This window comes from Capricornis sumatraensis, chromosome 8 (genome assembly GCF_032405125.1).
Source record: "Capricornis sumatraensis isolate serow.1 chromosome 8, serow.2, whole genome shotgun sequence".
In the NCBI taxonomy this organism is placed as follows: Eukaryota; Metazoa; Chordata; class Mammalia; order Artiodactyla; family Bovidae; genus Capricornis; species Capricornis sumatraensis.
In genome coordinates this window covers 74,524,084-74,582,421 of record NC_091076.1, presented here as the reverse complement: position 1 = coordinate 74,582,421, position 58,338 = coordinate 74,524,084, and the positions used below count along the sequence as shown (strand labels likewise).

Genomic DNA, 58,338 nt, shown 5'->3' with positions numbered 1-58,338 from the left:
AGAGCTTGTAAAGACCTATGGCCAGCAGTCCTGAGCTTGGGAGTTCCAGGAGCTCTGAATCCTGGGTGAAGCTCCTGTGTTCACCAACTGCAGGTCGACTTGGCTGGGAGAGAGGATGGCAGGGCAGGCACAGGGGCCCAAGGAGCACAGAGAGGAGTCTTTCTTCTCTCAATGTCTTGACAATGTCTTGTCAATGTCTTGACAGCCCCTAGCCCCAGCCCTAATATTCTACCATCTCCCCTACTGTGACTGGATCTCCTGAATTTAAGGGCCTCTTGATCTGATCCTAGAATGTACAGGGGATTGAGCTGAGCCTGGTATCCTGGGGCCAGGAGGAATGAGCTTCTGGAATCTTCAGGGAGCAGGAAAACACCCTCGGAATAAGTAGCCTTGGTACTCAAGGCTCAGACTGTCTCCAACTGAGAGACAATTCTAGAAGCATAATTAACACGGGGTTTTTCTTTTCAGTAGAGAAAGGACATTTCAGTTTTAAATGAAAATTACTTCAAATGAAGTGTGTGATTTTAAAAGCTGAGAAATAGATTTTAGGATTTGGGGGTTGGACGTAAGTATTATATACTTGGCCTCAAGGTGGCCAGAACAAGGACAAAAAGCTTTTCTTTACATACTTAAAACCACATGAGACATGCCAGGCAGGGCCTGTGATCTGGGTGAAAGATCTTGGCTGGCTTCCTTGTCCCAGCCCTGGCACAGTGCAGGCTTCCAAGCTGGGATAGTGGCTTCGTCTGAAACAGAAATAGCAGCTGCTCTATTTACATGGTCTTGAATCTCAGAGGTTACTCTTACACATCAGTATTTTTCATTGGAGGAATTTTACAGACTATCTGAAATGCTATGGTATTCAATATTTTTTTTTTAACTGTGAATTTTGAAGCAGAGAAGGCATCTGAGGAGGAGCCAAGTTGTGGGGCTTATTTTTAGATTCTCATCCTCTGATTTTCTTCCCTGAAATTACTCAGTTTGGGGACAGAGATGAAGTGGAGAGAGTAGAAATGTTCCAGGTGACTCAAGTGTGTTAGTCCATCAGTCATGTCCCTATTTCTGTGACCCCATGGACTGTAACCCTCCAGGCTCCTCTGTTCATGGGATTTTCTAGGCAAGAATATTGGAGTGGGTAGCCATTCCCTTCTCCACAGGATCTTCCTGACCCAGAGAATGAACCTGGGTCTCCTGCATTGCAGGGGCATTCTTTATCATCTGAGCCAGTAGAGAAGTCCTATTGGAACCTAAACAGCCAGAAAATCCACTCTGACTCAGTTATCTGGTGAAAGATTCATGTGGGAATGGTTTTTTTTTTGAGTATAGTTGCATTACAATGTTGTGTTAGTTTCTGCTGTGCAACAATGTGAATCAGCCATGAATATACACGTATCCCCTCCCTTTTGAACCTCCTTCCTGCCCCCCACCCCCACATCCCACCCCTTTAGGTCATCACAGTCCTGTGGGATTTTCAACGTGAAATTGTAATGATATTAACCATGAACTTTAATTTTAAATCACACAAAAATCATTCAGCTTTTAGATAACTTGGCTGTTGGTTAGTTAATTTGACTAGAAGCAAACTAAGGAGTGTGGGCCATGCAGTCCACTCCTGGCCCATTTCTCTGCTCTGGGCTGCTCTGTGCACCAGCTTACCTGCGTGGGCAGAATCTTGGCCCTTGTGTCCCTGATGGGCTGGGTCAGGGACAGATGAGTCAAAGATGCAGCCTTGCAATCTGTAGCAGCCCCTGTACTCTCAGATGACCCCGGGAACTGCCCAGTGCTCCAAGCTGCAGTGGTCAGACCAGGTTCAGGTGTGAGCAGGGGAGGAAGGGACTAGGCATGTTTCTTGCAGAAGGGAAGATTTAGGGGGATTATCACGGAGGCAGGAGGACCGGATGTATTACAGATGAACAGAACTAGGGCCCCAAAGTTGGAAGCTTCAGGGAAAACGATTATGGTTCAATGTAGTCCAACAACTTCTTCAGATGTTATGTTTGTTTGTTTTTTGGCCACACCCCCAGAGCATTTGCCATCTTCACTCCCAACCAGGGATTGAACCCACACTCCCTGCATTGGAAGCATGGAGTTTTAAACACTGGACCTGAAGGGAAGTTGTGATACTGGGGATATTTAAGCAGAAGCTGGTTGAGCATATATGAGGGATATTGTTAAAGATCATCATCAGATGAACCTGAAGCTCCTTTTAGCCTGGGGAGTAGCATCCTGTGTCTTGAATCAACTTCTTGCCTTTATCCTGAACAGACAGATGTCTTGGTTTGAAGGGCAGCAACTTGGATACATGGCTCCACGCTCTACTCTGTGCAGCTGGGAATTCAGAATTGTTTTGGTTTGGATATGCATGGATAAAACTGTGTAACTCTTCACTTCCCACTTGAACAAAAGCTGGGAGGTTAGACAGACAGAAGTGAATAACTGAATCTTTGTCTTCTTATGCATATGGAGACCTGTCTATGGATCTGGATCAAATTTGCTGGCAGGACCATTTTCTATACTGAATCTTCCTCTTGGAAGGCTTTTATCCTAGACACCCGGAAACCAAAGCTCCAAGAGAAAAGTGGACTTGTTCAAAGTCATGCGGGAGATTGTATCAGAGCTGTTGAAGCTGGAGTGTTCTGATTCTGGACCACAGATGTCCTCCTGTGCAGTTTTATTTTCTTGGCACAGTTCTTTGGTAAACTGAGTCTGCCTTTGTGGTTGGCATGTGTCAGGGGATTAGGTTTTTTGCTCAGATGATTCATGCTGGCAGTCTGCATTATCCCTGTGATCTCTATGATGGGTTTTTAATTCAAGTGTGTACATACAGATGTGCACAAAACCACACAGACACACACACACCGCACCACACTGTATCCACAGGTGTATAAGGATATCTTAAGTGATTCACATTTCACTAATTTAAGGGGAAAGCATTTTTCAGGAATGGAATCTCACATGCTCAGATAATAGTTGTGGCTGGAAATTTTCCTTTAGCTAAATTCTGCCTCAGGAAGAATCCATTATTCTAGAAATTAAGTTATATATGTTTGGAGTAAAAAAGGTGCTTACCTTCCTCCCCGGGTGGGGAATGGGAGAAGGAGTTCAAGGCTGTACTGTGAAGTCACTAAGCTCTTAGAGGGCTCCTGCCCTGGAGCCCAGTGTTACTGACCTTCTTTTCCTTCCACAAGGCCTGCTGGACTAAGTCCTTTGGCTCTGGGTAGGGGCCAGATAGATGGACCATCATGTGGGCCTGTAAGCCATACTTGATCTCTGCATCGATTTACTTTTTCTTTTTTTTTTAATTGTGATCTTGGTCTCACTGAATGTGCCTAATCTTTGCAAATTCCATTTACATCCTTGTTTTTAGTGTTATGTGTGTGTGAAACTCTATGTGCAAGAGAGAAGTCATAAATGGAGTAAGAACATTTTAGTGTCATTGAAGAAATGCTTTAATGATTTCTAATAAATATTTATTTTGCCTTGTTATGATCATGTTTTATCTTTGTCTTAGGAGGGCCACTATGATGACTGAAATCTTAGGGTGTTGCTTAACATGAGTGGATAAAGGGAAGGGCACTTTTTGGACTTAAAGAATCAATTAGTGGTCCCAGCTCAGCATGCTAAGACATACCACCTTTGTGCAAATGTGTACATCTCAAAGTACATCACATCCAGTACCCCATCTAAACCACTCAATAACTGGGAGGAATTTTGAGTAAAAAGAGACCTAGAGATTTGAAGCGACATCGGCAAGGAGTCACAGCCTGAAAATGTCACAGGTTCAGGTCCTATGATCTCAAGCAGGGGGGTCCATCCATCATGCTTGCTGGCTCTCCACTTTGCATGCATATGAACTCATGGCTCCACCTGGAGACCAGGAAGTAGAAACCCCTCCTGTTTACCTCATAGAACTTTTATGAGGAGGCTATAAGGGAATGGATAGGAAAGAGCTGATATTATTGCTGTCATTATTGCCCAATGTATATGTATATGCATTTTTTCATTCTTTTGAGTTATTTTTAAAGAATGGTAGTTCTCAACTCGAATGCGAAGATGCTGCTGTGTCTTGAAGGGTTGCAGAACTTGCAAACAATTTATTTGTAAGCAGTACGCTGCACTTGGTCCATTACTTCATCCAAACGATTCCCAGAATAACACCCTTCACTGGGCCGTGTTTTCCTGACTGGCAAGGAAATGGGCCTTGTACATAATCCACATGCTAGTTCAAACAGGCTTCAGCCTATAATCTAGGAATGTGCCATCCATGGGAACATTCTGGGTAGATTGATAAAGTGTGGGCGCCCCTTTCATAGGATGTATTCTGAAAGTGGGATGCCTAGGTCAGTGAGGATGAACAGTTTTATGACTTTTGATATTATGAAAAATTACCTTCCAAAAGATATTTTGAAACTTTTTCAGCCTTTGAGATTGCACAATTTCCTATTTATAAAGTGCTTTCATTCATATTGGTTACCTTAATCCACAATTCTGTAGATAGTTTGATGAGTATTCTGTTGCCATTCATCAGAACAGAGAAAATGGAGACTTGGGGAATTTGAGGCTCAGAGAGAGACGGAATGACAGGTTGAGGTCACAGTGCTTTTTCCTGGGCCAAGGGTCCAGGTTTTCTGGTGTGCTGGTGTGCACTAGTCCAGTAGTGTCAATGGGCTTCTATACCAGGGTGGGTTAGCCTAGCCTGAGTCACACTAAAACAAATTTGTCTGGTTGCACTGGGTCTTAGTTGTGGTACACAGGGATCTTTTAGATGTAGCATGTGGGATCCAGTTCTTAAATCAGGGATCAAACTGGGGTCCCCTGCATTGGGAGTGTGGAGTCTTAGCCACTGGACCACTAGGGAAGTCCTTGGATCACATTTAAGAATAAGTATCGGGACTTCCCCGGTGGTCCAGTGGTTGAGGATCTGCCTTCTGGTGCAGGGGATGCAGATTCGACCCCTGGTCAGGGAACTAAGATCCCACATGCCCTGGGGCAGCTGAACCTGCACACCATAGATGGAGAGAAGCAAAGACCCCAAGGTAGTAGGGTGAATTTGAGGATGCAGAAGTCTGCGAGGCCAAATTGCTAGGAACAGGGCTGGAGAGGTAGGCAGATGCCAGAGCACACAGGACTCCTCCAGCTGTGGGAAAGGCTTTGAGATTTCATATTGAGGGTTAGGGGAACCATTAAAAGGTTTCACACAAGGGTATTATTGGATATGAACACTTCCTTTTCCCCTCATAGGGTTGCAGACTTAAAAGGGTGTATTTTTCCATCTGTCAACATTTGGGACATAGTAACACACATAGACATCACCAGATGGTCAACACCGAAATCAGATTGATTATAGTCTCTGCAGCAAAAGATGGAGAAGCTCTGTACAGTCAACAAAAACAAGACCAGGAGCTGACTGTGGCTCAGATCATGAACTCCTTATAGCCAAATTCAGACTCAAAGAAAGCAGGGGAAAATTGCTAGATCATTCAGGTATGACCTAAATCAAATCCCTTATGATTATACAGTGGAAGTGAGAAATAGATTTAAGGGCCTAGATCTGATAGATAGAGTGCCTGATGAACTATGGAATGAGGTTTGTGACATTGTACAGGAGACAGGGATCAAGATCATCCCCATGGAAAAGAAATGCAAAAAAGCAAAATGGCTGTCTGGGGAAGCCTTACAAATAGCTGTGAAAAGAAGAGAAGCGAAAAGCCAAGGAGAAAAGGAAAAATGTAAGCATCTGAATGCAGAGTTCCAAAGAATAGTAAGAAGAGATAAGAAAGACTTCTTCAGTGATCAATGCAAAGAAATAGAGGAAAACAATAGAATGGGAAAGACTAGAGATCTCTTCAAGAAAATTAGAGATACCAAGGGAACATTTCATGCAAAGATGGGCTCAATAAAGGACAGAAATGGTCTGGACCTAACAGAAGCAGAAGATATTAAGAAGAGGTGGCAAGAATACACAGAAGAACTGTACAAAAAAGATCTTCACGACCTGGATAATCACGTTGGTGTGAACACTAACTAGAGCCAGACATCCTGGAATGTGAAGTCAAGTGGGCCTTAGAAAGCATCACTACGAACAAAGCTAGTGGAGATGATGGAATTCCAGTTGAGCTATTTCAAATCCTGAAAGATGATTCTGTGAAAGTGCTGCACTCAATATGCCAACAAATTTGGAAAACTCAGCAGTGGCCACAGGACTGGAAAAGGTCAGTTCTCATTCCAATCCCAAAGAAAGGCAATGCAAAAGAATGCTCAAACTACTGCACAATTGCACTCATCTCACACGCTAGTAAAGTAATGCTAAAAATTCTCCAAGCCAGGCTTCAGCAATACGTGAACCGTGAACTCCCTGATGTTCAAGCTGGTTTTAGAAAAGGCAGAGGAACCAGAGATCAAATTGCCAACATCTGCTGGATCATGGAAAAAGCAACAGAGTTCCAGAAAAACATCTATTTCTGCTTTATTGACTATGCCAAAGCCTTTGACTGTGTGGATCACAATAAACTGTGGAAAATTCTGAAAAAGATGGGAATACCAGACCACCTAACCTGCCTCTTGAGAAATCTGTATGCAGGCCAACAGTTAGAACTGGACATGGAACAACAGACTGGTTCCAAATAGGAAAAGGAGTATGTCAAGGCTGTATATTGTCACCCTGCTTATTTAACTTCTATGCAGAGTACATCATGAGAAATGCTGGGCTGGAAGAAGCACAAGCTGGAATCAAGATTGCCGGGAGAAATATCAATAACTTCAGATATGCAGATGACACCACCCTTACAGCAGAAAGTGAAGAGGAACTAAAAAGCATCTTGATGAAAGTGAAAGAGGAGAGTGAAAAAGTTGGCTTAAAGCTCAACATTCAGAAAACGAAGATAATGGCATCTGGTCCCATCACTTCATGGCAAATAGATGGGGAAACAGTGGAAACAGTGTCAGACTTTATTTTTTTTGGCTCCAAAATCACTGCAGATGGTGATTGCAGCCGTGAAATTAAAAGACTCTTACTCCTTGGAAGAAAAGTTATGAGCAACCTAGATAGTATATTCAAAAGCAGAGACATTACTTTGTCGACTAAGGTCCGTCTAGTCAAGGCTATGGTTTTTCCAGTGGTCATGTATGGATGTGAGAGTTGGACTGTGAAGAAGGCTGAGCGCCGAAGAATTGATGTTTTTGAACTGTGGTGTTGGAGAAGACTCTTGAGAGTCCCTTGGACTGCAAGGAGATCCAACCAGTCCATTCTGAAGGAGATCAGCCCTGGGATTTCTTTGGAAGGAATGATGCTAAAGCTGAAGCTCCAGTACTTTGGTCACCTCATGCGAAGAGTTGACTCATTGGAAAAGACTTCGATGCTGGGAGGGATTGGGGCCAGGAGAAGAAGGGGACAACAGAGGATGAGATGGCTGGATGGCATCACGGACTCGATGGACGTGAGTCTGAGTGAACTCCGGGAGATGGTGATGGACAGGGAGGCCTGGCGTGCTGCGATTCATGGGGTCGCAAAGAGTCGGACACGACTGAGCGACTGAACTGAACTGAACTGCACACTCTGGAGTGTGGAAGGGAGAGATTTCCACCTGACAGTGAAAGAGATACTCGGGAAGTGACTGGGAAAGAAAGGAAGAAGGCAAAGAGAAGGCAGAGACGTTAGTGGAACATGAAAACGTTTCAGTAGAGAAGGAATGTCTGAGCACACTCATTTACTCAGCTAAACTCACAGGGCACTTACTAGATTGCAGGTACTGAAAAAGACACTGGTAATATTCTCGAGATGGAATAGAAGCAGAGAGGGGCAGAGGGCCAAGTCAAGAGAGGTATTATAGGTGAAATGAGAATTGAGTTGCATTTTGAAGAAAAAGTAGGAATTCAATAAGGTGAGGTCTGGTGTGGGTGTCAGGGATGGAGGAAAAGAAGGGAAGGAAAAGAATTCTACGTAGAAGGGCCAGACTCCGTAAAGACACACAGGAATAAAACAACGCAAAGCCGACTGGAGCAGAGAAGAGCTACAGGCAGATGAGTCTAGAGAGGTTGTGGGGAGGGTGGGACAGATCATAAAGGGCTTTTTGTGTTAGAAATTTCAACGTGAATAATTTATTATTCTGTGCTAGGCACTGTGGTAAGTACTTGTATGCATTAGCCCACTTAATCCTCCCAACAATCTCATGAAAGGGGCACTATTATTATGAATATCCCTATTTTATAAATGGGAAAACTGAGTCTGTAGACTGTTAGAAATAATCAAAATGAAATTGAAAGTGGCTAAAGTCACACAGCAATATGTTATAGATTAAAAAAAAAAATCTAATTAGAAACTCTAAAGTCTATAAATATTGAGTCAGAGAAAATTAGCCTTGATAGAAAAGAATCAATACAAAAACTGAAACCACAGTGGCCTAAACTGCACATTGTAAATTTTGTAACTAACTAAAATTTGATGGGAAAATAAAGTATTTTTTCCCAAAGTATATATATGGAAAAATTGACCTAGAAAAATTGAACTTGTGCCTTGGACACAAAGAAACATTCACAGTGGGAGAAGGAAGCTTGGTAAAGCTTATTATATACAAAAGCCAATTGATAAAAAAAATTTTTTTTACTAAAGAATTCAGAAGGAAGAGAGTCTATTCCAAAGAAAATAATTTTGGTAAAGTGCAAAAATAAATGCTGAAAGTTTCAAAGCAGTTTAATTGTGTGCTATAGAGCACTGAATATGGAATGAAATTGGCTTAATGGGATTTGTTTTGCAAGCATGAAATTATATATATAGAGACATATACATGTTACAGATAATGACAATATTAGCATGATTTTGTAAATATATTTGAAACTGTAAATACGGGTTCCTTGGGGTCCAAATCATGTGATAAAATGTTCTTTACTTGGCTGCCATGGCCTAAGAGAGGGGGGAGGGGAGGCTCTTGCAGGGATTGGAGAGGGAGGGAGGTGGAAAATTAGACCAAGGACCTTTGAGAAGGATCTTGAGAGTGGGGGATTTGGGCATTTAGGACAGGAGGCAATGTCTTAAAAGAATGCGTTTGTGAGCTAGAGACGGATTTGGGTCACATTTCTACTAGCGTCCACTGCCGTCAGCTGTCTTTACCGCCTACACCGCTGGAGCCCAGAGACTTTCTTATACATTGGTTAGGAAGAAAGACAAATGAGTTCTTTCAAAGTACGAAGGAATGGACGGGAAGGACATGCCTTCCAAGATGGGAAAGAACATGAGCTTCTGGGGTGGGGGGCGGGGAGGCGTGTGAGTGGTCTGAAGGAGGCTCCTGGCTTCCTGGGGTCAGCGCAGAACGAGTGGGCGTACCCGAGCATGAAGCTTTGTGATGCTTTGTGTGGGTGACTCTCAGCGGACAAAGGACCATTCAGAGTTTCTTGATTTATTCATAATGTCGCCTTTACAATCAGCCCTCATTTCTCATTCACATTTCATCGTCATAAGAGCATTTTAAAATCTATAGATATCACAACTGCTGCTGATTGACTTTAATACTTTAGCATTAATTCAAATGTGAAAAAATTTAAAATAGTGAGCCTGTGCTATTAGTTTCTAGTATTTCCATATTACTTAAAAGCATACAACATTTAACTCTATGCCCAAGTTAATAGTTTTTTGTATATAGTATCTGTGCTGTGCTGTACTGAGTCGCTCAGTTGTGTCCAGCCCTGCAATCCCATGGACTGTTTCAATGTTAAAATTTGAATTTTAAGGCTGTTTACTAAGAATGTTAAATTATCAAAGTATAAGGTATACAAAGCTATAGAGAAATAAGAAATGCACTTCTTTGAATAGGCTACATACATAAAGTATGATCTCTTTGAAAGACATTCATTAATACACTCATTCATTCAAGAAATTTACCTGAATGTCCACTGTGTGAAAGGCACCAGGCTAGGAGCTGTGGAAATGATGATGAGTAAGGCACAATCCTGCCCTTCAGGACTTTATAAACTAGTAGAATTTTTCAAGGTACTCTCTAACAAGTGAGCTACAAGTGATTTCTAATGTAGAGAGGAGCGAATACTTTTTGCATTGAGTGTTAGTTTAGTTGTCTTTGCGAAAGCTTCTTTCTTCTCATAATACGCGGCCTCATTAACAAACACTGGGTACACGGTTTGGTCTCCACCCAATGAAATAGTCTTTCCATCAAGAGTTAAAAACACAGGATCCTCAGGGTGCAAGGGTTTCCAATCTTGATCCTTTCAGGAAACAACATACATAAATTATATTTGGTTTTTCTCCTACTTTACAAATTGTATACTGGAAAAGAATATGAGAAAGGACGTATATGTATATATCTATCTCTATGTATTCATCTATGTAACTGAATCACTTTGCTGTACACCAGAAACTAACACAACATTGTAAATCAACTATACGTAGTAGTAGTGTTAGTTGCTTAGTCGTGTCTGACTCTTTGCAACCCCCATGGACTGTAGCCCACCAGGCTCCTCTGTCCATGGGATTTTCCAGGCAAGAATGCTGGAGTGGGTTGCCATCCCCTTCTCCAGAGGGTCTTCCCGAGCCAGGGATCAAACCGGGTCTCCTGCATTGCAGGCAGATTCTTTACAGTATGAGCTACAGGGAAGTCCCATCAAAAAATCAACTACACTTCAATAAAAAAATAAATTAAAAAATTCTTATGTCAGGCTCTAGACAACCAAAAGGACAGCATTATCTTCTTTTAAAAGAGACAAGTTAGAGGTATGTGACTAAACTGAGACTGAGCAGTTTGTTTTGGCAGCAGTTTTAAGAGTTCCCCTTTTTATTTTTATAACTGCCACATGATCAGAGTCTGCTTTGGTATCAAGTTCACCTTGAATGTTGCTGAAGAGGTTTATAATATCAAAAACCAAAACTACATGCACATGTTCTCAAGTGCAAATTTTATCTCTTGTTAGCTGAAGTTAAATTCCGCTCAGCAAAATTTAGGAAATATTCATTAAGAGTCTTCTAACATTCTACTGTTGGGGATAAAAAATGAGTGACCTTGTGCCTGCATGCTAGATGGCTCTATTCTGGTGGGGACTGGTGGGAGAAGGTGGGGATGGGCTGGGAAAAGTCTGGGAAAAGCACAGATAGGTGAATATTTCCTATACGTGTTCCCACATTATGATAATAACTGAATCATTTAAGAGGTTCACAATCTTTATCTTTCTGTCCTTTAAAACACTGCCTTTAGGCTCCTTCAAGTTTCCACCTGGATCCCACTAAGGCACAAAGCTGGATCTGCTCCACTAATCTGTATTTTGGGGCAGACTGCTTTATTAAGTCAGAGAAGGCAATGGCACCCCACTCCCGTACTCTTGCCTGGAAAATCCCATGGACGGAGGAGCCTGGTAGGCTGCAGTCCATGGGGTCACTAAGAGTCGGATGACTGAGTGACTTCACTTTCACTTTTCACTTTCATGAATTGGAGAAGGAAATGGCAACCCACTCCAGTGTTCTTGCCTGGAGAATCCCAGGGATGGGGAGCCTGGTGGGCTGCAGTCTATGGGGTCGCACAGAGTCGGATATAACTGAAGTGACTTAGCAGCAGCAGCAGCAGCTTTATTAAGTTGTAAGTCTGAATGACTATCATTAGGGTCATTAAATAGCAGTCTGAACTGGACCAGTGGTTTCCCACTCTAATTACATGGGCCAATAAGATCAGATTATCCCAGAGAGGGGACCCGGCGTTGTTATTTTCTAAAAGGCGCTGTAGGCAATGCGCCTCCAGGGTTGACTGCACCAGGCTAGACAATCCATTGGTTCTCTTCCATTTCTGAGGTCTGCTAGTGTGTGGGGAGATGGATGTTTTAGCTTTTTAGAATCTTAGCTCCTCTCTGCTTTTACCTCTGCCTCTTCCAGATTGAAACTTCCTATTCTTTCCTACGAGCCTATTCTTCCCCTTCATTACACCATTATTGATCAAACCAGACAAAGAGCAGATAGATACTGGGGTCTTGAGGGGTCAGGGAAAAAAGGCAGAAAACATTCCAAAGGAGGAGGTTCTGATTGGTTTGCTCTCACTTTTACAGTAGTGATGACAGGGAGGTGGTAGCTCAACTGCAAAGAACCTTCGTTCTGGATCTGCCATCAGTAACTACAGGACGGTGGGAAGGATCTAATTTCTGAGTCTCCATTTTCTTACATTAAAATAGATATGATAATTCTTACCCATTGCACTTAAAGCAGGAATTTCATGTTCTCTGACCCCCATCCACATCTCATTATTCTGTTATAGCATCTGGTTATCTTCATTTCAAGACCACAGTTTAGACTTTAGTATATCTAGACTATAAGTTCCACATGAATATAAACCATATTCATTGATGTACCTCCAGAGCCTGCTCAGGATTTACTCCAAAAATACTCACTCAGCGATGATCTGAATACCTTATCTAGACTAAAGTGTTTTTGAGAACATCTATTGAGGAAACTCACATATGTAAAATGCTAAATGGACTGTTAAGTGTTAGTCGCTCAGTCATGTCTGACTCTTTGCAACCCCATGGACTGTAGCCAGCCAGGCTCTGCTGTCCATGGGATTCTACAGGCCAGAATACTGGAGGTGGTAGCCATATCCTCCTCCAGGGCATCTTCCCGACCCAGGGACTGAACCAGGGTCTCCTGCATTGCAAGCAGATTCTTTACTGTCTGAGTCACCACAGACTGTAAAGTTCTACTCAAAACTGCGAGCATGCTCAGTTGTGTCCGACTCTTTGCAAACCCATGGACTGTAGCCTGCCAGGCTTCTCTGTCCATGAGATTTCCATGGCAAGAATACTAGAATGGGTTGCCATTTCCTCTTCCAGGGGATCTTCCCAACCCAGAGATTGAACCCACGTCTCCTCTGTCTCCTGCACTGGCAGGTAGATTCTCTGCCACTGAGCCACCTGGGAATCCCTCCACTCAAAGGTAGGGCATCATTATTTTGAATATTTAAAAGAAATAGTAACCATTACCTGAAGTTTAGGGTGGATAATAGCAGCAATTTCTCCACTTTCATTCCTGGGATAATCAACTTTCTCCATTATTTTATAGACTTCAATAGCACAGGGAGGAAATTCTTTTCCTGTGACAAAATAAATAAATAAATATAAATAGCAACTAAAAAAAAAAACCACTCCTGATAAAAGGGAAGTTTATGCTTCAAAAAAGGAAAAACCAAAAACTGAAAACAGACAGCTATAGGGAGAACACAGTATCTTTTTTGCTTTTAAACCATTTTATTGTGAAAGTACATAAAACACAATTTCACCCAGAAGTAGGATTGCTGGGATCATATGGTAATCCTATTTTTAATTTTTTGAGGAACCTCTATGCTGTTTTCCATAGCAGCTGCACTGACTTAGATTCCCACCAGTAGTGCATAAGGGTTCCCTTTTCTCCATATCTTCAAAAATATAACTTATTTCTTGTTTTTTGGTAATAGCCATTCTAAAAGGAGTGAGCTGATATCTTATTATGTTTTTTAAAATAATTTATTTTATTTTTTATTGGGGTATAGTTGCTTTTCAATGTTGTGTTTCTGCTGCACAATGAAGCGAATCAGCTATGCATATACAAGTAGCCCTGGTCTCCTAGCTCTCTCTCCCACCCCACTGGCCCATCTCGCCCACCTAGGTCACCGGGGAGCACTGAGCTGAGCTCCCTGAGCTATGCCGTAGGTTCCCACTAGCTATATGTTTTACGCATGGTGGTGTGCACACGTCAGTCCTAATCTCCCACTCCATCCTACCCTCTTCCCCTCTCATTACGGTTTTGATTTTAATTTCCCTGGTGACTAATGATGTAGAACATTTTTTCAGGTCTGTTGGCCATCTGTATGTCTTCTCTGGAAAAATGTCTATTCAGATCTTCTGCTCATTTTTAAATCAGTATTTTTTTTTTTTTTTACTATCGAGTTGTATGAGTTCTTTATATATTTTGAATATTAGTGACTTATCAGATATATAATTTGCAAATATTTTCTCCTGTTCAGTAGATTGTATTTTCACTCTGTTGATGGTGTCCTTTGCTGTGCAGAAGCTTTTAGTCTAACGTAGTCTCATTTATTTTTGCCTTTGTTGCTTCTAATCTTGGTGTCAGATTCAAAAAAATTGCCAAGACCTATACCTATTTCAGGAAGCTCACTGCCTATGTTTTCTTCTATACGTTTTATAGTTTCAGTTCTTATGTTCAAGTCTTTAATCCATTTTGAGTTAATTTTTGTGTATGGTCTTTAAAATAGTGGTCATTTCATTCTTTTGTACCTAGCTGTCCAATTTCCCCAATACCCCTTATTGAAGAGACTGCCCCTTCTCCACCATAGATTCTTTGCTCCTTTGTTGTATATTAATTGACCATATATACATGAGTTTATTTCTGGGCTCTCCACTCCATTCCATTGATCTGTGTGTGTTTTTATGTCAACATTATATGGCTTAATTACAACAGCTTTGTAATATGAAGTTGGGGGCGTTCCTGGTGGCTCAGCTGATAAAGAATCCACCTGCAATGTGGGAGACCTGGGTTCAATCCCTGGGTTGGGAAGATCCACTGGAGTAGGGAACAGTTACCCACTTCAGTATTCTGGCCTAGATAATTCCATGGATTATATAGTTCAAGGGGGTCACAAAGAGACAGACATGACTGAGTGACTTTCACTTTCACTTTGAAGTCAGGGAAGTGTGATGCCTCCAGCTTTGCTCCTCTTTCTCAAGATTCTTTGAGAATAGCTTTGGCTATTCGGGGTCTTATATTGCTCCGTAAAATTTTAGTTAAGGATATTCACAACAACACTAAACCAAAGGATGTTCTTGAATGATTCCTACCAGCACTGGGTCCACAAGTACACAGCGGTTGGACAGAGGTGGAAAGCAGACCTTAAAAGTCAGAGCCGGGGAGAGAGAGGCTTGGAATGAGAGTCAGGACACCTGTGCTCTAATCTCCCAGCTGTGTCAACTTCAGCAACGCGCTTAACTTCCCGATGCTCACTTTCTTTACCTGTCAGATGAAGGTTTCACATCAGTTCATCTTGGAGGGCCCCTTCCAGCTCTGACATCCTGTGATTGTGTAACTTCAGGAGGACGTTCAGCAGGTTAGATGACTTTGCCATTGTGCTCCTCCTCTTAACTAAGTATGTTAAACATCTGGGTAGCTCTTGAACAGTGAGATACTGGGATATAGTCAGTCTGCCCATAGTGGAGTGAAACTTACAATGCTGCAGCAACATTAAACAACCCAGTGCCCAGAAACTTGGAAAAGGGGTAGTTTACGTTTATACCAGGCTACCTCTGAATAAACAGGATGAACTCTCACCCAGCACAGAGCCTACAGTGTGCTATGGTTGCAATCCGAAGGAAAATCTCCTTTCCCCTTAGTGCAGAAAGTGCAGCCAGGGTGGGATTCAGATATCCCGCCATCACTTCTGTACCAGTTTGCTTCCACTGCATAATATGCTATGCCAGAACTTTGTGGCATAAAACAACCCTCTAGTTTAGCTCATGATTCTGTGGCTTGGTTGGGCAGTCCCTCTGGTCTAGGCTGGACCGGCTGATTTCTAACTGGCTTGCTTATGCATTTGCGGTGAGCTGGCAGATCAGCAGGAGGTGGATGATCTAAGATGACTTTGCTGTCATATCTGGGCATTTGATGGGCCCTCAGCTGGAGCTGCGGAGAAGGCAATGGCACCCCACTCCAGTACTCTTGCCTGGAAAATCCCATGGATGGAGGAGCCTGGTAGGCTGCAGTCCATGGGGTCGCTGAGAGTTGGACGTGACTCAGTGACTTCACTTTCACGTTCACTTTCATGCACTGGAGAAGGAAATGGCAACCCACTCCAGCGTTCTTGCCTGGAGAATCCCAGGGATGGGGGAGCCTGGTGGGCTGCCGTCTATGGGGTGGCACAGAGTTGGACACGACTGAAGCGACTTAGCAGCAGCAGCAGCAGCAACAGCAGCAGCTGGAGCTGCAGAACTATTGGCTGGGAGGCCTCAGTCTTCAGCCTCCTGGGCTTGTATCATCCAGCAGGCTAGGTGAGCTGATTCACAAGATGACAGTGCAGGTTCCTAAGAGCAGCGAGACAGCAAGCCCCAACACGCAAGTTCTTTTCAAATCTCTTCTGTGGTATAAAACATGTCACATGGCCAAGCCAGACCCAGGTGGTAGGAAAACAGACTCTATCTCTAGCTAGGACATGGAAGCAGGGAAGGGAAGAATTTGTGGCCATTTTTATAATTTACCAAATCTTCCGAGATGAAGACGGAAACATCAGATGTCATTTCTTTAAACCAGAAGGTCCACTGGGAGGAAAGAAGAAAGTGGTAGAACACAAACGAACATGTTTTTGCTACTTAGAATCTCAGAGCTGGAATGACTCTCAAACGCTCAACTTCCACTGATGTTTGAATATTCTCTGTATCTTTCTGGCTAAGTGCTCATCTTGGTCCTGCTTGAACAGCCTCACAAAGTGTGGTCTGTTCCACTGTCGGTCAGCTTTGTTAATCAGAAATTTCTGTCCTTAGATAACATTATCCCACAGACTCTATTCTGCCCTCCGAGTCACAGAAAACTTGTCTAATTCCTTTCCAATATGACACTTCTGAAACTCTAAAATAAAATTGGCTTTAAGACTCCTTTTTGCCAGTCTAAGTGCCTTTAATTTTATCAACTAGCACTCAAATATTGTCACATGCACGAGGATACATGTGAACGTATTCTGTAAACTGAGCTTCTATGTGCATCCTTGGGATTATTTTTTTTATGGTTTTCAAACTCTTCAACATTCTCAATCATCTCCTTAGCTAACCTCTACAATAAGATGTTTCTCCTGAAGTATGTATTCAGAATTTATTCACAGGTCTCCCTAAGTGTTTATTCAAGGCAGAAAAGAGATTATTTTCCCAATCTAGTGGGAGAAAATGGTTTTGTATTTTAATTTGCATTTCTGACTCCTAGTGATATTGGACATCTTTTCATCTGTTTATTGGAAATCTGTATTTCTTGGTATTTCTTTGCTTTTTAAAATGGACATTAATAGGAAAATGAGGATTTCATTTGTGAAACTTTTTGGTAGCTGCTTTTCTTGAATGTGTCTACACTGGTCATTGAAGAATGGCTGAGATGATTAAATTTTTTTAAAAAAACAACCTAATATCACAAACGTGGCAAATTTGACCTAGGGCCCATTGTTATTTCAGTGTTTAGTAGTATAAGTCATTATGTGTACTCCATCTCATCTTCCTTTCCTGATTTATTTGCACACACACAAGCTAACAATGAAAGAAACAATTTCTGCCTACTACTTACCTTCATTAAAATTGTGTATAAAATCAAGAGCATGTTTAATCATTTTTCTCATTTGATCTAGAATATCAGCTCTCAGAACCCCCTGAGGCTGGGGACCAACTTCTATACCTAGGTACAGAAGGGGAGATAGTCACATTTCATGTGTTAGAATAGAAGATTGAGCATTTTCAAACATCAAGATCTAGAATTGCATCATTAAAAATGATTAAAAAGGCAGACCATGTAGCATAATGGAAAATATGTGAGACATAATATTGGGCAATAAATAAAGCAGAACATTTACAAGTTATATGCATAGTAAATAAAGACTGGGAGAGAACATAAGAAAATCAAACAGTTGTGTTACAGTAATAAGGTCTCGTGGGTCTTTTTTCTCTAAATTTCCTTCAATGTTGTCAAAATATTTAAAAATCATAATACAGTAAAAGGAGCAGACAACTTTATATTGACCAAAATAGTAAGTGACCACAAAGAGACACTGTCATAGACACAGCTTGTAGGAGAAAACACATCTATTTAGTAATAGAAAGCTAAACTAAACAAGCCATGGATTTAAGTCAAACGACAATCTATGTGACCCTGGAGCCATAGTCTTGCCTTTAACATAACAAGCCAACCTGCCATGATAGTCAATGGTTTTAGTTTTCTGTGGAAAAAACCTGTATTCATTTCTTCTCCTTGCAATAAAATTAATTCCCATACCATCAGGTCTACTTTCTGTGGCTGTCAAGCATTCTTCCATAAACCTACAAAATATTTTTCTCTAAACCACTTATCTAGTCCTTTCCCTCCTGTCCAAGTCTCCCACACTGTTATCATTACAATCATCACCTTATTCATTTATAAAACTATTTACCAATACAACATCATCCAATCCTTTCCATCAATTCATATACATTCTTTTCCATCTATCCTGTTTTCACCCACTTCTGTTATTTCCTCATTCACAAAATCTTACTGTATTCTCTTTTATCTTCATTTTTCATTTTTGTGTTTAGCTTTTCTGGATATATGTTTGGGCATACATTTAAGAATATGGTATAACTGTGGCTAAGGTATGCATCAATGCCTAAATGATTGGTAAATATGTGAAAATGTGTTTGTGGATATGTCTGTCTGCGTTCTGTACAAGGTATTATTGCTTCCCTACCCAAAATTCATTCCATCTACTCCTTGCTGACAGAGTCCTGAATTTGGCTGGGTTTCCAACTCAGGGGTAAACACAGAACAGTTTTGCTCAATCACAGTACTCCATCAGCCCTAGTAGTTAATTGAAGAATGCACATATGACTCGGTTCTGAATAACTGGCCACAACAGAAGGTCCACAGGGGAGTTCCTGGGAGTCTCCTTTCTTCCACCAGATAGTGCCATGTTGCACATGATGCTTGAAATTACAGTGCACATCTTGTGCCACCTAAAGTCATGTTGTTGTTCCTTAGTTGCTAAGTCATGTCCAACTCTCTTGAGACCCCAGAAAACTATGGCCTTCCAGGGGATTTCTCAGGCAAGAATACTGGAGTGGACTGCTATTTCCTTCTCCACAGGATCTTCCTCACCCAGGGATTGAACTTGTGACTCCTACATTGGCAGGTGGATTCTTTACCACTGAGCCACCAGGGATGCCCATCTAAAGTCACAGAATTATTACAAAATACTGAGCTGGAGAGAGTGTCTCTCTGATCTTAAGTGTCCCCTCTGCCCATGACTGGATGATATAAAAATATTCCAGATAATATAGTAAAGTAGGGATAATATTTCTAATTATTTATAATGATCTTAATATTCCCCCACACTGAAGTGTTTGAAAGATTTAGCTCTGTTTTCAGAGGAATGGTTTTTTTTTTTTTTTTTTTTTGCCACACTACATGAAGGATCTTAATTCCCCAGCCAGGTATCAAACCCAGGCACCCTGCAGTAGAGGGGCAGAGTCTCAACCACTGAACCACCAGAGAAGTCCCTGGATCCATTTTTAAGAGCCAAATATATCAATAGATATTCATTCTAGCTAAGAGCAACATTGCCCATAAATGTAATAAACCAAAGCCTGGAGAAATCTTATGCTTTATTTGGTGTCATACATCTTTATCCTTTATTTTTAAGCACTTGGTTTGTTTGAAATAATTACCTACACTTGGTCATTTAGCTTGCCTCAACTGATCCTTTGATTATGCACCAAAATTATGAAAAACCAAATAACCAAGATAACTTTAAATCTACTTCTAAGTTGTGTTGCTGTTGTTCAGTCGCTAACTCATGTCCAACTCTTTGTGACCCCATGGACTGCAAGACAATAGCAATTTTAAGGATTACAGTGTGGTCTGCAAACAACGATGCTAGTACGTCACTCAGAAATGAGAATGGAATGTAGAAAAAAAGAGACTGTCGGAGAGGGTGTATGAGAGTGCAAGCCTGTGTGCTGGAAGTTACCAGAAGGTAAAGACAAATTCACAGCTCAGTAACTGACAGGGCAAACAGGTGAATAGACAATAAACACAGGTTATCAGAGACTCTACTGCAAAGCAGAGGCTAAGAGGGATGCTGGGAGAGAATTTTCCATGGGTCTTCTGTATCTCTGCATGTCTTGCCAGCGAGATACTGACTGCCTTGGCTCTAGATTATTGGTTTTAAGAATTTTGTACAGTGGATACCCTTGGAAGATAGGGCTGGTGTCTTGCTTGAGCAAAAAGCAGGTTGCTTACTACTCATTATAAAAGACTCAAATTCCTTTAGCTCAGTGCTTCTTTCTGGAATGTAGAAAGTTGGTCAATGAAAGTGAGGAAATCTGATATAGTTAGAGACAGCCTGGGGATAGTTTGCTTATTACTTGACAATTATAAGCCATACTGATAAGCAAAGTAGCTGCAAATAGTCTTTAAATTAGTTTTCTCAGAGTTTCATCTCAGACATATTTTGTTTAGCTGTGACAGTGGGAAATGTGACTTACCCACAGGATACTTGGCTATAGAACGAGTGGTTGCATATTTGAGAGAAGGATGCTCAATAAGGTAAACATAGCAGGCTAATGGAGCCAAAGACGTCTGAAAAGAATTCAAAACATGTTCTTATTATGTAAAGACCATATGCCTTGTTCTCTTTGCTTTTATGTTTAACTTCATCAACTGAGATTAGTAAGACAACTTTTTGAAACACATTCTAAACTCCAACTACATATAAAATTAGATTATATGTAATTTTCTGGATAAAATGTATATTAAACAATTCTCCAGAACCACGAACAAAGTATATGAATAAATTCTTCTGAAAGGTTTTCATTATTTTTGTTTTCATCACTTGTTACACTGAGTATTTAGCTTACTATGGGTCTCTTAAAGAATTCTGTTTCTACCCGAAGAAGGCTTTCGTTATTTTTGTTTTCATCACTTGTTACACTGAGTATTTAGCTTACTATGGGTCTCTTAAAGAATTCTGTTTCTACCCGTGTAGGCCAGGTCTCTAGAGATGGCAAGTAACTCCCCAACTTATCTGAATAATTCAAGACAGGCCGCTTGGTTTAGATGACAATGGCAGCATACAAAGGATTCAGCTCTCCCTTCAATGAGCAACAAAGATACTGCATTATGATCTCTTACCAGAACTACTATCTAGTCAATGTCACTAATTCAAGGAAACAAAAATAATAGTTAATCTTTACTATCTGCTACAGGCACTCAGCTAAATGCATTAACAATTTTTTTTCTTATGTAAGGCTTATTATGGGCTTCCCTGGTGGCTCAGATGGTAAAGCGTCTGCCCGCAATGCGGGAGACCGGGGTTCGATTCCTGGGTCCAGAAGATCCCCTGGAGAAGGAAATGGCAATCCACTCCAGCACTCTTGCCTGGAAAATCCCATGGATGGCGGAGCCTGATAGGCTACAGTCCATGGGGTCGCAAAGAGTCGGACACGACTGAGTGACTTCACTTTCACTTGGGGTAGCTGTTGTTATTATGCCAATTTTATAAAACAAGGAAAGCAAGGAAGTTGATTATCTTGTTCAAGGTTAGCAAGTGAGAAAATCAGGATTTGAACCCAGGTACTGGCTATATGGGTCGCATATTTTTCATTAAATCATACTAGCTCACACTAGCGCTCTGGAAGGAAGGCTATTCATTACATAGAGATAATCATACAGTTTATTATTTGTGTTTTGCTTGACAGTTATTTTCTAGCAGTTTTTCTTGTTATAGGCACTGGACTGCTGATTTTTTCATCTTGTAGATTTCTGAGCCTTAAGATGATTAGCTATATGAAGTACCGAAAGATCAGATGTATATTGGGGTATATGAATCAAATGGAGACAGACAGGGCTAAAGACAGTCAATCTTTTTATCATTGGTCTTTAGTCAACATTAAATAACTATCTTTTAAGCTTCTTAATACTGTAATTGAGCCACTTAAACCACTTCAAAATTTTGGTATTAATTTTACTGAAAAACCTATGATTACTGTCATAGTCTTAATAAAAGATCTAAGATTTTATAGACACAGTTATTCATATGTTCTATTATTTTTTCATTATATTTATTATTTTGCTCATTTCTTCTCCTTTTCTTCTGCCTGTCACTGCTACTTCTATTCTGGTGCTCCCTTCAGCCCCCCATTTCTCTTGGACCCTCCCTCCCCACCCTTTTCTGGTTGTTTCAACATCTATAATCAACTTAAAATTACAGGTCCTAGGCTAACTTGTAAATTAATAACATTGACATTACCTTAATATAATGAAACATCTGAATTAAAAAGTCATTCCTGGAATCTTCAAGAATAAGAGTGCACCCCATGTTAGAAGTAGTGTTGTGAAGGTCAAAAATAATGTCATAGGAATCTTCACTGTCTTTTGGACCAAATAAATGATTGATTTCTTGAGCCTTTCTCACTTCATATGGCAAATCCTCTGACTTTTTTTTGCTGTTATTAGCAGAAAGAAAAAGATTAACAATACCTGTAGCTAAGATAACATAAATATACAATGAGAACACAGTATATTAGAAACCTGGCACCAAACCTTTAATATGAAAAACCTCAGAGGGAAGGGGAACTTTATTTGAAAATTTTATAAATGAAAAATTACATTTTCCCTTCTGTTTGATTCCAAGTCATGTTGCATTGACACGCTTGCAAATAATAGTTCATTTATGTGGCTGGTCACAGGAAAGACATTTCAAACAATTTATCATTTGACTTCAACTCTGAATGAAATTCATCCATTAATTTAATCTAGAGTCCCTTAGTAGTTAAGTGCACTGGGCTATAACGAAGCTAGAGCGTCGAATGCACCTATTATTTTTTTACACTCTAGCTATTTCTAGTGCACAAAAATAGTCAAACTTAGGAGCTCACATCATCTCATTAGGGATTCTTAAGTGATTCTAGGACCCACTAGTGGTCCAGGGTCAAGGTTTACAGAGAAGAGTCTTGGTACCCTGTGAAAATGCAAAACATTGCAGGTATATGCATATATGCATTTTTCTAGGATGAGGGTTGATATTTTTTATTGAATTCTCAAATGAGTCTCTACCTGTTGCCCCCCACCTCCAACCTCAACGGTTAGGATACATTTTTTTTCTTAATGTACATGATAATTTAAATTTATTTTTCTCATGAAAGCATTCAACATTTCCCTATAATTCCATTTATTGCTATTCTCTGACTATTTTTGTTAGCCTCTTCAAAAGACCTACAGTTTGCACCTGAGTAATTCTTGCCTGGAGCAATCAAGAAATTGGAGCAGCAGCTTTTCAACTATGAAGAAAAGCTGCATACTAAGGCTAGTGCAGTGGGAAGACTGGGGCCTCCCTGGTAGCTCAGCTGGTAAAGAATCCACCTGCAATGAAGGAGACCCTGGTTTGATTCCTAGGTCGGGTCCCCTGGAGAAAGGATAGGCTACCCACTCCAGTATTCTCGGGCTTCCCTGATAGCTCAGATGGTAAAGAATCTCCCTGCAATGTGGGAGACCTGGGTTTGATCTCTGGATTGGGAAGATTCTCTGGAGGAGGGCATGGCAACCCACTCCAGTATTCTTGCCTGGAGAAGCCACATGGAAAGAGGAGCCTGGAGGGCTATAGTCTGTGGGATCATAAAGAGTCAAACACTGAGCGACTAAACACAGCACAATGGGAAGACAGAAGTCTGTGGCCTTTATGATATCACTGAGCCACTGTACCTGCCTGGACTGCCTACCTCTGGACTTGTTATTTGTGGAAAGAAACCCTTATTTGTTTAAGTCATTGTTTTCAGATTTCTATTATAAGCAACCAGATAGTTCCTAAAGGCTACATGCGTATGTATGTGTGTGCAGGCTAAGTCACTTCAGACATGTTCTTTGTGACCCTATGGACTGTAGCCCTCCAGGCTCCTCTGTCCATAAGATTCTTCAAGCGAGAATACTGGAGTGGGTTGCCATGCCCTCCTCCAGGGGATCTTTCTGACCCAGGGGTCCAACCTGCATCCCTTATGTCTCCTATATTTGTAGGTGAGTTCTTTACCACTGATCCCCTGGCGGTTCAGTCAGAAGAGTCTGCCTGCAATGCAGGAGACCTGGGTTCAGTCCCTGGATCGGCAAGATCCCCTGGCGGAGGAAATGGCTACCCTCTCCAGTATTCTTGCCTGGAGAATTCCATGGACAGAGGAGCCTGGTGGGCTGCAGTCCATGGGGTCCCAAAGAGTCAGACACGACTGAGTGACTAACACTTTGTTTACCACTAGTGCCACCTGGGAAGCCCAAAGGCTACAAATGCACTTTAAAAGTTAATTAATGCCACAACTCCTTAAGTTCCTTCCTCCTTGCAGCAACTGACTTGCTTTTCCTTCTCCCCCATGTAGGTAAATGACACCACCAGCTACTCAGGTGCTCAGAGTCAAGAAATGATGTCCTGAAAGATAATAAACATCTATTCAGTATTTGAACAATTGAAAGATTTAGTAACCCACTAGATGTAGGGAATAAAGAATGTGGAAGGTTCTAAGATGATTTCCACAAGTGATTAGTGGGTAATGGTGACATCACTGAGGTGAGGAATACAGGGAAAGCAGCAAAGTTTAGGAAAAGGAGGATGGGAGAAGGCAATTGACTAATCTATCTCATAAGTTTCCATAAACACCCTGAAAAAACACTGTCCAGCCTCTGATAAATGTTAGATATAAGAAGCAGAAAGTGAGTTTAATTTAAAAGACTACTCTCATTGAAATGCAAGCCACTGAGTGGTCATAATAAGAAAACTCAATCTAGTTCATTTCAGAGTTATTTGGCAAATTAACATGCCAACTAAAAGTTATTCTTCAACAAATCTTTAGTGGTAATGTAAGTTAGTTAATACATATTTTAGGTGAATAGATAAACCTTAATCGTGTTGACATAACCTCAGTCATGAATATAAAGCATGTTTGAATTTAACATTTATGTTGGCAAAAATATGGTTCAATATGTAAGCTATGCTGCTGCTGCTGCTGCTAAGTCACTTCAGTCATGTTCGACTCTGTGCAACCCCATAGACAGCAGCCCACCAGGCTCCCTGTCCCCAGGATTATCCAGGCAAGAATACTGGAGTGGGTTGCCATTTCCTTCTCCAATGCATAAAAGCGAAAAGTGGAAGTGAAGTTGCTCAGTTGTGTCCAACTCTTAGCAACCCCATGGACTGCAGCCTACCAGGTTCCTCTGTCCATGGGATTTTCCAGGCAAGAGTACTGGAGTGAGGTGCCATTGTCTTCTCCTATGTAAGCTATGACTAATATATAATTGCCCCAGAGAATGTATTCCATAAAGTGAGGCAAATTTGTATAAATATAGTAGCCATCTTTTGATCTGTGATGAGATTAAAGTAACTCTTTAAACTCAAAACAGGATTTAATAGAAAATGAGTATATAAAACAGTGTTATATTAGTTGTTGCTGGGCATGACTTGTATCTTAGCTTGTCATCTGTTAGCTCATTGAGAGCAGAAACCATTTTGTACATAACTTTGTATTCCCACAGGATCTGGCACAGTGCCCCATGAAGAGTAGGTGTTTAATAATGTTTTTATGTAAATGAAAGAAGTGGTAAAAAACTTAGAGGCCTAAATATCTACAGAAGTAGCTACAATGATGCAAACAAAGGCAAAAATAATAAGGACATACAGCGTTATGATTGTATACACTATATGTAATGTATCATCAGCTATAATTTAAATTCAGAAAATTCAGGTCTCAGGGAACCACTGCTGAAGGTAGTACATGTACTCTTCAGATCACAGAGCAGTCTAATGTTTTCTGATGATGGTCATTTATTCCCTCTTTCATTAAACAAACATTAGCTGAAACATTACACTTTTCTTAACTAGAACTTCATGCACTACCAAAATATAGTTGCAAAAAACATAGTAGTGAATCACCTAGAAAGCTGAAAAATATGTACCTAAGCATAGCGGTCAAATATTAATTTAATGCAAAAGATTTATTAAATCTGTTTCTTTAAAGATATGATTTAAAAATAAAAACCTTTGTTATTTGTTGTCCCAGTCTAGATAGAATATATTAAAAAAAATAAATCAGTTAAGAAGTGTCTGATGTTTAAAAAAGCTTATAAAAGAGTACATGAATGTCCAGTGTAGGTAATTAATTCATCACATAGTATGACTAAAAGTGAAAGTGATCTTATTCACAATAGCGATTCTATGTATGAACATGAGTATCATGTATACACATGTGCTTTCATACATACTACTTTTCACACACACACACAAACACACGTGTGCATGTGCACACATACAACACAAAATGTAGTCTTACCCAAGATTTTCAGGGTCAAAAACTCGATTCAGGTCACAGTCAATATATCTGGTGCACTTCTTCACTGCTCTTGGGTTGGTGATAAATGGTTTTACCTCCAGCCCTGTTCTTTGAATCTCAGTGCTGTTCTCCAGCCAGTGCTTAACTAGAAATACTCCTGTTAGTTCATTCCCGTGAGTTCCTCCAAAGATAGCCACCTTTTTTATAGGGTCTTCGGCAACATGACAAGAAGTCATTTTTGTCAAGTAGGTTTATCTGATTTCGGCAATTCAGAAGAGAGGAGATCAAAGAAAACTTAATTTCTTAAGCAAAGTTTAGAAACTTAAATCTAAATGAGACTTGAACCTAAGTGCAAAGTACAGACTTCTCTTGAGTGGAGTATATTTTAATTTTCTGTTACAAGTTCTGAGCTCTGTTTATTATAGGGATACTCCCTTCGTTAGCCCTGCCCTTTACCATATTTGGGTTAAAATATGCAGAGATCAACTAGAGATCCAGCTGTTTACTTTAACTTCTAACTCCCTCAAATGGTCGGTAGATCTCAATGCAATAATAAGTTAGCATCTCACACTTAAGCGAAACTTCTGCTTTCTCTTTAGCCAGAATGTTTTCTAACAGTGTTTTCACAATTACTCGTGGTAGTAAAAATAGATTACACTTTTCTTATCCTCAAAAATATAAAATAAAAGGCTCGCCCATGGTATGCATCTTATTATTCAGTATTTATATTTCTGCTTAAAACCATTTCTTCTCTGAAATGAGTTCAGGCCCTATTTATCTTCTGAGGGCATCTGAATTTTAGCTCTATAAACAGCCAACGGCAGATCCTCAGAGAACTCCTCTGGAACCACTATCCTTTCTTTTTCTTTATTTTCAGTACATTAAATTAATTCATAAAAAATCCTCAAAAATGTACACTTTTTCGTTTTTAACATAGTAAAACACAAAACTCTCAATTGAACTGACATTTATAATTCAAAATCAAATTACCAGAATATTAAATACTTGAGAATCTTTTAAAAATATAAAGTTACATGCAATTTTGTAGCACTGACATAAAAGAATGGATCAAAAATGGGAGAATATTCCTTCATTCCTAAAAAGAAAATATGTCCAGTAGAAGCTGTGAAGATGCTTGGGTACACAGTTTCTTCAGTTGTAGTACCAAAGCCTGTCTTTGTGAATCTAAGAACTTTATGCATGTGAACGGCTTCTTACAACAGCAGGATGGACTGGCTGGCGTTCCCCTCCCTCCAATTACAGTGCAGTATTATAACACTGACCTTTGGCCTCCAATCAGCATAGTACATAGTTTGTGAGTGCTGATTAAAGATACTCACTTTGACTTAGAACCTCAGGACTTTTCAGTAAGTAAGCCTCTTCAGAACCCATGACTAAATGTCACCTGCCTCATTTTGGGGGCATCATCTGTGCTTTGGAAAGTACAGCCAACCCACTCAGGTGCCACAGGCCCACACACTGGATGAGTGGTCAAGATGAGCAGGGTCATGGTTTCCTTTACAACATTTAAGGTGCTTCAACACATCAGCTATCAGTGTGTAGAACTAGTAAGGCATCAAATAAGCCACCACAAACGTAGGAAGAGTGATAATGACGGAGTGAGGAGTGTGCAATCCAGTGCCCAATTGGCAAGTGCTCACTGGCAACACTGGAGTGAGCGGACAGATGCAAGCCTCGGTCAGCCTGTGCTCAGACTGGAACTCGTTACCACCATATAACTTTAGGCAAAGTTACCACCAGCTCTGCACCTCCAGACACAGTGTGCAGTACAATCTATGTGGACTTCTTGTGATAAAGGACCTAGAATTCTAAATAGTGAATTAAAATACTAGACCTACTACCATATTTTATTGACTATGCCAAAGCCTTTGACTGTGTGGATCACAATAAACTGTGGAAAATTCTGAAAGAGATGGGAATACCAGACCATCTGACCTGCCTCTTGAGAAATCTGCATGCAGGTCAGGAAGCAGCAGTTAGAACTGGACATGGAACAACAGACTGGTTCCAAATAGGAAAAGGAGTATGTCAAGGCTGTATATTGTCACCCTGCTTTTTTAACTTATATGCATAGTACATCATGAGAAACACTGGGCTGGAGGAAGCACAAGCTGGAATCAAGATTGCCGGGAGAAATATCAATAACTTCAGATATGCAGATGACACCACCCTTATGGCAGAAAGTGAAGAGGAACTAAAGAGCCTCTTGGTGAAAGTGAAAGAGGAGAGTGAAAAAGTTGGCTTAAAGCTCAACATTCAGAAAACTAAGATCATGGCATCCAGTCCCATCACTTCATGGGAAATAGATGGGGAAACAGTGGAAGCAGTGTCAGACTTTATTTTTCTGGGCTCCAAAATCACTGCAGATGGTGACTGCAGCCATGAAATTAAAAGACACTTACTCCTTGGAAGGAAAGTTATGACCAACCTAGGCAGCATATTAAAAAGCAGAAACGTTACTTTGCCAACAAAGGTCCGTCTAGTCAAGGCTATGGTTTTTCCAGTGGTCAGGTATGGATGTGAGAGTTGGACTATAAAGAAAGCTGAGCGCCAAAGAATTGATGCTTTTGAACTGTGGTGTTGGAGAAGACTCTTGAGAGTCCCTTGGACTGCAAAGAGATCCCACCAGTCCATTCTAAAAAGATCAGCCCTGGGTGTTCATTGGAAGGGCTGATGTTGAAGCTGAAACTCCAATACTTTGGCCATCTGATGTGAAGAGCTGACTCATTTGAAAAGACCTTGATGCTGGGAAAGATTGAAGGCAGGAGGAGAAGGGGATGACAGAGGATGAGATGGTTGTATGGCATCACTGACTTGATGGACATGGGTTTGGGTGGATTTTGGGAGTTGGTGATGGACAGGTAGGCCTGGAGTGCTGCGGTTCATGGGGTTGCAAACTGAACTGAACTGAACTGAACTGAACTGAACTACCATATTATTAAGCTGACTCATGTAATTTTTTGGAGATTATAAATCACACTGGGTTTTCTTTAATCCCTTCTTTCAGAAAGCTTTCTCATGGTGAGAGACACAAGAACCAAATCAAAGATCACTGAGTCTTAAAAAGTTACTTTGAAACGAGACTTTTTTTTGGAAACATGCTTTAATTTCTTTCTCACGAAGTTGTTAGTAATTCAATGTCAATTTTCTTAGGGATATTCCTCACTTTTTGCCTGAATACTAAAAGACGAACAACTATTAATAATTTTCAAGACATTGTAATGCCTGAAAATGTCTTGAGACATGCTCTATATTCTAACCAGATTATATGAGCTTATACCGACATAGCCTAATTTACTGGCAGCAGAGACTCTCCACTGGAATGTGTTACTTAAGAAGGGGTCTTATTAGGGGAAACTATGCAGAATACTTTACTAAGATGATTACATTCTTTTGGAGAAATGAGTCTGAGCCATATCCAATTTGATTTCATGCTCAATCACCCAAAAAGTCAAATATGTTCAAGTACTGAAAACATTATGTACTAGTAATGGGAGATCGTTCAGAAGGAGTACAACAAGAGTGATTCCTCACAACTACAGAGTATTTAATTTAAAAAGTTTTTTGCCATCTGTTTTCTCAGTTTATTCACATATCCACTTTAGGTGATAGGAAGGGTTAGCAATTGACATTCCCAGTGCCCCAGTGCAGTGGTAAGAGAAAAAAAGACTAATTTGGTTAAGTCGCCGAGTTTCTAGGAGAAAACCAGGCCTGGGATCCAAGTTTTCTGAATCCAAGTCGAGTGTTTTTCACAGAACAATAGGGTGTTCTCTGTTATTTTTGGCTTTCCCCAAAATTCTAATTTTTTTCTTTCCAAATTCACATAAACAGTCACAACAGTGTGCTCAGGAAACAAACAAGCTTACAAACAAAACACATGATGGAAATATAAAATGTGAATGCTTCAAAATAGTTAATACACCAATACCTGTTTTCTTCCTTTAAGAGATTATAATGCAGAGACAGAGAAAGCATAACAATAAAATTAAAATACACACATTGAAATTACTGTTCTAATTTCAGAAAAAAAAACCCTGTAGCTTTTGATTTTCTGTTCACACCCATGTACACTGAACACTTCAGTGCAGAGATGCAGAAAACAAGCATAAATGTAAACAGATGACGATCGTATTATTTAGTTACTTTGGTTTCAAAAGCAGTAACTATGGTAAATTATTAACACTCGATTATGTTTTGTTTCTCTTCTGCCAATTTCTGGTTAGTTCTGTCCTTTGCCCTAGTCTCTCTGGAAATGCTGCTTCAGCTATGTACTTGTAGCTGGCACAAATGACTTGCATTTTGAGGCTTGTTTTATGGAATTTTAACAGATCAGCACTCTGAAGCACATCTAACATTCATAAAGTTTCCTTTACATGTCAAAATGAATAACTTTTTTTGAGAGTTAACGAATTGTAGTAATTCTGTCCTATACTTACCTTGTTTATTGTGTACAGAGTTTGTCTTCTGTGGAAAGCTTTATTAGAAAAAAAAGGAGAGCATTTCCTTAGAACTAGAGCAACAGAGGCTTTTCGTAGTCTTATACCAAGTTAACTTCCGAAAGATTTTTAACTCCCTGTTTCCCAAAGCACTCTAAATATCTGAACCCTACAAAAACTCCAAATTTTTATTAGTCTAGTTCTTTTTGAGAAATTCAGAGAACTGATAGTATACAAACTGAGACTCTTTTTAGCTGTCAGTATCTCACAATAAGGTTGAATATTTATCATCTGGTCTCAATCTACCTCTAATCCTCTCTCCTAATATTCTCTTTGACCTAATCTTCAAAGAAACTGCTAATATATCTCATGGTCTCATACTCTTGTGAAGTGAAAGTCACTCAGTCTGGAAGGCTTCCCTGATAGCTCAGTTGGTAAAGAATCCACCCGCAACGTGGGAGACCCTGTTTCGATCCCTGGGTTGGGAAGATCCCCTGGAGAAGGAAACGGCTACCCACTCCAGTATTCTGGCCAAGAGAATTCCATGGACTGTATATACAGTCCACGGGGTCTCAAAGAGTTGGACACGACTGAGCGACTTGCACTCATACTCTTAGGACTTTACTAATAAACTTCCCTTCATCTCTGGGCTCCTCTGCACTGCTTCCCTTCTTTTCCCTTAGTCTCCAAATGGTCAGAAGACAGGGTAACAGCAAAACATGGTCTTTGAACCCAGACAGAAGTAGAATTATTATTCCTGGCCTCCAGTAAGTACTCAATAAATGGCAGCCACTGTTATTAAAAAGGGCTAACATTTACTGATCATTTACTGTGTGCCAGAACTGTTCATTTATTTTCTCTTTTAATATCTTCAGGGCAATTAAGTAAGTATTATTATTACCATTTTACTGAGGCAGGAAATGTAGGTTTAGAGGGGGTAATTTGTCCCAGATAAAAGGACCAGAGAGGGGCAGTCCAATAGCTGAGGGCCAGAGCCTGGGTCACTGCACCTTCCCTTTGTTCTCTGGGGTCCCTGATCTCTAAGGCATGTGCTGTTTCCCTTCCCAAGCTTGTGCAGCACTGGCCCTGCCTTCCTGAGCCAGGCTGTCTTCAAACCCAGGCCTCAGCTCTCACAGCCTCCTGGCGACTCCAATGTCCCATCTGCTTGACCTTACTCTGAAACTCTGCCAGACCAAGCAAGACCCCTCTGACCTGGCTTTGAGGTCTATGGCCCTTGAGTTATTCTATTCTAGACACACTCCAGGGAGCCACCAGCATCTCACAAACTGATGTCTAGAACTTAAAAAATGACCTCGGGGTGTGGGAACGGGGTTGGGTGACCAGCCCTGGGCCCAACTTCCAGACAAAGCTGGGGTGAAGACTGGCTGAGGACCACAGGCAACTAGACTCTTCTTGTTTGTCCCTCTATGGGCGAAAATCTAAAGAGGCAGAGCGTTCCCTATGCCGTGTACCCCACAATGTGAGAATGCAAGGAGACGCGTTCACGTTTCCTCGCTCGTGTTTTTCCCTCCTTGTCCACCGACGTGATGACGCCACGTTACTGCGCACCCAGGTGATAGCCTCTGCGCCTGCGCCGGAGGGGGCGTGGCGAGGTGCGCATGCGCACAGAGCAACTTCCACGGCTTTTTGGAAGCGGAAAGGAGGCTGGTGGTTGTTGACTGGAGGCTGGGCGACGGTTGACGGAGGCCAGGGACCTGAAGGTTAAAGTTACGCGTCGTGTTGGCCAGAGGGCCAAGCAGAGGAAGCCCTAGTTACCAAACTGCCCCCCTTCCGAGTCAGGAGAGATTGTTGGAAGAAAACATGAGCCCTGACTGGAGCTTTCTGTTCTTCTCCATGAGGCGCCTGAGTAGGCCCGATGGCCTCGATCTGAGGCAGCGGGTTTGGGGCGGGTGTGTGCATGTGTGTTTGCGCATTGAGCAAACTTTCTGCCCGTCTATGTCACCACCTGCCTTAATATAATTAGGGTCCTGTTATAAGCTGGGGTAGGGAATCCCTCAGGGTCTTCTGCCCCCGGGGCCCGTGGTCTACGGGAGGATGTGGTGCTTTTGTTTGCCTAAGTCTCAGAAACCGTAATAGCCCTTGCTGTCCCCTTTTAGTTTCAGGTGTGTTGCGTTGGTATTTCTGGGCTAGGAAAAGGTCGCTTAACTTCTATTTTGTTTCCTAGAATGGCGTCAGAAATATTCTCTAAAGGGCTTGCTATATCCAGGTTCAAGGCCAAGCTGTGGAAACAAAGCTGAGACAGTCCCTAACCTCATGTTTCCCAAGTTTTATTTCTAAAAATGATAATTGATGCTATTTACCTCAGTATGATTTGCATTATTACTCAGTAGTGTTCATGTCTCTTTCTCTCATGGGGTGGTCCTTGAGAGCGGAAGTTATCTTACTTAAGTTTAAATCTTAATTTTTCACAAAATAGGCAAGTATGTATTAAAGTGAGATTGAAATATAAGAGGCTGGACATGGAAAAAACGACAAAAGAAATCCTGTGGTAAAAGGAAAAAAAAAAAACAGATCTTGTTTCACTTGGAATTACAGAAACAGAGTTGAAACTTATCATTACAGTTATTCTGGATATTAAGTGAGGTCTTAGTCTTTGGTATTGCATAATCCAGAGATCTCAAACTAATGACTAAAGCACATGATCTACATGGTGTTTTAAAGTGAGACAACACATTCTCACATGGCTAGTTCAGTTGTGTATGTTTCCTCCCTGGCCTTGTAAGCATGTTTGCCAATATTGTGGTCCATTTTCCTCTATGTACATCTCGTTCAGAATTATTCTCACGTTGGGTCCTTGATTCTGAAATAAATTACATAGACTGTGAAAATTCACATATGTTTAGGAAACAAGATTATAGCCACCCTAGTTTTTAACTTCAAACTAATTTGAAAAAATGTGTCATGTAAATTCTTACCTGAAAAGGGAAAGACTCTGTAGAGTGTTTATCAGGTTTATCAAGTCATAGCTTTAAACCATAATTTCAGTAATTACTCGGCTGAGCACTTGATTTTGTTGTTGATACAATATGAGGTATAAATTTCTTTCTTTGAAGGTTTAGTCAGACAACTTCACGTTGTAAGGTTGGAGCGCTGGAGAATAAAAATTAGAGACTTTGATATTGAAAGAAATGAAGAGAAACCTAAATGAAAATTCAACTCGAAGTACAGCAGGTATTGACTGACTTTTATTTTTAAAATTTCTGTAGTTTGTATGTAGCATATATTACATATTATATATATATATAGCCTATATAGATACAACTTTTTGTATGTATGTGTGTGTGTGTATATATATATATATATATATAGTTTGTATAGCATATAGATACAACACTTTGGAAGGAACTTTTAAAAATAATGAACATATATATATATAGTCTAGCCTCTTTTTAGGTCGAAAGAAATAAGACAAAACACTTATTGGCTTAGGTGTAAGTAAAATCAGGCTTTTCTGGATTTGCTCTGGATTTGTTCTTGGATTTGCTCTTTAAAACCCTGTGTAATTGATTTGTTTTGTGCTTATTTGAAATATTTATGTGCCAGGGAGATTGGATATATTACCATCACTCTAAGTCATTTCAAGAATGATCCATAGAAAATACATATTACAGACCCCTGGAGTTCTTGGTGAAATTGCAGAGTTTTGACTCCCAAAGCAAATGTACTGAAATAAAATTTATGAGAGTGGGGTCTAGGAACTGGCATGCTAAGCATAATTACAGATAAATCTTAGTCAAACTGAAGTTAAAGAACCATGGCCTTAAAGGGTCTGCTACTATAGTCAGAGAGTGATTAGGATTTTGGAAAGCATAGGTCAAATTTTGGTTCTCCTTTACCTGTATCGTACTGAAAGGGTTCCTTCCAGTTGATATGGTAATAAGCAAGCACAGGAGAGCAGTAAACAAAGCAAAAAGTGGTTTTGGAAAGGGTTGGGGGATGAGGAAGGAGAAGCGAATTACTGCCAAATAAGAGGAATTAAGGTGATGGTAACATAGAACAAGAAAGGATTTTTTAGAGGGACAGAGAAGGCTATTTCGGATCTTTAAAAGAGTATAAAAATAAATCCAAATCTATATAAATATATCTGTAATAAATATAAAAGTAACATATAGAAATAGACAAATTCAAATAGTATATTATTATATACTAATAATTATTCTATGACTATATCTGATTGTTTGCCTATTGTGTACTAATTTTTTGGCACTTTCAATTTAGGCTGTTTGCCTGTACCATTGTTCAATCAGAAAAAGAGGAATAGACAGCCATTAACATCCAATCCATGTAAAAATGATCCAGGTATCAGTAATGCTTCTGACAGTTATGATTTCCCTCCTCTACCATCAGGTAAGAAAATAAAGTGAAAATTCTCAGTAAATAAGAAAGAGGATTATAGAAAATGACAACTTCTACTATATTATAATAGAAACAGAAGGAAAGTGTATTTTTTTCTTATTTCCACTATCCAGTTATAGGGATTACTTGGCTCTTTCTGAGCATTCCAGTACAACAGTTAGAGTTTCCTTGTTTACAAGGGTGACTTAGCATTTAAATGGGGTATCTTAAATCCGGAGCCTTTGTTCTAGTGAAGTAGTAAGCTATATTGGAAAGAGTTTTTTTTTTTTTTTTTCTATTACAAAACACATACAGATATTATGACTTAAACATTTGGTGGTAAAGAATGGAGAAACTCAAGTTGCTTCAGGAATAAGGATATGAATGGGAACACAGGGAAAATGGAAGAAAATAGAGCTTAAGAAGGTAGAAGCCAAGGAATTTCTTGTGGTTGACCCTTGTCTTTTTTTCTCTTCTTATATAATTTTTGCTTTATTTCGTTTGTTGACTTTTCACTGTTTGATCCAGCTGGCTTCCTTTTAGTGTCCACTGGTATGTGAACTAAGTTGCCTTTGCTGGGTGTTAACATAGGCTTTTAGTTCTAGTTCTTAGAGCCCATGGTTGGCTGCCCTCTGTTTCTCTTGATTCAAATTCTAGAGACAGTGAGCCTTGCTTCAACTCATGTTTTTAAATGAGGTCACTGAAATAATTTTTTAAAAATTAATTAATTTTAATTGGAGGCTAATTACTTTACAGTATTGTAGTGGTTTTTGCCATACATTGACATGAATCAGCCACAGGTGTACATGTGTTCCCCATCCTGAACCCTCCTCCCACCTCCCTCCCCATCCCATCCCTCAGGGTCATCCCAGTGCACTAGCCCTGAGCACCCTGTCTCATGCATCAAACCTGGACTGGCGATCTGTTTCACATATGGTAATATACATGTTTCAATGCTATTCTCTCAAATCATCCCACCCCCACCTTCTCCCACATAATCCAAAAGTCTGTTGTTTACATCTGTGTCTCTTTAGCTGTCTCGCATGTAGGTTCATTGTTACCATCTTTCTAGATTCCATATATATGTGTTAATATACTGTGTTGGTGTTTTTCTTTCTGAGTTCACTCTGTATAATAGGCTTCAGTTTCATCCACCTTATTAGAACTGATTCAAATGTATTCTTTATGATAGCCAAGTAATATTCCATTGTGTATATGTACCACAGCTTTCTTATCCATTCGTCTGCCGATGGACATCTAGGTTGCTTCCATGTCCTTCCTGGCTGTTGTAAACAGTGCTGCAATGAACATTGGGCTGCACGTGTCTCTTTCAATTCTGGTTTTCTCGGTGTGTATGCCCAGCAGTGGGATTGCTGGGTCATATGGCAGTTCTGTTTCCAGTTTTTTAAGGAATCTCCACACTGTTCTCCATAGTGGCTGTACTAGTTTGCATTCCTACCGGCAGTGTAAGAGGGTTCCCTTTTCTCCACACCCTCTCCAGCATTTATTGTTTGTAGACTTTTTGATAGCAGCCATTCTGACCAGCATGAGATGGTACCTCATTGTGGTTTTGATTTGCATGTCTCTGATAATGAGGTGATGTTGAGCATTTTTTCATGTGTTTGTTAGCCATCGGTATGTCTTCTTTGGAGAAATTTAGTTCTTTGGCCCATTTTTTGATTGAGTCGTTTATTTTTCTGGAATTGAGCTGCAGGAGCCGCTTGTATACTTTTGAGATTAATTCTTTGTCAGTTGCTTCATTTGCTATTGTTTTCTTCCATTCTGAAGGCTGTCTTTTCACCTGCTTATAGTTCCTTCGTTGTGCAAAAGTTTTTAAGTTTAATTAGATCCCATTTGTTTATTTTTGCTTTTATTTCCATTACTCTGGGAGGTGGGTCATAGAGGATCCTGCTGTGATTTATGTCAGAGAGTGTTTTGCCTATGTTTTTCTCTAGGAGTTTTATAGTTTCTGGTCTAACATTTAGATCTTTAATCCACTTTGAGTTTATTTTTGTGTATGGTATTAGAGAGTGTTCTAGTTTCGTTCTTTAATTTAACCTTATGGTTAGGCCTCTCATCTCTGAAATAATTAGCTGTGGTGGTTTGTCCTGGGAGATCTTAATGTTTACTTCCTTTTTACTTCTGTTTGGAAGAAGGCATGGACAGTCAGATATTCTGAAATATACTTGGTACCTGCTGGTTATATACATTTACATTTTGCGGCGGCACACTTAAAATGCTTTAACAGGATTTTCTGCAACTAGAATTTAAAAATCCTTTAATATATATATATATATCAGTACTTATTAATTTCATCCAGTGTGCAGCAATAAACCTTAATCTAATTTTAAATCTCTAGTTATTTTGTTTTCTTCCACATTTGAGGAATTGAAAGTATGAATTTCATTTTATTCTCATTTTTATAGATGAAAGGTTAAAAAATTCTGTGGAAATGTGAAAGTGAGCATTTATCTGGTAATCTTCTGCTATTAAAAAAATTCTCTTCTATTTAAAATATTTTATAAGTAGCATGAATGACAGATGATCTTGAAAAATAACCATTTGAGTTGCTCCATAGGCAAATGTACATAATCCTGAAGTACTGAACTTCTCAAGCTCTGACCAGGATTACTATCTGTCAGAGATACAACAAAATATCTTATCATGGGTAAGAGAGAGGACTAGATCAGTGTTTTTCATTTTTTTCTCTTGATCCATTAGTAGTTTAGGAAATAACCAATCTTTTAAAAAAATAAATAGAACTGAATAGAGTAAGATGGAAAATGTCAGAGTGTATATACATAGTAAGAAAAAGAACAGATGGTAAAATTGCTGTATTCTCAAACACACACGCATGCTATGTGTGTATATTTTCTGGGTTTTGATGTATTTCTTGCTTTTGGGTTGGGATTAAGAAAGATTGATTACACTGAAATTTATGTTGCAGAGTGTAAGATACTTTACTAGGATTGACTGTGGAAGATATACAGATTAAATACCTTGCTTGGAATACAGTGGGAAAGGGAAATATCTTAAAAAATAACTAAGACAGATGACTGTGGAAGATATACAGATTAAATACCTTGCTTGGAATACAGTGGGAAAGGGAAATATCTTAAAAAATAACTAAGACAGACTGTGACTAATTCCACAACAAAGTACTTTTAAAGAACATGTCCACATATTCAAGTTTTTTTCTCCTTCAGGCTTTCGGTTGCCTCCCCCACATATTAATTAAATATGAAAGAATTATTTCCCCCAAACGCTACCTAACTTACCCTTATCTGTGTTACTTATATCTTTTGAGATTGGGCCTGGGAAGCTGTGAATCCGGAGTTGCCTCCTTTAACAAAAACAGTGAATACGGGGTATGTAAAAAAAATGTGTACCAATAAATGCATGTGTCTGTTACTGATTGATGTTAGTCTTCTGTGTATATTTTATATTTCTCAATTGGGGAACAAATTATTAATAGTTAATAAGATATATTTCCTTGAAAGGCAAATACCGCATTCAGTTTCTAATCCTATGAGAAGTCAAGATTCTGTATCTAAATCTATTCAATCAAATGCTGAGAGCAGCAAGAGTGATTGGAGGTGAGTCTACTTAAGATTTTTCTTATTCTATTTCTTCTTCTCCTTCCCATCTCCTCCTTTACTGCCTTCTCTCCTCCTCTCTCTTTTCTTCCTTTCTTAAACAGAATTGACATTTAGGAAATTTCTATACTGAATAACTAACTGTATTGATACTAGCTATGTTTTATGAAAGAAGAGAACATGCCGTATAAAACTTTAAAAATAGGCAAATTTAACATTGATTATATTTCCAAAGAATACATCATGTTATAATGAAATTCTGTAAATATTTATCACCTTGAATTTATGATTTTGTCATTAATGGCTAATTGACAATAGGTAAAGAGTCAGGAATAACTGAATCTAAATGTTGGATGTATTTCGAAATTGAGAACCAACAGAATGCTCAGTCTTACCCTAGTAAGATAGTCAGCTCCAAGGTAAATAGGATGGAATTAAGAAAGAAAGATGGAGCACGAAATGCATAAGCATCTGTTAAGATGGTGGGGGCACTTGTCAGAGATATCCAAATTTAATGTCTAAATAATGTGAAAAAAATGAATAGATACAAAAAGGACATGGATTGTTTTTTAGGTTGGACTTTAGTATTCTTGGGTAAGTGGTAACTACTGAAATAGTTTTGGATTCTTTTCCTTAACAAGGTTGGGTTGGGTTGCATTGTTTGCTCTCTTTTGGTACTTGTGGTATTTTTAGGAAAATTATTCAGAAATAAATATTGTGACTAGGTTAGTTTTTTTCCTGTGGAACTTTTGCCTAGCCTGCTCTGAAATTATACTTCTAATTTTAGCCTCATTAACATCACGTTCTGATTGGCTGGTACAACTCACTTAAGTTAATGTAGCTAGTAAAATGCTGAAACAAATTCATAAGTAAGACTTTTAAGCTATTCAGTAAAAGTACAAAATTTCTAATCAGACAGCTATCCACCCTGCCTATATCTATTTTCTTTGTGATTTAAAATCACTGACAAGCCATAGTTTAACTTTTGAAAAACTGATTTTGTAGAAAATTTAAAAATAAATGTCTAAAAAAGGAAGCAAACATACTCAAAATCTTAGTACGCTGAAAAAAATCTTTCTACTCATATATTCTTGTATAGTTTAAAAATAAATTCTTTGGCACTTGACTTTGAGTTGGGTTCTCTGGGTTTTGGATTGTCGGTAACTTGCTATGTGACTTTGGCAAGTTACTTCCTCCTTAAGACTCTGTTTCCTCACCTGAAAAGAGAGGCTTAATATATTATAGGGTTGCTGTGATGATGTGTTTAGAATATCTAAATGGTCAGTAGTTGCAAAGTAGTACAAATTACCATATAAATGCAAATTAAATAATTAATAATTTTCTTTTAATTAAGAAAAAGTATATAGAAACAAAACTAATACCCATTTTAAAAAATACTATTACAGCTACAGAGATGGCAACAAAAATACCAGTTTAAAAACTTGGGATAAAAATGATTTTAAGCCTCAGTGCAGAAGAAGAAATCTAATGACAAATAATGGAATAAATTCAGGTCCAATTAATTTGGGAGCTCAACAGCAGAAACAATTAAGAGTATCTGAATCTACTAACTTACCTAACCAAAGAGAAAGTGAAGCACTCAGACAAACAAAGTCATCAGAAATACCTGGCTCCACAATGAGAAGTCTAGACAAAAACAGCACACTGCAGGCATTTAAGCCCAATCTTCAACAAAATCAATTTAAGAAAAAAATATCGGATGGTTTTCAAGAAGTAAACACCCTCAAGGTAAACTTTTCAATATTTGCATTTTTGTATTTCAATCAAAAAATGTGAGATAAGTATTTAGAAACTTACAGAGACAAGAGCATTTGAAATCACTCCCATGGCATACATTACTGGATTAGCACAAATAGCCAGTTCTATTGGAGTAGATGAATGTTTTTATCCAATATATTTTCTTAAAGGCTGTGAATGGCTGCTCTATAAATAAATGTAATTTTGGTGTGCCCATGAGAGGACGTGAGCTCAGGGTCTTCCTACTCCACCGTCTTGGCCATCCTACCCTTAGTTGATTTTTTAAAATGCCAAAACATTGCTATCTCAAGGCCTTTACACTCACTATTCGCTTATTCCTCAGTCAACAGGCTACTTAAAATAATGATCCTTGTCTCTTGTTATCCTTTTATCCTGTTTTTTAAAAATGCACAGAATATTTCAATTTCTGACATTCTGTTATATATTTATTAATCATCTGAATCCCCTATTAGACTGTAAAATCTGTGAAGGTAGATAGGTTGTCTACCTGCAGTATTGTTTCCTCATTAGCTATGTCTGGCACACTGTAGGTGCCGATAATTGCTTTTGGAATGAATGAATAAATGTGTCTGGATTCCCTCAGTTTGCGCACATTAGGGAGAGAAATTGTATTTGACTTACCTGTGTTTATCACAGAATTGGCACATGATGCTTTAAAAATATTTAAAGAATCAACAAATGAATGAGTAAATGAATGCTCGTGTAAAATAAGAGATAAAAAGAAAAAAATCTTAATTATCGCCAATGTATTCTAGTTTCTTTTCCTTTATAAAGTACTAATGATGCTTTTAATTTAGGGGAGTAACTGTACTAAAATTTGCAATAGTTCTTTTTTACATATTTTACATAGTATTTTAACATATTTTGGACTTTTGCCTATTATATGGACCCAGAATCTTTACATAGAAAGTGAATGAATATGATGAAAAAAATGACAGGTTTTTCTACTGCTGTGTTTTTATTTTTTCAGAAGGAAGCCTCATCATATCAGTTAAAGCTTAGGGAAAAAGATAATTCTTTCAGAATTATATCTGCAGTTATTGAAAGCATGAAGTATTGGCGTGAACATGCACAGAAAACTGTACTTCTTTTTGAAATATTAGGTAGGTGTACTACTTCAAAAATACTTCAGTTATATCATTTGGACAATCATTTTGAACGATTACTAGGAATACCTAGGGATTCTTAAAGAAAAATAAAACTTTACAAAAGGAGATTATGGATTTTTCCGATTTTCTTCAGTTCCGGTGTCTTGATTGATTTGTGTGACTTAAGATGAACTTGGTTATTCATGCTAGTATTATTGTAATTTGTAATGTTAAAACTGGAAGGATTCTTACAAGTAATCTAGCTCAACCCTTGAAGTAGGTGAGGAAATGAGGCAAATAATTAAAATAGACTTGACTAAAAATCACAAAGTTAGCAGCAAAAATAGATCTAGGCACCAAGTCTCCTTATTCTCAAAGTATTCTTTCTACTATATTACCCTAAATCCAGTAGCAATTTCTGTGTTAGTTAAATTATAAATTACATATCGTAAAAGAACATTTGTGAAGAATCCTTGATTGATATGAGTAAACACCCAACAATTAACTTATCCCTGCAGTTTTCTGAATTAATATTCAAAAGGGAGGAGAGTTTTATAGAATGTTTCTGGAATTTAATTTTACTTAGAATAAAGAGATAAACAACAAGTAGAGATTCAAAACATTTCTTTCCATCGTTTAAATAAAATATTCAATTTAATTTAAATTATGAAATATTTTAAGCATACAGAAAAGTACAGAGACCTATAATAAATATCCACATATCTATCTTATAGATATCTTTGAACACCCCTATCTGTTTTTATTCTTCTCTAGAGACAGTAACTATGGTATCTTTCCTTTCCATGCTTTTATAATTTTGCTCTGTACATCTGATTTCATAAATTTACATGTATTTACTGTTTTTGTGTGTTTTAAACTGTAGAGTTTACGTTTTCATCTGGCATTATGTTTTTGAGATTTAACCATCTTTCTGTCCTGTCACAGTGTTAGCTTCATTCTGGGGCTCCAATTATGGTCTTTCCAGCAGCTTCTGACTCTTCCCTTATGATATTAAGAGGATTATCAAAGTTCTCTATACCATACATTCTTCTTTACACCACATTGCCACATTCTTTAATAGTTTCTTCTGGTTGCTCTTTTCCAGAAACTAGCAAATGACCCTTTGCACATCAACATTTCTGACTGGGCAGCAAGGCTCTCATTGTCAATCTGAACTCTGTAGCTGGGGAAGGGGTACACTGACTGGCTTACGTTAGTCTCAGGTCACTCTCGGGTCTGGAGGTGGGGACACATCCAGTCCAAATTGTATAGCTAAGAATGGCATAGGGGAAATTTCCTAAAGGAAAATCTGAGTATTATTAGGGGAAGTGGAGATTGACCTCAAAACAACAAGTGTTTACTATCAGTACCCAATAGATGGCTATTAAAGAAATGAATAGTGGTCTCACTTGATAGTGACTAGGAAATGGCAACCCACTCCAGTACTCTTGCCTGGAGAATCCCATGGATGGAGGAGCCTGGTGGGCTACAGTCCATGGGGTTGCAAAGAGTCAGACACGACTGAGCGACTTGACTCACTCTTAAGATTAAGCTTGAATTATCATTTGAATTTTATAGATGAAACAAATTTGAAAGAGGTTTAAATTTTTTCAGTTTAGTAAGTGAAGAACTGAGACTCAATCGCATGACTTCTGATTCTAATTCAGTGTTTTTTCTTCATTAAATCATAATGTTTATGTATTATATGTGTGTGTTTAATATGTGGACTTCCCTGGTGGCTTAGACAGTAAAGAATCTGCCTGCAGTGCAGGAGACCTGGGTTCAATCCTTTGATTGGAAATGTCCCCTGGAGAAGGAAATGATGATCCATTCCAGTATTCTTGCCTGGAGAATTCCATGGACAGAGGAGCCTGGTGGGCTACAGTCTGTGGGGTCGCAAAGAGTTAAACATGACCGAGCAACTAACACAGTTCGGTGTGTAGTATGTAGTAGATTGGTCTGAGGATTTAACCACTGCATCAAACACATTCACAAAACTTCAGGGATTTCCTGGTGGTCCAGTGGTTAAGACACTGTTCTTATGCTGTATGGGCACAGGTTTGATCCCTGGTCAAGAAACTAGGATCCCGCATGCTACATGGCATGGCCAAAAAAAATAGAAATATAAAAACACACAAAAACAACAAAGGAGAAAGTTTCAGATGGCCACTTATTGTCAGTTATATTTTTGTTATATAATCAGTTCCCGAGTTGGAGAGGGCCAGAAATTTTGTTTTCCTTAGAATAAAACAGTTTCAGAATATCTTACCCTTTAAAAATGTTTTCTTATTATTGTATAAATAAAACTATGAGAGATTGGTATGGGAATAGTTAAATATCAACTTCTCTTTGTTAAACTTTATTTGTGTTTTACCAGCACTGATTTTTTTTTCCCCCTCTGTTTCAATGTTGCTTAGCTGTTCTCGATTCAGCTGTTAGACCTGGCCCATACTGTTCAAAGACTTTTCTTATGAGAGATGGGAAACATACTCTGCCATGTGTATTTTATGAAATAGTGAGTATTTAAGTATTCTTTGCAAAGCCTATGCCAACAAAACTTACAAATGCAGGCTATAGTTTCACTGTAGTAGAAATTCTGTTAACTAGTAGTGCTTTTGACATTTTGTTTGGTTCAATTCTGATGTTAAAATTGCTTATTTGCTCAACTGATGTGGAGAGCTTACTATGTTATAGGGGCTATGCTAGATGCAGGGGTGCAAAGTGGAATATAAGTGGTAAATGGCCCTTTCTCTCAAAGAGTTTATAATCTCAGGTAGAGACAGATACATAAATATTACACTTATATAATAAGTGGTATGACAGAGATGTGTGCATGGTTCCATAGAAGTAGATAGGGAGGATAGGTGAGATCAGGGAAAGCTTTATGAAGAATGTAGTAACATATCTGACCTTAGATATGTAAGGTCTAATAGATTAAGCCAAAGTGTTGGAAAGTAGGGGAAGAGGTGAGAGGAATGCATTCTACACTGAGGGAGCAGTTCCTGTAAAGACATGAAGCACTGTTAGAGCCTAGATTGTTCAGGAAACTGCAAACAGTTTACAATTACCAGGGTGTACGGTTAGTAAGTGACAGGGTAAGTTAAGGGTAGTTGTTCTGAACCTGGGGAAAGGCAGAAACAGTGGGCTGGGATGTAGGGAAGAGGCTTGGTAACAAAGGAGAATGGAAACCTTATAATACTTACATACTTTGTAAAAGAGTTTGGTATTAAACCTGAAATTGAGCTTAATTCTGAAATCTCACTTGGATTCCAGTGTGTACCCCACCATTCACTAGCTTTATGACCTTGAGTGAGTTGGTTACACTTCCTGTGCATCAGTTTTCTAATCAGTAAATTGAGACTAATTCCCACTTTGAAAGGTTGTTTTGGATATTAGGTTATAGAATATATGAATGCATAGCATCTAACACATAGCAGATGACAAGAAATAGTAATTGAATGCTATTTTTAGAATATCTTAGATGCTTATTATTTTTCTCTAGTCTAAATTTAAAAAGATTTTTATTAAAGTATATCATATACAGAAAAGCTGTACAATCTATGAAGTTATCACAGAAGTGAACATAACCAAGGTTAAGAAATAGAACATTGCTTTCACCCTGTGTTTCCTTGTGCCTGTTCTCATTCACTACCTCTGTTTTCTGCATTAAAGTAACAACTATTGTGACTTTTAATATCATAAATTAATTCTGCCTGTTTTTAAACTTTCTATAAATAGTATCATATGATATGTCTGATTTTATGTCTGGTCTCTTTCACTCAGTGAAATGTTGTAAGATTCATCTATGTTGTTGCATGTAGCTGAAGTTCATTTATTTATGTTTCTATGTGATATGAATATAGCACAATTTGATTTTCTCTTCTACTGTTATGGATGTCTTTTGGTGGTTTCCAGTTTTTTTTGTTATTATGAGTAATACTCAGTGACATTCTTGTTGTGCACATGCACGCCTTTCTATTGTGTATATGCCTAGAAATAAAATTGCTGAATTGTAGTGCATGTGTACGTTCTACATGGAGTTGTTGCCAAAGAAATTTCTAGAGGGTTATAAGAGTTATGAACTCAATCAGCATAGGAGAGTTTTAGTTTTTCTTCAGTCTTATCAACATTTAGTTCTCTCAGTCGTTTCTAATTTAGCCATTCCAGTGGGTCAGTTTAGTGCTATCTCATTTCTCTCCAATTCCCTGGTGACTATTTGAGGTTCAGCACTTTTGATGTTTACTGGCCAGTGAGATGCATTCTTCTGACAAGTCTGTTCAGGCCTCTTATAATTTTTTCTAATAAATTATTTGTCTATTGATTTGTAGGAGTTTTTGAAAAATCTGTTCTGAGTGCAAGTTCTTTGTCTATTATGTATATCGTGAATCTTCTCATACTCTGTGGTTTGACTGAGAGGTTTTGGAGCTGGCTTGTCTTTTCCTGGCTTATGAGTTCTATTAGGACATAGCTCTTTTGAATCTCCCAACCCTAAGCCTGGGGTGGGGGTGGTATGGTTACCAGAATCTCTTTTCTTTGGGGAACCTTGGATTCCATTTTTTCTCCTAGCCCTATAAGCCCACAGAAGCTCTGCTCAGTTTATTAGATTCTTAAACTGCCTTGATTATGATCAGCAGTTACCTCACAGGGGGAAGGTATCCCCAGATATCAGGCCCATTCTGGACTTCTATCCTCCCCCTAGTTAGGGTCTCTGCAGTTCCTCACTGCCGTTTGTATCTCTCTGATGTCTGGGAGGATATTTTAAAATAATTATTCCATCCAGCTATTCTAATTGGTTTTAGTGGGAAAGTTGGTCTGAACTAGCTTGACTGCCGTCTACTGAAAGAGGAGCTCTGGCAGTCTAATAGAAGTGAGTATTCATGTGCTGATATATTGGGAATTATTCAATTTTTTAAGAAACAGCAGCTCACTGGCTTGTAAGAAGCCTTACCCAAATGAAGGTCTTTCTTCTGTAACAGGGCATCCATTTATGCCTAGCTATTATGGTCTTGTCAGAAGGGGGGCCCTAAATGACGAATTAACAGCGTTTTATAGTGATTCGTATTTAGTTGATCATATTATTAGTTTAAAAAAATTTAAATTCAAACAGAGTAATAATTAACTTTATCAATATTTATTTTTTGAAAAACAGGATCGTGAACTTCCCAGACTGATTAGAGGCCGAGTTCACAGATGTGTTGGAAACTACGACCAGAAAAAGAATATTTTTAAATGTGTTTCTGTCAGACCGGCATCTGCCTCTGAACAAAAAACTTTCCAAGCATTTGTTAAAATTGTAGATGCTGAAATGAGATATTATACTAGTATAATGAATGAAGTTTAAGTAGTGATGAAGGAAGTTTAAATAGTATAAAGTAAGCATTTTTCTGTTATTGTTTACATTATCATCGCCATGGTTTTTTGGCTGCTGTTTTTCTGTGTTTCACTTGTTGAATTAAAATATTTAAATCCTTTTAAATGTGGGAAGAATTTTTGAAAAATAATTTTACTGTTTTTACAAAAGTGGTGCATTTGCTAAAGTTAAAAAACCATTTCAAATAAAAATGCTCAAAAATATAGGAATAAGTAGATACTAACTTAATATGAGAAAATAATACATTTGAGTCAGACATTCCCACTGAAGTTAAGAACAAGACCAGGTGCCCATTGTCAGTACTGTAATTGAACATTATACTGGAGTAGTTAGACTATTAATTAATTTAATTCAAAATTTTAATTCATTTAATTCAAATATTTAGTGGGCATATACTCTATGCCAAGCACTATTTCATGTCCTTGTTTGTAACAAAGCAGTTAACAAAGTAACAAAAGTCTCTGAATTTATGGGATTTATATTCTGGGACCCATAGAATATGTTAGATAAAAGAGAAATAATTGGGAAATAAAAGAGAAATAATAAATATTGCTGTTGGTAGATGATACAATTGTATATATGGAAAACCTAAGAAAATCAACTAAGGAACTACTATAAAATGAGATAATTTGGTAAGGCACCGGAATAGAAAACTTAATATGCAGAAATCATTAGTACATGTTATGTATATGATCTGAACCATTATTAGAGTGTAAACTGGATAATGATACCATTTTAAAAATATCTAAGACTAACCAATACTAAGTAATAAATGTGGGAAAATATGAACAAAACTTTACCTTCTAAAGAAGGACACAAAAGAAGACTTGGACAAATAGAAAAATAAAATCATTGTCTTGAATAGGAAGACAAAGATGTTGATTTTTCTAAGATTAATTTGTAACATGTAATTTATTTCTTTCTGTATACAAAACCAAACACACACACATTAGCCAAATGAATAATAAAAGTTACGTGTATAAGAAAATGAGACTAGTCAGGAATACTCTGAAAAAGAATAGTAGAAGATAGTTTTATCAAATATTACAAAGCCTTGAACATGTATTAGTTATCTATTGTTGCATAACTGATTGCCCACCAAATTAGTGGCTGTAGCAACAAGCATTTATTATCTCTCACAGTTTCAGTAGGCCAAGATTTATGAAGTGGCTTGGTTGGGCAGCTCTGGCTTGGGTTTCTTAGGAGGATGCCAGGTGGGTTCTTGCTGTTGGAAGGGGGCCTTCCAAAGGGCTGCCTGAGAGTCCTCATGACATGGTAGTTAGCTTCCCCTAGAGCGAGTAATTCAGCAGCAAATTAACTAGGTGGAGTTATCCTTTATATGACATAGCCTTGGAAGTCACAAAGCATCACTTTCACTACATTCTATTTGTTGGAATGGACCATTAAGTATGGACCACTTTTAGGAGGACGGAAATCAGGCTCCACCACATGAAGGAAAGAGTGTCAGAAATGGCAGACATTAAAAAACTAAATATGTATTATGAAGGCATATTTATTCATGCAGAATATGGTACTGACTCATGAATAGGACAGTATAACAATTTAAAGTATAAGAGTAAACCCAAGTGTATAGAAAACTTAGGACCTGAAATCAGTAGAGAAGAGAGACTATTCAATAAATGTTGTTGGGACCACTGGGAAGCTTCTGGAAAAAAACACTTAATTTTGAACTAAGATTTTTTAATGTATTTTTCTTTTGCCACCCTGGGAATCTTTGCAAAGTATGTATTTCATGGTGGTATTCTACGCTTCTTTTTGTCCACAGGATAAAGCCTAAACTCCTGGCTGCTACTGCTGTTGGTTTAGTTGCTAAGTCGTGCCTGCCTCTTTGCAATTCCGTGGACTGTAGCCCACCAGGCTCCTCTGTCCCTGGGATTTCCTAGACTCCTAAGCTATTTGGGATATTTGCATTCTGGTCGCTGCTTTTTATGGCATCTCCATCTTTTTTCCCTGCTGAAAATGTAGGCTCCCCAGGACTACTATCCATTCTTTAAATAAGCAGGGATTAAGCTTTCATATTGGAGAAGGCAATGGCACCCCACTCCAGTACTCTTGCCTGGAAAATCCCATGGACGGAGGAGGCTGGTAGGCTGCAGTCCATGGGGTCGGCTAAGAGTCGGGCACGACTGAGCAACTTCACTTTCACTTTTCACTTTCATGCATTGGAGAAGGAAATGGCAACCCACTCCAGTATTCTTGCTTGGAGAACCCCAGGGACAGAGGAGCCTAGTGGGCTGCTGTCTGTGGGGTCACACAGAGTTGGACACGACTGAAGTGACTTGACAGCAGCAGCAGCAGCAAGCTTTCATATATAAGCTTTTCTTCATTCCCACCTTCCCCAAAGTATAGTCAGGTGTGATCAGTGATTGTAATTAGTCACTACTTCTGGACCCTGATAGTATTTGTCCTAGAGAGGTCCTGGGTAATTGCTTTCTTTTTAATGAGTTCCTCCAGGATCCAGACTCCTCTGGGATCCAGGGCCCCTTAGGCCCAAGGATGTGCAGAATGGGAGACGTGAGAAGGGAGTTTTCAGACACAGGTGATGACTACAGGGGCAGATAGTGCCCCTTAGTGAATAAAGGGGAGCAGGATCTCAGGTCAGGGTCCTGGAGTCACCCTCACACACTGGGTAAGTTGGGCAGATTGTGAATGAGCTAGTCACTTAGAGTCCTTCCAACCTGAGGGTCTTGATTTCCCAGGTTGTGTGATGTTCTCCAGCAGAGCTTTTCAGGTATGATAATCCTCTTTACCTCTCAACTTCCCTTGATTTCTCCATATTCTAGAAATAATGTGACTGCTGTTCACCAGTTTCATTAGTTTTTTTTTTATTAATGATAGAGTGTATAAATATTACTATGTATTATAACGCATAAAATTGTATTATTTCAAAAGAAGACCTCTCTGCAGGTCAGGCATTTAATGCAATGGTCCATAACCCTTGACTACCTATTGGAATTATTTAAGGAACTTTAGGTGTCCCAGATGGTATTAGTGGTAAACAACCCACCTGCCCATGTAGGAGACATAAGAGACACGGGTTTGGTCCTTGGGTGGGGAAGATCCCCTGGAGAAGGGCATGGCAACCCACTCCAGGATTCTACCCTGGAGAATCCCATGGATAGAGGAGCCTGGTGGGCTACAATCCATAGTGTCATAAAGAGTCAGACTGAAGCGACTTAGCATGCATGCAAGCAAGGAGTTGCAGATAGCAAGCCCCTCTCCCCAGAGGTTCTGATTTATATTTACTGGGGGAGGGTGCAGTAATCTATGCTTTTAAATATAGCATGGTCCACAGACCAACAAAATTGGGAATCACTGAATGTAAAATTTGTGCTCATAAAATACAGAATTTTAGGCACCACAGCAAGCCTGCTAAATCAAAATCAGCATTTAAGAGGACCCCTGTGTAATTCATATATAAACTAATCTTTAGAAGCACTGCCCTTTGTGATTCTTATGGGCAGCAAGGACTGAGAACCGACAATTCACCTGCTGAAGATGAGAGGCATTGGTTGTTAATGGAGCCACTGGTGCTCTTACCCTAGTCCTCTAGCAGCATCTGCAAGTGCCAGCTCTCTGGTTTGTGATTTCTAATAAAAATTCTTGATGCCAGAGATGAGCAGCACTGGTTTTCCAGGGAAACAAAATTCTGGAAAACCAGGTGCATGAAGCCTAACTCGATGCTTTCCGTTACTGCCACACCAACTAGCACATTAAGTCCACATATAAAAAATTAATAATGTGGCTCAATTAAACAGCATCAGCAGGGTGAAATCCCAGCATCTGGAATTGATCTCTTTGAGGGATGGAACTTAACCATATTCCTAGCACTCCTTATTTTCTCAGCTCTGAGGCACAGTTGTATCTGGAAAAACACTGGAAGTTCTCAGGGGTAGAAATTATTTCTTCCTTTTCTCCCCAAATTACTAAATGTATATGTCAGATTTAATTTTTTTTCATTATTGATATCCCTGAATCCTGTGGATATCAATAGAAGGAATACAGTGTGGGTGTAGATTCTGAATGTTCAGGATGAAAAGTAGAATGGCTGTCGGAGCTCTGCTCAGTGGTAGCCTGAATGGGAAGGGGATTTGGGGGAGAATGGATACATAGATATGTATGGGTGAATCCCTTCCTGTTCACCTAAAACTATCACAACATTGGTCGTTAATTGGTTATGTGCTGTGCTGTGCTTAGTTGCTCAGTAGTGTCCGACTTTGCAACCCCATGGGCTGTAGCCCGCCAGGCTCCTCTGTCCATGGGAATTCCCCAGGCAAGAATACTGAGGTGGGTTGCCATGCCCTCCTCCAGGGGATCTTCACAACCCAGGGATTGAACCCAGGTGTCTCACATTGCAGGTGGATTCTTTACCATCTGAGCCATCAAGGAAGCCGAATCAATCAGTTATAAACCAAAACACAATAAAAAGTTTAAAAGAAAAAAAGAGCAGTGTTGTTGGGATAGTCTAATACTTCCATGAGTTTGAGGTTACATCCAGGCATTCTGTAAAAAAAAAGTGTCAAAAACTAGTGAGCTCTTGTTCTGAGAAGATTAAGTAGGAGTAGATATTCTAAAATAACAGGTTTTCTGTCTTTAAAGTTAGAGGAATGCATGTCCCATCCTGAAGTACGGCCAATAAATATTTCAAAAAATGAACCATTGGCTACAGTCAGGCATTATTCCAGATGCCGGCACTGCTCCAGTGGTGGAGGCATATATGCCCTTGCCTGCATGGAATTTACAATCTGGGGGGGAAAGACTGCTGCTGCTGCTGCTGCTGAGTCGCTTCAGTCGTGTCCGACTCTGTGCGACCCTATAGACGGCAGCTCACCAGGCTCCCCCGTCCCTGGGATTCTCCAGGCAAGAACACTGGAGTGGGTTGCCAGTTTCTTCTCCAGTGGGGAAAGACAGCTGTAAACAAATAATACCCCTGGGCATTGTGTGCTATGGAACAAGCACAGGATGCTGTGGAAACAAAGCACTTGGTTCTTACCTGGTCTGGGATGACAGGAGGGTTTAGCTGAGTAAACAGTGTTGACTTAAAAATAGTCACAACCTAAAGATTGAGTTACGTCTTTTTCGGTGGGAATTTTTAGGGCTTCAGGCCTGGGAGACAGCATCTTAAGCGACCCTGAGAGAACTGCTCCGAGGAGGCGGGGATCGGGAGAAAGAATCAGGTTATATAGAAGTTTGCAACAAAGGGCAGGTAGTCTGAGCATCAAAAGCATTTTTGTAGGGCTTCTCTGGTGGCTCAATAATGAATCTGCCTGCCAGTGCAGGAGACACAGGCTCTGTCTCTGATCTGGGAAGATCCCACATGTCGCAGAGCAGCTAAGATGGTGCGCCACAACTACTGAGCCTGTGCTCTAGAGCCCAGGAGCCGCGGCTACTGAGTCCGCAGGCTGCAGCGACTGAAGCCAGTTTTCCTAGGGTCTGTGCTCCGCAACAAGAGAAGCCACCACAGTGAGAAACTCGTGCACCACAACTAGAAAGTAGCCCCTGTTCCCCGCAACTAGAGGAAAGCCTATGCAGCAACGAAGACTCAGCACAGCCAAAAATAATTTTTAAATAAAAAAGTATTTCTGTGAAATAAAGAAAAGTTGGACACAACTGAGCGACTTCACTTTCACTCTTCACTTTCATGCATTGGAGAAGGAAATGGCAACCCACTCCAGTGTTCTTGCCTGGAGAATCCCAGGGACGGGGGAACCTGGTGGGCTGCCGTCTGTGGGGTCGCACAGAGTCGGACACGACTGAAGCGACGCAGCAGCAGCTATCTCAAGTTAAGGAATTTAGAACTGTGTATGGGAAGATGCAAGAATCTGGGCTCACTGAAATCATTCCTTTCTTATGCACCTTAGTTATCTGGATACCCAGTGTCCTGTGATTTTTCACGTCTTGAGTTCTTCAGTGCTCACCATAGGGAGTGGCTGAAGCCTGATGGCTGCCAGGGCACAGGTTTTGTTCTCCTTCCTGAGTGCCCTGGAGTGCTGGAATTACCGATGACTGTGACATTCTTGTTTACTGACATGGCAGGAAATGTTCCATTTCCCAGTGGCATGTAACACGCCTGATGGATAAATACAGGCACACCAGGTGAAGAGGGAGCCAAGGCAGGAAGGTGCTAGGCAGGAGGACAGCAGGTGCAAAAGGATGGAGCAAGACACTGTGACTTTTAATCGCAGCCTTGGTGAGAGTAGGGTGTGTGTGTCATAATGGGACTGGATGAAGATGTGGAGGCAAGGGTCAGATCATGAAGCGCCTTTTGGCCTTTGAAAGAGCAGTGAGAACCCATGGACCTTATGAGAGTAATGATCAGATTTTTATCTTAGAGCGCCACAGTATAAAGAGATTGAAGGGGAGTCAGTATGGAAGCAGGGAGATTAAGAGGCTGTTAAGTAATACAGACAAGCTATAATGTTAGCCTGGTCCAGGGTAGTGAGGGTTGGGATAGTAGTGGATGAATTAGAGAATTGAATGGGAGAATCTATAGCACTTGATAGAGTGGGTCCTGATAGTGACAGAAAGGAGAGACTGAAAGAAAACTCCTAGGTTTCTATGTTGGGCCTGGATTTCTTTTACTGAAGGATGATAGACCCGAAGGAGTGGATCGGGAGAAGGGCAGGGTAGGCTCATGAATTTCATATGGGATCTGTGGATGGCTGAAGAGGCTTGTGATATTCCGTGGGGAACATAATCAGTAAGCCAATGATGAAAGTGATAAAAGTCTACCCATGAGCTTTAGATGGTAATGGATGCCAAAGGAATATGTGAGTTCTTCCAGGGCTGTAGATATAAAATTATGAGAATGGTATTTAGGAAAAAACCCAAGAAAACACCAGTATATAAGAGAATGGAGAAGAAACCAATCAAAGTGACTGGGAATGAATGGTAAGGAAACTATCAGGAGAACCAATGTGATCACATAGAATATAGAAGATGAGAGTGTTTTAGAAGGGAAATCAGAGTTAATATTCTTTTACATGCTAATTGATGAGGAATGAAGGAAAAGTCTGAAAAGTGGCTTGGATTTGGAGACATAGTATATTTCTGGTTACAAAGTGTTGTTACATATAATGATGGTGAAATCAATCATTGACCACCAATTAACAGACATAATGTTCATTTTTATTCAGGTGTTTAATGGACACCATCATTTTCTCCTAAAGATACTGAACACAGAGCATGACAGGAAGAAACCAAACCATCATCTCAGAGTTCCTCCTCCTGGGCCTGCCAACTGAGCCAGAGCACCAAGGCCTGTTCTACACTCTGCTCCTGGCCGTGTATGTTACCACCGTCCTGGGGAACCTCCTCATAATGTTCCTGATTCGAGTGGACCCCCACCTCCACACACCCATGTATTTGTTTCTCAGTAACCTGTCTTTCTCTGACCTCTGCTTCTCCTCTGTCACAATGCCCAAATTGCTACAGGACATGCAGAGCCAAGACCCGTCCATCCCCTATGCTGGCTGCCTGACACAAATGTACTTCTTCCTGTTTTTTGCAGACCTGGAGAGCTTCCTCCTTGTGGCCATGGCCTATGACCGCTACGTGGCCATCTGCTTCCCCCTGCACTACACCGCCATCATGGGCCCCAGGCTCTGTCTCTCCCTGCTGGTGCTGTCCTGGGTGCTCACCACATTCCATGCCATGTTGCACACCCTGCTCATGGCCAGGCTGCATTTTTGTGAAGACAACGTGATTGCCCACTTTTTCTGTGACATGTCTGCTCTGCTGAAGCTGTCCTGCTCTGACACTCGAGTGAATGAGCTGGTGATATTTATCACGGGAGGGCTCATTCTTGTGATCCCCTTTCTACTCATCATCACGTCCTATGCTCGAATCGTGTCCTCCACCCTCAAGGTCCCTTCTGCGAGGGGCATCCGCAAGGCCTTCTCCACCTGTGGCTCCCACCTCACTGTGGTGTCCCTGTTTTATGGGACAGTTATTGGTCTCTACTTATGCCCATCAGCTAATAATTCTACTGTTAAGGAGACTGTGATGGCTATGATGTACACTGTGGTGACCCCCATGCTGAATCCCTTCATCTACAGCTTGAGGAACAGAGACATGAAGGGAGCCCTGGGAAGAGTCTTTTACAAAAAGAAAACTCCTTTTTCTCTGTAATGGTAGAGCTGAGATTTCTACACAATTTTATTCAGTAGGTATATTGACATTAAAATTGGGATATTAACACAGACTTATCTTTTCCCCAATGGTCTTTTGGTTAAATTACATAGCTAGAAATTGCCAAAGTAAAAGCTCAAGTGGAGATATGTAGCTGTGAACGAGGAAAAGACAGAACAGGCTCTATCTTGAAAGCAGGACTCCATCTTGGGCCAGACTGTGGACTTTGAGCTATATGCCCAGCGTCTATGAAAACGACATACCAACTGGAAAACCAGACCCTCGGAAGGAAGAGCCCCAGGGCTCCTACCTAGACCCTCCGAAGAATACCCTAATTATCTGTGAAACTGAATAGACTCATGCATTCTATTATGCTTATTGGGGTGTGACCACAGACCTATTGATAATTATCCATTGTTAATTACCTAGACTTAAGGCCTATGGATCACGGGTTAACTTTGAGTTTATCTTTCTTTTCCTTTGTTCAGACTAGTTTCAGGGAATTTGGGGAGGTGGATTTGAGCACGTACACTGAGGGTATATAAGGTTTTCCGAAAAACTGGTCAGGGTCCTTGGCTAAGAGGAGACTCTTCCTTAGGCCCACAGGTGTAACAAACTGCACTCCACTATCTGCACTGTCCTTCTGAATTTGTTTCCCGGAGTGCGAGGCTTCAACAGCTGGACTCAAAAAGGGGATGCCAGTGACCTGCAGGCAAGGGCTTTCTCTTCGTTTTTCCCAAGTAATTCTAAGAAGCATCATTTAAAAAGTTTTACTTGATCTTTGTCTTAAATTGTTAACTAATTTATGATAGGGCCCATGTGGGGTCTTATTGACAAGATGGCTCCTTATGTCGACCTTGCAAACCAAGAATAAAATCACAGTGATCTGCAAGACTGACGAAATTGCCCTAATGGCATCCTGTTATCTCACTGCTGCCTATCTTCTCAAAGCTGCAAGACCACCAGATTCTAGACCTCCAGCTACGTGACCATCCTTTCAGAGAATTTTTCATTGGTCGGGTATAAGAAGGACTCTGTCAGAAAGGGAGGACACTGGTTTTCCTTAAGGCCAGTCACCCTCTCTTTTCCCGCCATTAAATTTTTTTTTCTTGCCTGACTGCCCGGCTTGCTCTCTTTTTCTCTGCATTCGCCTTACAATTTATTGTTTGTTTGTTTTTTTAAACCCAAACCCTGCTTTAAATAATATCCTGTCCTCTCAGGTCAAAACTCAAAATTCTCACTCTGCTAAAAGAAGCTTTTCGTTATTGAATACAGATTCTTCCTTCCATCTTCTTCTGCAAAGGTTCACATTATTCTCTCCCTTAGCCTTTTCTCCTCTCATTTATTTTCGTGACTCCATTGTCTTTTTGACCTGACCTCAACCTCAAGTGAACTTTCTATTTTCTTTGCTACAATAGTTTAGTTTGTCTTTACCTTAGAACTAACTCACAGCTGGTGTCCTAAGTTATTCCCTCAGGTATGGGGAAGGAAGCCAGAGTCTAGTTGCCAGCCTCACTCTTCAAGGGTGTCTCTCTCTACTTACTTATTTGGAATTGGTCAACACACCTTATGGGCTTCCCCAAAAGCTTAGCAGGTTCACTTACGTAAAGTCCTCCAGGTTCATCCACGGCCTCACAAATGGCAGAATTACTTTCTTGTTTTAAGTGCTGAATAATAGTCCTTTGTATGTGTATACGCATTTAAAAAGTCCATTCATCTGTTGATGGACCTTTGGGTTGATTCCAAATCTTGGCTATTGTGAATAATGCTGCAATAAATATGGGGATGCAGATACCACTTTGAGGTCCTGAATTCACTTCCTTTGGATATATAGCTAGTAGTATATAATGGTTCCAATTTCTCCACATCTTCTCCACCATTTGTTATCTTTTTTTAAAAAATAGCATCCATCTCAACACATCTGTGGTTTTATCTCAATATAGTTGGATCTGCATTTCCTTGGTGATTAGTGATGTTGAGCACCTTTTCATATATGTAGCAGCCATTTGCATGTCTTCTTTGGAGAAATATCTCTTCAAGTCTTTTGCCCATTTTTTAGTAGGATTATTTGTTTTTTAAATATTTATTTGATTGTGCCAGGTCTTAGTTGCGGGTCCTTTCAGTCGTGGCATGCGAAGTCAGTGGCTGCATATGGGGTCTTGACCAGGTATCCAACACAGACCCTGCTGCATTGGGAGCGTGAACCCTTAGCCCCTGGACCACCAGGGAGGTCCAGGATTATTCATTTTTTGATTTTGAGTTGTAGAAGAGTCTTATAAATTTTGTACATTTACTTCTTGTAAAGATGATGATTTGCACACATTTTCTCCTTTCGCACATGATGCCTTTGTACTTTATTGATTGTTTTACTTCCTGCACAGAAGCTTTAGTTTGAGATAAAATCAGAATGAATAAACCCAGGGGTTATTTCCACTTAATCACATTATATGATCTTTTAAATTTGCAGTTGAATTCAGTTTGCTAATATTTTGTTGACAATTTTGCATCTAATTTATCAGGGATGTTTGTAATGTATAGTTCGGGCTGAGGCAGAAAGGAAAGACAACCTCAACAGAAGTAGGTTACTTTTATTCAGGCAAGGAGTGGCGACAGTCGGCCTAACGACCAGGCTGAGTGCGGAGAGGGATCAGGGAGGCTCCATATTTATAGGGAGGTTTGTGGAAGCAATAAGGGAAACATTAATCAGGTGGGATGTTTTGGGTATTCTTAAGTTGAGATGGCATTTGTAGTTGGGCAGGGGGTGACAAGTCTTCTGGGCAGGTGTAGAGGGTGGAAGGTTTCTGGACAAGGGGTGATAAGTCCCAGATAGAAGCAACCGGCCTGGAGCATCAGGGCGGGACCTAAAGTTCTGTTTTGTTTTCTCCGAAGTTAGATGATTCAGCAAGGGCCTTTGAAACTGTTCTTTTCTTTTCTAGGCCCAAAAGACTCCTTCAATGTTAGCATTCAGTTTTCTTTCTTGTAGTGCCCTTCTCTGGTCTTGAAATCAGGGTAATGCTAGCCTCGTGAAAGGAGTTTTGAAGTGCTTCTGCCTCTTCAGTTTTTCAGAAGGATAGGTGTTCATTTTTCTTTATAAAGTTTTGGTGGAATTCACCAGTGAAACCATCTAGTTTTTCTTGTGTGAGTTTTCGCCAATTGTGTCTTTCAAGAAATTAGTCCTATTCACTGAGGTTATTAAATTTGTGGGCATAGAGTTATTCATAGCATTCTGTTATTATCCTTTTAATGTCCAGGGGATCTGTAATGATGTTTCTCTCAATTAGTAAATCGTGTCCTCTCTTTTTTTTTTTTTTTCTTAGTTAGCTTGCCAAGGGGCTTACCATTTTTATTGATATCTTTCAGTTCAGTTCTGTTCAGCCGCTCAGTCGTGTCCGACTCTTTGCGACCCCATGAATTGCAGCACACCAGGCCTCCCTGTCCATCACCAACTCCCGGAGTTCACTCAGACTCAATGTCCATCGAGTCAGTGATGC

The 58,338-nt window shown here is 39.7% G+C and overlaps 3 protein-coding genes across 5 annotated transcripts; 2 read left to right on the top strand and 1 right to left on the bottom strand.

Moving 5' to 3' along the window:
- Window positions 1–9,418: 9,418 nt before the first annotated feature.
- Window positions 9,419–26,399, bottom strand: ASPA (aspartoacylase). 3 transcript variants are annotated; one of them, XR_011145165.1, is made up of 7 exons: window positions 26,050–26,399; window positions 21,996–22,191; window positions 20,233–20,326; window positions 17,288–17,395; window positions 16,222–16,281; window positions 12,961–13,070; window positions 10,200–10,212 (listed from the first exon to the last, which is right to left on the bottom strand). XR_011145165.1 is itself a non-coding variant. In XM_068976893.1 (6 exons), the coding sequence occupies exons 1-6, from the start codon at window positions 26,283–26,285 to the stop codon at window positions 10,015–10,017; spliced, it is 942 nt and encodes a 313-aa protein (XP_068832994.1). In that variant the 5' UTR covers window positions 26,286–26,399; the 3' UTR covers window positions 9,419–10,014. The 3 variants fall into 3 exon arrangements, 1 of the variants encoding a protein (XP_068832994.1); XR_011145166.1 differs by lacking the exon at window positions 10,200–10,212 and adding an exon at window positions 14,984–15,139 and having other exon boundaries at window positions 13,006–13,070; XM_068976893.1 differs by lacking the exon at window positions 16,222–16,281 and having other exon boundaries at window positions 9,419–10,212.
- Window positions 26,400–33,655: 7,256 nt separating this feature from the next.
- SPATA22 (spermatogenesis associated 22) lies at window positions 33,656–46,666 on the top strand. The gene is made up of 8 exons (XM_068978955.1): window positions 33,656–33,698; window positions 34,746–34,874; window positions 38,170–38,230; window positions 38,363–38,458; window positions 39,865–40,207; window positions 41,208–41,340; window positions 43,743–43,840; window positions 46,475–46,666. Exons 1-8 carry the CDS (start codon window positions 33,656–33,658, stop codon window positions 46,664–46,666), a joined length of 1,095 nt encoding a protein of 364 aa, XP_068835056.1.
- A 7,236-nt stretch (window positions 46,667–53,902) lies between these two features.
- On the top strand, window positions 53,903–54,847 carry LOC138083804 (olfactory receptor 1E5-like). The gene has a single exon (XM_068977715.1). It carries the CDS (start codon window positions 53,903–53,905, stop codon window positions 54,845–54,847), a length of 945 nt encoding a protein of 314 aa, XP_068833816.1.
- Window positions 54,848–58,338: the final 3,491 nt, after the last annotated feature.

What these genes read in the sequence shown, in the direction of transcription:
- ASPA (XM_068976893.1), bottom strand. Translation starts at nt 26,285, where the DNA reads ATGACTTCTTGTCATGTTGCCGAAGACCCTATAAAAAAGGTGGCTATC. An exon ending in TATACACAATTTTAATGAAG is followed by an intron (nt 13,071 to 17,287) that starts GTAAGTAGTAGG and finishes ATTTTGTCACAG; the next exon opens with GAAAAGAATTTCCTCCCTGT. An exon ending in TTATCCACCCTAAACTTCAG is followed by an intron (nt 10,213 to 12,960) that starts GTAATGGTTACT and finishes GTTTCCTGAAAG; the next exon opens with GATCAAGATTGGAAACCCTT.
- SPATA22 (XM_068978955.1), top strand. Translation starts at nt 33,656, where the DNA reads ATGAAGAGAAACCTAAATGAAAATTCAACTCGAAGTACAGCAG. An exon ending in AGCAGCAAGAGTGATTGGAG is followed by an intron (nt 38,459 to 39,864) that starts GTGAGTCTACTT and finishes ATACTATTACAG; the next exon opens with CTACAGAGATGGCAACAAAA. An exon ending in AAGAAGTAAACACCCTCAAG is followed by an intron (nt 40,208 to 41,207) that starts GTAAACTTTTCA and finishes TTATTTTTTCAG; the next exon opens with AAGGAAGCCTCATCATATCA.
- LOC138083804 (XM_068977715.1), top strand. Translation starts at nt 53,903, where the DNA reads ATGACAGGAAGAAACCAAACCATCATCTCAGAGTTCCTCCTCCTGGGC.